This window comes from Nesoenas mayeri (genome assembly GCF_963082525.1).
Source record: "Nesoenas mayeri genome assembly, chromosome: 10".
Classification (NCBI taxonomy): Eukaryota; Metazoa; Chordata; class Aves; order Columbiformes; family Columbidae; genus Nesoenas; species Nesoenas mayeri.
Genome location: NC_137560.1, coordinates 3,353,526 through 3,414,497, shown reverse-complemented (window position 1 = coordinate 3,414,497; position 60,972 = coordinate 3,353,526). Strand labels below are relative to the sequence as shown.

General features: G+C 42.9%; 1 protein-coding gene across 1 annotated transcript; it reads left to right on the top strand.

The window, feature by feature from the left end:
• Window positions 1-593: 593 nt before the first annotated feature.
• On the top strand, window positions 594-49,126 carry EFCC1 (EF-hand and coiled-coil domain containing 1; the record flags this gene model as incomplete). Its single annotated transcript, XM_080350524.1, is given in 9 exon segments — window positions 594-1,277; window positions 2,586-2,991; window positions 2,994-3,046; window positions 34,716-34,809; window positions 37,362-37,494; window positions 38,281-38,446; window positions 44,742-44,900; window positions 47,494-47,563; window positions 48,993-49,126. Coding segments are annotated over 9 exon segments (1,899 nt in total).
• Window positions 49,127-60,972: the final 11,846 nt, after the last annotated feature.

Here is a 60,972-nt window from a genome sequence, read left to right as displayed (position 1 = left end):
GAAAGCTGTCGCTGGAGCCGGTTTAACATGTATGCATCTTTGTCACAGACAACAGCTTAAAAAATACATTACAATACCTTAAAGACACAGCTGCAGAGCTGAAAAAGCCTGAGCAAACACAAGCGTGATCAACTCTTTTAAGCACATTAGTTTCATTAATTTAGTGGAACCACTCATTCACAAGTGTTACTCATCAAACCGGATTCTGCAATGCTATCGTTTTGCTTGCGCTACAAAGGAACCAGAAAGAAATTAGTTAAGAAGAGAGAAACAAACTTCGAGGTCGGGCTTGGCTGACACCCTTTTCGTGACGGACAAACGGAGCGGGGTGGCACCTGCACAGTGAACTCCGCAGAGCCGGGGACCCCAGGCAGCGGACGACGCTTGGCCACGGCCAAAGCAGCCCCCGTTGAGAGCGGGGCGGCCGGTGGGAGGAGAGACCCCACCACCGCGGACACCGGAGCCCGGGCGCGGCGGGAGCCCCAGTCCCCGGGCCACCGCCCCGCGGAGAGCGGGCGGGACGGGCGGCGGGGCGGGGCGGCCGCCGCGGGGCAGGAGGATGCTCGGGGAGCGCGGCGGGACAGGCGGGCGCGATGGAGCCGCCTGAGGGCTGGGACCCGTACGGGCGGCCGGCCCGAAGGACGCAGTGGCTGGTGAGCGCCCTGGCCTACCACTACGGGCTGGACCGCGGCGTGGAGAACGAGATCGTGGTCCTGGCCACCGGGCTGGACCAGTACCTACAGGAGATCTTCCACCACCTGGACTGCGCCGGGGCGGGCAGGATCCCCGGCGAGGACTTCCGGACCCTGTGCCAGGTGCTGGGGCTGGAGGAGGCGGCGGAGGCGGCGGCGGACCCCGAGGAGTGCGCGGGGCTGTGGGACGGGCTGTCGGCCGAGCTCACCTTCCGGCAGTTCCACGCCCGGCTCTGCGGGTACTTCAGCACCAAGGCGGGCAGCGCCCCGCGCCGCGCCGTGCCGCGCCTGCCGCTGGGCCGGGAGAGCGAGCACATCGAGACCCAGATCCGCCTGCGCAGCCCCCGCCGCCGCCGCCGCCGCCACCCGGCCGGGCCCAGCGCGGCGGGGCGGCCCGGAGAGGAGGCGGCGGAGCGGCGGGCGCCGGGGCCCTGCTCGCCGGAGTGCTACGAGGAGATCGTGGCGCTGGAGCGGGCCGAGGACCGCATCGCCAAGCTGGAGGAGGAGAACGGCAGCCTGCGGGAGCTGGTGGAGGACATGCGGGCCGCCCTGCAGAGCAGCGACGCCCGCTGCCTGGCCCTGCAGGTGGGTGCGCGCCGGGCCCGGGGCCCGCAGGCAGCCCTGGCTAAAGCGTGGCTTAGCAAAGATGCTGCTCTCGGAAAACCAGTTCAATAAGCTCGCCCCCCACACCGATTCACACAAGGAGCATGGCAGACACCTAGAGTGCTCCTTCATCCTTGGCAGTAACTTTTTAACAAAGTTTTCCTACATAGGAGGAAAGGTGTAACATTATATATAACGGTTGTAACTTTATATATAAGGGTTGCCCCGAAAACTACTCTGCTGAAATTGTAAAAGACATCAATTTAACAAACTTAAGTGTATGAAACGCTGCTTTTTCTGCAGTCAGTTATATACCAGCTATGCACGGCTGTGGTTTTTTCCAAAGTAAGAAAGAACTTTTGGATTCTTAGCTGCACAAGCACACACCACGATTCAGTCATAAACACCTGAGAGCTTTGCCTTGAACGGTGGAACTGTGTGTGACTCAGAGCTGCTGCCAGCTCTGCAGCCGGGCTGGTGAACCGCTCTGGCTCCCATGCAGAGCCCTGTTAACTCAGGCTGGGTTCTGTTCTGCACTGGCTCAAGTGAAACGCATTCCTAACAGCAGTTAAATGACTCTGGCATGAAATAGCACAGAGCAGGCAAAGCGCTGCAGGGCCGGGTTCACCAGTTGTTCTGGCAGGTCTGACGGGGCTGGATTTGACACTAACACAGCGCTCACACAGCTCTGCCCCACGCCCGACACTTCCGTGGGGCGTTTGCTGGCTGTGCATCTCCGCAATGTCCAGCGTGGCAGGTGAAAGCCACTTTGGACACTTTCATTTGAAAAGTGAAAGGCAGTCAGAAGCAAATGTGAAGTTCCAGTCAAAGGTCCCAGGAAGAATCAGAAGGACAAAGACCAGAGGTCCAGAACACCACCAGCTGCTCTCTATTTACTTCTGCTGAACACAAAAAACAGAACTGGAAGTATTTTTTTCAGAATACTTGCTTTTTGAGGACAGACTAAAATAATGAATTAAAGCTGTACAGAAACTTGTGCAATAACCTAATTTTCCACTTTAATGAGCAGTTTTAAAATTGGATTTATAGACACATATTAAATGTGTTTATAAAAAAAAAAACCCAACACTTTCCAGAGACTCTTTCCTTGTCTGTGTTTCACAAATTTAAGTAGCTTATTCATTGCTGATCAGCCATGTATCATAAAAAACAAAACAAAACTGCCACACACAAAAACCAAACCAAACAACAATCCAAACATGTTCAAGCCTTGATTAAAATGTCAGTTTAAAATGCATCAATTTCACCCTGCTTTCTGCTCCGTTACAGGTAGGACTGCGGAAAAGCCACGCTAACCATAAGGAAGAGGGGACCTGTTTTATAGGGAGTAAGAGACAATTAGTGCAGAACAGCTCCCAGAGCAGGTGCCTTCAAAGCGTGCTGGAGGAAGTGGAACTCATCCGGAGCTCCAGGGATGGGCAAATTGAAGAAGCGATGAGGTTCAACCAGGAGCTGGAGAGGGAGCTGAAGAGCTCGCAGGAAGCCCTGGTCAGCCTGGAAGATTGTAACCGGAACCTGAAGAGGGAACAGGCAGAAATGAGGAGGAAGGTTGAAGAGGCGAGACACGCCGTCCTCAACAGCCTGGGCAAGGTGAAGGAGCTGGAAGTGAAAGCTAACAAAGTGCCACATCTGCAAATATACATTCAGCAGCTGGAATCGGAACTACGGCACTACAGGTAAGTTTGAGTCTGTTAAAACATGCCTACGAAATCACGGTAATGGAGCACAAGGTAGCTTGAAAATCACTGGTTGTAGGTATTAAATGTCTCCAAATACATCTCCTAAAGTACAGCCTGAGGGAAATTAGGAGCTGCTTATTGATTTTCTTAGCAGGGATCCATAACAGAACCGGGCCTGGTCAGTGGAAGGTTGGCCAAAATCAGGATGCTGAGGTCTGGGGAGCTTGAGTTGCTCCTCGAACACACAGCAATAGGACTCAACATAGTAATACTTCAGGAAAGCCTCAAAAGAAATTGCCGACAGTCCTTCAGAATCCATTTCTAAACCACTTATTTTTTCACCTTAACTAACTAATATCAGTTCAGACATTTCCTGCTAATCAAGTCAGCCTTGCAAAGCCAGCAGCGATGGATGGATGGCTGACACTCCATGTCCTATGGGAGCTGTTCAACTGGTCGTATCAATTGGAGAAAAACACACCAGGCAGCTTCTGGGTAGCGGTTTTAAACTCTGCTGGGACTTGATCACTTCCTCACTGGCAGAAGATGTAATACTCCAGAAAAGTTAAAACGCTTCCCTAAACCCACACACTAATATAGGGGGGTCAAGCAGAAAATACATGATCCATCCAAACCCCACTTCTATAATAGCATAAAGAAATGTTTGCAAAACTCAGAAAGTTGGTCACAAATTTAGTATCTCGCTGCTTTGGTGCTTTTTATCTCAGACAAAACTTGGACTCGTTGATGGTTGCTAAGTGCCAGGTAATTCTACCCAAGTTTCAAACTGACCGAGCAAACGAGTTGCTGCTTGTATTTTTACTGATCCAAAGTAAAACTAATATTTAATATTTTTTCCTAACTGTACTACAGCTAGTATTTTAATATATTGTCTATTCTGAACTCCTTGTCTCTTCCTAAACTTATACTTCCTCTGTTTGCTTGTAAGAAGAATCATAGGGAGCTATTTGTAGCATCATAGTCATTGTACTCTTTTATGAAGTGAGGAAATTCTAAAAATAATCATTTTATCCGGTGTCTTTCTGTACACATTGTGTATGTTAATACCTGCATGGTGGCAGAAGATAAAAGCATTTATTTAAACATCTATAGGATTTTTAAAATAGCGTGAGGGCATGTAAAGTCCAAGATGACTTTCATTTACGGAGATATCGGGATGAAGGATCCAGCTCTCAGTGGTGAGACATCCCACTGCTCATCCAGTCTATCAAGTTCTCCCTGGCATGAGGACTTAAGAGGAGTTCTTGTCCTGCTGAATTGCTTTTCCAAAGTATGATGAAGCATAAAAAATTGCCTTTAAGCAGGTAGAGATGAACTAGTTAAAGAAAATAAGCCATGTCAACTGGGTCTTGCAGAGCAGGAACTTTTATGGGTTGCATTAAAACGTGCGAGTTTAAAAAGACGTAAATTATGTTTTCTTTGTAAAGAAATCTTAATCTGTAATATTTATTTTAAAATTGCATGCTAGTTTAAAGCGAGTGTGAAGCTCAGGAATGGTGCTAGACTGACCATTTGGAAAGTACACCCCATTTTTAGCCACATGGCACATTGAGCACAGGACCAGGGCAAGAGCCTGTAATGGCGCATGGTGCTGTATGAGACACAAAGCACTGTCCACGTAACACGGCTCTGGGCTTGAACAGCTTAACAACAGAGCTGCTTAATGATCTATGGTCACATTCCATGGCAGATGAAATGCCATAATTCCGCGTATGCCACGGTGTAGCACAGAGATACCCAAACTGGCAGAAAATGATTTAGTTAAGCAGGACAGAGCTCTGTGATGAGAGTTTAACACTAGCACATTTCTCAGCATGTATTTAATACTCCAGTGAATAGTTTTCTCCATTTCCACGTGCCACAAAGAGCTGGTGAGCAGGTAAGCAGGATCTCGGTTCAGCAAGAGCTAATGCTGCCAGGCAGCAGTGGGGAGAAACGGGTGGGGGTTTGAGTATTCTGCAGAAAGCATTAGCCATTGCGGGCGTGTCTGCTGAGAATTCACCCTCCCTGGTATGGCAGGCCACTCTTTCACTCCAGCCAAAGCCCGAGTTCTTCCAGAGAAGATCATATTCAAGATTTAGACCAGTCTATGAGCATTACATGCTGTTCCTGTTTATACTTTCATATTTATAAAGTATTTATTCTTTTAGGTTCAGATTTTCAAAGCTCTTTAAGCATCTAACTCCCACTTCTAGACCTTTGTCTATACCAACTTGCTATTGTTTAGACTTGGAATCACAAAAATGACTTTAAATTATAACCTCTCACTCATGAAACAACATCGTTTCCATCTATTCAGGAAATTGTTTAAGTACCTACAAGTGATTACACATTTTCCTAAATTACGGTACCCAATTACAATTGCCTTTTCTGCCCACAGATTCTTATTCCCGCAAATTTAATGCGAAATGTCGCTATCAACATCCCTGGTAGATGTTTGCTGACTGAAGTTTGTATGACTTGAACTTTTTCTGAGGACAGGTTCCTGTATCAAGGTTTGAAAAGTCCCTATCATGTTATGAGGCTCCTAAGCCAACCTAGCTGACCAAATAGTTTATCAATGCTTCTTGTGTTGAGGTGCGCATCCCATTCTTCCTACCCTGGATGCACGTGTCGGGTTTTGGTCCCTTTCTCCACCATTAGGTATTTGTATTGTATTTTATGTTTTAATCCCTCTCAATTTAATGAGTTAGCTCAGATACTTTTTTAAAGGTAGATGTCAAGAAATTCCTTACTGAAAAGTAGGAGTTAAATTCATTTCAGAGAAAACGGATGTCAGAAGAAATTGTATGTTTATCATTGGCATCTTATAAAAAACAGATAATTCACAATATCCAGCAGAGTTTAGGAAGACCCGCAAGTCTCATTTGTTCTGCAGCGCTGCCCAGACAGTTATTCTCAGTTTGTACCGGTGCACTTGATTTCGTTTTCCCAGGTACAGGACTTTTCATTTGCCCTGAAGCTCAACTTGTTGATTTTTGGACAACTGTTCTGGCTTCTTAAGATGACATTGGAACTAACGTCCATGTCACTGTCATTCCCTCCCAGCTTGGGCTCAATTGCACATTTGTATGTAGGCTGGAAGCCTAAATGAGCATCCTGGCTGTGTCACAGGACAGATTCTGGTGACCCCACTTGCTGTTCTCTCTTTATTTGAGAGCAAACCATTAACAGCTATTCCCTAAGCGCTCATTTTTTTCAGTAAGTTTTGCTTCAGCTCAAGCTGACACCATCCGTGTATTCTAATATAGTCCTATGATTTATGAGTATTATTTATAAGACTGCCACATATAAAAATGTTACTGCAGTAAAAATGTCACATCTACTGCTTCTCTTTATCCATTCAGCCATTTTCCCTGTCAGAAAAGGAAATTTGATTCATTTGACATGAATTGTTCTTGCCAAATATAAGTTGGCTCTATTTTCTATACTACATTGTAGGTAGCTTCAAAATTGATTACTTAATAAAGTTTACAGAGTTTAAAGTTTCCTCCTTAATAGCATTGGAGGGAATAACAGAATTTAACAACCTTTTTTTTTGATCCCAGTGTAACAAATAAAAAGAAAGGTCATTTAGAATCGAAATAGACTTCACAATGGAGATGTTCACAGAGGGTTTATGTTGCTGTGTTAGCCACTAGCACAGTAATTACATAGGTCAGTGGAAGGGGTCATAAAATACCAAAAATGCTTCCCATATGCATGGTCTGTCTCCCAAATTACTTAATTATCCATCAGCATTTATACGTGTTAATGCATAGGAATCCTTTTTGCATGGAATGCAGAAAGGCTTGTTTCATCCCCTCATATTCTCTTATAAATATGAAGATGGAGGCATAATTTCCTCCATTTATTTCTTTCATGAAGTCACCAGTCTGAATTTTTCTAGAAAGCTATGCTCTAGCTTATCCTGCACCCAAAGTAGTTCTTTTCTCTTAGGAGGCGGGGCCCTGATCTTTTCAATAATTTCTCAGGTTATTGTTTATTCTATAGAATATAACATGACAGGCCAAACAGATCCAAATCAATAACGCAGAAACAGGAGAGGAATATGGAAATATTCCCAACTGATACAGTCAGCTCCATTAGGTGAGGAAACAAAAGCCGTAGTAAAGAATCACTAATCCACCAAAGGAAGTCTATAAAGTAGGTTATTTCCAAACTGCATCACAGAACAACAGAATGACTGGGCTTGGAAGGGACCTCTGGGGATCTAGTCCAACCCACCTGCTAAAGCACATTTTATATTTAGGCATTCTAGAACGATTCTTCTATTCAAAGAAATAGACATTAAATAAAGAAAATCTGGACCACTTTCTGTTTGATGAGTGTCATCAGTATCTGGATGAACTGATGTCATCTCATCGTATTTTGTTATTCTGCTTGTGCCTGATATTTTCTTCTATGTAAGACTGTAAGATGGTGTGTAGAAACCTGTGCAAAACCCCAGACCTTTTAGGTTTTTTGGGAAGTTAACAGTAACAGGTGGATATGCTCCCATCATATGAAGCTTAGTCTACTTGCATGTCTCTAGTCACAGAAGAATCATGAGCTAAGCAAGCAAATTAGATTACTACTCATTTGAAACACTTTACAGGAACATTTTGATTTCACACAAAGGTATAATGGAAGGTATTGTTATATACGGTAGAGAGAATTGCACAGAGCAATTGAAATACACTGGCTTGGCATTGAAGAAAATGTGTATCATCTCTTTCTATGGAAGGGCTGGTTTTATTTCAAATGCAGGAAGAGTCTTTCAGTCCTTTCTAATATTAATAATACTTGCTTCCCATAATAATGGCAAAATGTTTACTTCAAATCCACTCAAATTAATGCAAGTTTATCCCCAAGGAAGCTTGTACTTGTGTGCTAATTCTGACTCTGGAAATGTAGCCAGTTCTCTGGCCGGTCTCAGTCTGGGCTCTCAGTTACACAGCCTTTATCCTTGGGAGACTTTCCCTGGTTCTCACTAAATCCTCCTTTTCATCCGGCTTGCCTGCTTCGCTGTGTGGGGAGTAAATCACCGCGAGCACAATGGCGATGCCACACACGGGGCTGCTGCCTGGTGACCGGGGCGGACGCGCCATCACCGTGTCCCGGGCTCCCTCCCCAGCTCCGGAACCCGCCATAACCGCCCCTCGGCAGCCCCCTCGCACGTACCTTCCTGGGGACGAGGAGACTACTTTGAATCATGCTAATGCCTCCTACGCCAGAGAGGTTCTTTTTCCCCAGAAGGTGTGCAGTCAGTGTTTCTGCAGCTCCTCTCCCTTCAGTTCGTGCCTGGAAATCCCTTCTAGCTGCCCGGACAAGCTGCATCACACCTCTCTGGTTTTACAGTCTTTCCCCAAGAAATTAGACACCTTTTACTAGCCATACTTTCTAGGTGATGCAACATATTATGCATCTTATGCCAGCAAAAATTTCATACACAAAGATAACTTTAAATTAAAGAAAAAGCCTAGACCCACACCCCCTTTCAAGTGGTTTGATAAGAATGGACTCCCTGTCAGCTATACCACTTGAAAACAAAATCTCCCAGAACAAAGTCACTGTCTCGCTGTCATTGCAGAGCCAAAATCAAGCAGAAATGTCCTGGCTCACAAGCGGGACTCAGCTGCAATGCTCTGGAGCACTGGGGCAAGTTCCCACACAGACCTCTCTGTACCACGGGCCAGCAGTCAGTGACTTTCTGCCACAAAGGTTCCCTCGGTACCTCCTGCCTGCTGGGCCCAGCTCGCCGCAGACAGGACATCGCTGCCGTGTGCTGCTGTTCTGCCCAACTTATGGGCCTTAGAATTGCATTAACCTCAATACCACCCATCCAGCAGAAACGGACACTTCAGATCCCGCTGCATGCAGATACAAGCACATCAAACTGGATGTGCTGGGGCTGTTCTGGGATGAAGTCATCAGCTTGACAAGGCTGGGATCTGTGCATCTCTCTTCACCTAAAAGCCGACTAACAGCACTGTAGGAGAGCTGCATAAAGAGAACCGTTGTTTATTACCAAGAAAAATGCATCTGTAAGCCGAGCGCTTGTAGCCTCCCGTCACAAAACATTACAGCTCATTACCAACCTGGGGACCAAGAGGACCCTTATGTGTTGCCTACACAGTCACACATTTGGCCTTGCTGTGCTTCCTAAGCAAACCTGACCCGCTTGTAGCTGCTTCTACGCAAAGGAGCGCTTGTAGAAAAGGACGCTGGCCGGGGTGCTCAGGCTTTTCCCCAGCTTGCTGCCAGGTCCCTCTGTTCTGCCCTCAGCTCGTACACCCCCGAGATCTGACCCGCTGAATACTTCACCAGCATCCCTTTGCTTATAGGAGAAATGAGAGCGTAACTGGGCAAGAAATCTTTTACCGAATGGGAGTCTGCCAGACCTCCCAAGAGATGCTTCAAAGAACCAGGAGTACTTTAAAAATATACTTTTCCTTCAGGTCAGTTTTGTAAGACAAAGTACTGACACATAACCTCAACGTGTAACCTGGGGCTTAAACCTGGGGCTTCTACATTGATCTCTATGGATGTCAAAGGTATTGACCAAAAAATGAAGTAAAAACACCAGGGCCGAGACCCCGAGGGGACCAGAGCATGGACAAGGGCTCCAGTCAGGCACTTCAACACATATATAGTATAAAGTACTCGACAACTCCACTGAGTCACTCCAGAGAGAAAATCAAACCAAATCTCCCAACCCCATCTCAAGTGGGTTCAGGGTGAGTCATTTTTGCTATCAATTCCCACAACTTACATTGAAAATCAAGCACTGCTTATCATCTACGCTCAGGCACAAGCAGAGAATTCTGTGTTCTTTTAAGCTTTTTAATCTGCTGGGTGAATAAAAAGGGAAGACATTTTATTTTTTCTCCATAAAACTTGAAAGTTACTTCATGAAAATGAGGAGAGGAGTTCTACTATAGCACAAGAAGCAATTATTTACTCTTTGCTCCTCATTTTGCTTTTCTCCAGGATATAAAATAGATGAGGTAGCTTGTAAGACAGATGCTGACAACTCAAGTTTTCAAATGTTAAACTAATTTGTTATGCTAAACTAGTCTGCTCTTGGAATATAGAGGGATTAATGACCTGCAGGGAAGGACACCTCACCTCTTGAATACAACCCCAAACCGACAATATGACAAGTGAAGTCACCCTAGACTAGTTCAAGGGAAACTTGTGTATATTATGCTTAAAAAACAAAACTCAACACAAAGCCTTTTTAATTTGTGCACCAGAAAAAAGTACGGAATGCTGCAATGGGAAGATGCCCGCAGGACCAACCCACACAAAGCCACGTCCTTTCATTTGCCAGACATATGTTCTGTTTCAGCAGCTTTCTTCAACCAGTTGCCTATTAGAGTTGGCCGTCCCAAGAAAGAAATCAGTCTGGCCTTTCGATAGATGTACAGAAACTATTCTATTTTGTTATTTACTTAAATTCTCAAAAAAAAAAAAGATACTAAATTACCTGCAGACCTGGGGAATATCTAGCAAGGCAAATTAGTTGACTCCATGACTTCACTGGGAACTCGCTATAACGCAAACCCGCAGCCAAATGAAGTTCTCAAGCCCAATTCTTGGGGTAACACAGGCGGGAGCCCAAGATTTTCAATCCTCTGATGTACCTGGGGACATTGCCGGGGATACTCATGTAGAGGCGGATAGTCAATCTGTATTTAAATCTGTTTAGATGGGGGATGAGCTTGTGTATCTCACTGATATTAGGAAATATAATATAGGCAATTTCTGCATCTAATCTTAAAGCTTCACATGCTGAAATAATCCCAAATGGGCAACTCAAATACAGACTGAGATTTTATGGGGCAAAAGGGGGAGAAGAAGAGCAGAAGAATCAGCTGGTCATAGTATTTGCTTCAGTACATTACCAAGAAAAGATATTTCTATGGTTTCTAATGTGGAACCTGTGCGCTCAAGTCAAGCAACCTGGAAGCTGTAAGATACAGCAAAGGCTGGCTTTAGTTATTATTTACAGAGATAATTCTTATCTATAAAAATAAAGTGTACATTTTTATAAATTTTCATAATGATCATCTGAAAATTTGATAAATTCTGATAAAAATTAATAGATACACATGTCCTTAAAGAATCACAAAGTGGCAGCTCAACTGCAAAGACTGAAAATGTAAATCATGGGTTGAAGCTTGGTGATTATTGCAGATATCTGTATCACAGAGTGCTGCTTGCAGTTATTCACCAATGCCATTTCACATAGAAATGTACTTTATGAACAAAACGGTTGGAAAATAAATGCCAAGTGTAAGCTTTGAGCATGACGCATTTTTAGGAATTTGCTTCTGTACAAGTAAGTTCAGCCTTCACAGCATCGGCCTTCAAACCACTTGAAAAACAAGGTGTGGAGGCTGTGATTGACGGTGCTGCAGTCCCTCCTTGTTTGTGCCTGAGCTCCAAGTGCTAATGGCCATCACATCACACAGCTGCCCCTTCCAGAAAAGAGGTGCCAAGTGTTAGGAATCAAATTACACTGGAAAGACCTCAAACCTTTCAATAAACCTACAGAATAAACCCGGGCCCTGTGCTTTGTTTTGTGAAGAGTCTCTTTTCACAGCACAACATTTCAGGGAAGGTTCATGATGTCACATTAATCATAACACTGAAAACTGTGGCATTCACAGCACATCTGCTCTGCCTTTATTCTCTGTACTTGACCCCATCACATGTCCTTGGCATTAGTTCACATCACATCAAAGTTGCTGGAACTGCGTATGGTGAGGCCAGCCAAGTTTAAAGCAGAACATTGTCAGGTTTAAGCTGAGCTCTGACTATAGTTTTTTCTCCCTCCTGCAGCCGATAGGTCTCAGCAGCGCTCTGCTTAGCAGGAAATTACACAAGACAGAAATACGAGCAAAGCAAAGCCAATCCTCATGAAAACTGTCCAAAAGTAGGTTACGCTACCCATTTCTGTCTCAGCATCTACCCAAAGGTGGGATTTCCAACAGCATATATCAAACTGGGGATACACCTGTATTTTGTTATGCATTGATGTGCTGAGAGGGCAGCGTCGCTGCAGCAGCATCACATCCGAGCAGCAAGCACCAGCTCTGGGGATCCGTTCAGCTGGGTTTAAACTGCACAGCACCAGCGCTGCGTTTAATTCAACTGGTTTTACACTGCACAGCACCAGCTCTGCATTTAATTCAACCAGTGTTACACTGCACAACACAGGCCTGCCCTTAAAATCACAGGTCTCCAATACTCGGCACTGCAGAACAGGGGCATCAATGAGGCTGCTTACAGGGGTTTAATTGGGTGGCCTGACACAACTGGCATGAATGAGGTGAATAGATGGACCCTCTCACCTACACCGACTGCTCCGAGTTCATTTAGACCCAGGCAAAATACTGGGGGTCAATAGGTCATCCTCCAAAAATATAGCTTGGAAACAGTTTAAACCAGTTGTATGTTTAGGTTGCCTCAGGGAAGATTTCACATAGACAAAATTAAAAAGCAGAAAAATTGTGGGCTTTTATTTGGATGTTTTCTTGCTGGAGTGTTTAGATTTTTTGTATTGGAATGACATTAAATCAGTGCCACTAAATTGAATTTCAGAATACCATTTTAAGGCATTAAAAAGAACAAATTAAACCAAAATGAAATAAATTTCATTTCATATTGAAGAGGCGGTTTCCTTAGATACAACTTTATTTTTTTTAAACTCAGCTTTCTAGTTCAATCAACTAAAAAAAATAAAGAAAATATCAGAACAGCATAAGCAAAAGTTACATGACGAGCTGGTCTCTGGTCTGAAACATCCGCGTTCCCATTAATGAATGTGTATAGCTCTGCTTAATTTGCAATACTAACCACAGTCCCCAGGGACAATTCCTTCAGCAGAGGGGAAAGAACAGGAGAAGCAAAGCCAGGACGGCGCTGGCTGCTGCTGTCAGGCCGCACGGCCCTGCCTGGGGGGGCTGGTTCGCAGAAGGAGTTTTCTGGCTGTGAAATATGAACAGCACAGGCAGAATATTCCTGGGTGAATGCGCCGACTTTGAATGAAGGACCTTTCAGTGGAGCCGGGGGTTGGTATCTTTCAGAAAAGTTATGATTAATCTCTATACAGAATGATATAGTAGGTCTATTCTTGGGCTGTCAATCTGACACTTGCTGCTTTTGTCCCTTGTTAAATCAAACATTCTTTGTGGCACAACGTCCTTCCTACTGGTTGTTGTGTGGTGGCTCCCTCTGTTCGCTCTCTCCTGTTGTTACCCACCTGCTTTGCTCTCTATACTTTGGGGCTTTTTTGTTCGTGATGATTTACAGTTTACGAATGATGCTCCAAATGCATTTTAAAATAGGAAATTTTACAAAGTAAAGAAACTGAAAGCTTTTTAGGTGAATACTATGCAGTACGTCAATGATCTAAGCTCTGAATTCACAGCAAACATGATTAAGGATGTAAAGATCTTGAGAGTTTTGAAGTGTTTAAATCTGTACTTTATATAATCGGAGAAACTGTGAATCCCTAAGGTTTGGCACTGGTTGTGAACTATTCAAAGTTATTTATACTTAAATTGCAGCTCCTGAACCTTATCAGCCAAGGCTCTGCTCCTGTGAACAGCACTGTCTTGCATCAGAGAAGTCAGGTTACTAGAATCTAGATTGCCTCTTTACCAAATGATGTTGTTCTAAGAACAGAAGATTATTAGTGCTGGAAAGGTAGCAATTATTTCCTCCTCTTCCAAGCAAAGGGAACGTTTCTATGGCAGACTCCCGTGGACTGGCTACATTAACGGAGCTCCGTTTGGTGAACGAGCATGACACACAGCACAGAAATCACCAGCAAGTAATTGATGCTTTGCTGCCTCACATACTCAAGCCAAAACGTTAATTCTATTAATCTGCATTTACCTGTCATTATACACAGGAAATAAACAGAAAATAACCCCTAAAGAAAGTGATGAGGGCAGAGCCTACAAAGGACACCCAGAGCTCTCCAGTTTATCTGGTCAGCCCCCGGCAGGCAGAGCTGAACCTGCAATTCCTTCCCTTCATGAGCTCTATAAGGAAAGAAAAGGCCACAGTGAACAGGAGCGGGGGGAGAAAGAGCAGTTCTGCTCATTACTGTGAAAAAGGAGCTGTCAAAGTGTCACCTTCTTTCATCCTCCCTCCCTCCCCAGCCTTTTTCTGACCCAGGGAATGGAAGCTGAAATCAAACAGTCAGAATGAATGATGGGACCGCGCAGTCGGTACAAAATAAAACCAGGGGCTGTGGCGAGCAGGACAAAGGGGCCCAGGAGCCACCAGCTGGCTCTGGGGTTCCCTTGTTTCGGTAGCAGAGGCTGGTGCTGGAGCAGCCACGGGGGACACTGCCACCCCCTCGGGCACCCCAACCAGAGAACGAACCCGGAACACAACCAGGGGAGCGCAGATTGAAACTGCAGCAAGGGCCAGGGGCTGGTTCAAAATGCAGTTTGAACACCAGCAACACCAGCGGCTCGTTTTAATGAGGGTCTGTGTTGGAGGAGGGCGGTGTGACGGCTCACCACACGTGACATGAGTGTGAACTGGGACCTTGGGAACATGTGCTTCTTTGCCGTGCTTATGAAAATGATAGAGTTTTTCCATCGCTTTACAAATGGAACTGTAAAACCATGATCTGGCACAGAATACAATATAAAAAGTGCCAGGTCAGAGATGAGTGCTATAAAACAGGTGTAAAAAAAGTTTATGTGGTTTAGCTTGTATAAGTTTAAAGGGTTTTTTTTTTTGGCCTCAATTAAACAAATATACATTGCATATATAATTAATGAACTTAGTGGATTATATGCATTATAGCTTCACATTTTTAAAAGGTTAATTTGTGTTAAAAGAAAGGGTACCCTGTCATAATTAAAACCCATGATATATCAAGATGGTGTTCTCTCATTAAAAACACTGCAGAAGATACCATAGTTCAGGCTGAGTCTGAATTCATCTCTGGAATTAAAAGCAGTAAAGTTGCACCTCAATAATTTGAGTAATCTCTCAACTAAAAATGCACTTTGAAAAAGACACTTTGTGTGTCACATGGTGAGGAAAGCAACTATAATCTCATTATCGTTTGATTTTTAGAAAAAATAATACTGAAAATAAAAAATAACTCAATTATTCAAAATGTTAAAAACAAGGACCAACTATGGAGAAGTGCAGAATGAATTTAGGATACTGAGTGACTGGATGATGAGAGGTGATACCACCTGAATGAAAACTGATGGACTTCCAGGGTAAAAACAAACCAACTAACCAGCCAATCTCAAACAGCAGTTCCAGCTTCAGTGGAACAGATACAGGGATGGACTCTGAGCTTATTATAACTGCCTAGGAATTATATCTTTGAGCTTTATAACTCTAGGAATGTATCTATTCAGTTGCTGAGCTGCAGTGAAGAAAGCAAATTTAACATTAAAATTTATTAGGAGGGGAATAGAGAACAATACAAAAAAAAAAATTATGCACATTCAGTGAGCCTTCCACCTGCAACAGAGTAAAACTGGAAAAGGCAAAAAGCATGGAAAAAAACCCATGGAATGTATCTCAGCCACTTGCAGATGGAGAAAAGAGCTGAGGAAAGAAGCAAAACGGGTCTGTAAACTTTTGATGGAGGTGGCAGGTTTGAAGCAGAGCCATAGAAGCAGTTCTTACCCAGCAGGTAAAGCCGGCTGTGCAGTGTCCTCCTGCAAGGGGCTGAGCTTGATGACATGTTACATGGGTTAAGAAAGCAACTAAAATACCCAGTTAAAACAAAACAAAACAAAACCCCTAAGCAAGCATTAAATAGAAAAAGGACAGGTCACCAAGGAACTCTGCACACATGCTGCAGCAAAAGGCCAGCGAGGGGCCGAGTGACCATCAGGGAAAGGTGTGTGTCAGTATTCAGTTAGAACTTGGGATGTACGTAAGATGGCAAACTACAGTTTGATATTCAGAATGTCTGTAACACTGCCTCATCTCCATCTGCAAGAGTCCCAGGTCATTGCTCTGAGAATCAAGCTTCCCTCACACAGCTGCAGTTTAAGAGGCCATGCTCTAAGCTGAGCCCAGACTTGGACTTAAGACCACAGCTTTGGAAGAATCATTGACATATTTCCTTCACACCAGTTTCCCCATCTAAAAAGTCAAGATTATAATGACCACAGAAGTAGGGCAGCTATTACCCACATTACTTAATGGTTCTTTAAGATAGGAAAGGTCCCTTAAGATAGGAAAGTATGAACTACAAGCTTACAAATGCTGTTTAATTCTTTGTACATCTACATGAGAGGTGGTGAAGTGCTGTTGCTATGAGATATCATTGATATCTAGATATTACCAGGATTTAAAATGGATGAACTTCTGGGTTAGAGTGATAAATACTAGCTAGAATTCCGTGTGGCTTAACTCGAGCCACTGATAATCATTTTCATGTATCAAATTGGAGTTCTACATGAGGAAGCTCCAACTTGTGGGCTTATCTCTGTTTAAGAAGGTATGGAAATGTGAACACCATTTTTATTATAGGAGCAATGGAAAATCCTCCTTCAGCTTTCTAAACAACCTCTGCTTCAAGTAACTCCTAAAATTCAAATCAATACTTTAGAAAACTGTCTTTGTTGTCTTAGAATGCAATTAAAAAATAAAAAAACCGACCAAGGAATGTCGCATCGTTCTGGGCTTCTCTGTAAACATTTCATCACTCAGTTGAATGTTCACACGAGCCTGTATGTGCCTAATGCACAGGACAGCGGGCAGACAGGCAAGGACACATTTGCTACAGATGTCTTCACAAATACTCTAAATGCACAAGTTTAGGGAGTGGTTACAACCCGTTACAGTCATGTCTCTGGGCTTAGAATTGTAAAGGCAAATCCTCAGTTCTTCTGCAACTTAGGCAACTTTACTCTTTTGTTAATACAGGAAAAAAATACATTTCTTTAAAGTAGTAGCACTAGCAGAATGGCGATAAAACGCCGTTTGATCTGCCAGCTTTTGAGCCAAAAGACTCTGACAGCAGTAGAATCCAATGACCATTTCCTGAGCACAGAGCCATCAGTTCCCCCGTGGGTTACCGAGGCAGTCACGCTGACGTTAGCACGAGGCAGGCACAGAAATCCCATCCACACCAGTAGCACATATCTCTCAGACTGGGATGTGCTGGAAAAAACTCATCATTTCATGAGCAACCGTGTCACTGTGGACTCTCGTCCCTGCTTTTGAAAGCTACTACAGTTAGTTGCAGAAACAACAGAGCCCAGAGTTTCCAATGGGATGGGTACGGCTCCGCGGAGCTCCCAGGTGCGTTCTGGGTACCGAGGGTAAGATACAGGGTAAGATACATCCATAAACACGGTCAGTCCCAATGGACAGCATGGTGTGCACACAGCAGACACACTAAACAAGCAGCTCTGGTTTTGACAGCCCAGCTATCGGAATCCTACCTCTACTTATCATTTGCAACAGGAAAGTTGCTTTATATGCTCAACCAAATAAAAGCAGACTGCCAATATCACATTGCACAGGGCCAGAAGAAATACTTCCTAGAATCCCAATCAATGTTACTCTAAATTATTCTACCAAAGGCCTCCCCTCCAGCCTCGCTGGACAGTCTTACAGGTATTTAGAAACGGATCCTTCCTCTTGTTTTCATAGGGTCTAGGTTAGAAAATGCAGCAATTGAAACATTTCCACAGAATCAAAATGCCTGGAACTGATTAAAAGGTTGCAAATAAAGGAAGGCACTGAAGTGCTGCCGTAGGCCAAGACTTTGCTAAGCCCTTTCCTAAACAGTAATGATACACTCAGAAGGAACCATTGATCTAGCACAGAGAACTGAACTAAACAGTGGTTTTAAGGGTCACTGGGAGCTTGTACACGTGCCAGCATCTCTCCCCTACACTGCCATGGACCCAAGAGCTGACGTCCCCCTTATTCTGAGAAGTGTGTTTAAATAATTCTTAAAGCTGCTGCCAGAAATGTCACCACAAGATATTGTCTGTCATCACCAGCACAGACACCTGGGGGCTGCTCGAGGCAGTTGTGCATGACCTGGGTTTAAAGGCAGATGAAATAGAACTGCATGGGATATATCCTTTCTTTCTGTTACTAATGATGTGTTCGGGTTTTAACTAAAGATCTGGAAGTGATCTGGCATTTTAAACAAATGCTTCTGCTAGAAAGTGAAATTTATGCACCAGAATTTGGGGTTTTTTTAGCAGCTTAGACCCTTCATCAAACCTGGAGCCTTTCATTCTCAAACAAGCATTAATAGCAGCCTCTGCATCTGAAACTAAGGTCATTTCTATTCCTAGTCAGATGGGGACCTGAAAAATAAGCAGTATTTATCCTAAATATCCCCGTTCTGGCCAGGATTAATGCAATTCAATGGGCCTTTGCTAATGCGAACCAGACTTCTGCACACTCATGGGATTCTGTATGACCATGAGCCAGCACTGGGCCCTTGTGGCCAGGAAGCCAATGGTACCTGGGGTGGGTTAGAAGGGGGTGGTCAGTAGGTCAGAGAGGTTCTCCTGCCCCTCTGCTCTGCCCTGGGGAGACCACACCTGGAATCTTGTGTCCAGTTGTGGCCCCTCAGTTCCAGCAGGACAGGGAACTGCTGCAGAGAGTCCAGCGCAGCCACCAAGATGCTGCAGGGAGTGGAGAATCTCCCGTGTGAGGAAAGGCTGAGGGAGCTGGGGCTCTGGAGCTGGACAAGAGGACACTGAGGGGCGACTCATTCCTGGGGATCAATATGGAAAGGGGGAGTGTCAGGAGGATGGAGCCAGGCTCTTCTGGTGACAACTAGGGACAGGACAAGGGGCAATGGGTGCAAACTGGAACACAGGAGGTTCCACTTAAATTTGAGAAGAAACTTGTTCCCGGTGAGGGTGGCAGAGCCTGGCCCAGGCTGCCCAGGGGGGTTGTGGAGTCTCCTTCTCTGCAGACATTCCAACCCGCCTGGACACCTTCCTGTGTAACCTCATCTGGGTGTTCCTGCTCCATGGGGGGATTGCACTGGATGAGCTTTCCAGGGCCCTCCCCATCCCTGACATTCTGGGATTCTGTGATTCTGTCATTAATCCTTCAAGGACGTAAATGTACAGCTGGCTTAGTTTACTGCCAGCATTTTTTTTTTTAAATGATGCACCCAATATATGACACTTAATGTACTCATGCCCCGTTTGAAGGAATTTACAATCAAAAATGCAGGCACAGTGTGTTAAATCCTGCCTGTTGCTGCCAGGCTAATCATTATAGGGTGTAAAAACCCACTCCCGAAGGATGATTAGAGTCTCAGTTACTGAGCAATATGGCGCGTTACAGAGCGCAAATGATCACGGAAAAAAAGGTTGTGGTGAGGCCCTTCAATAACAACAACCAAGATCATTTAAGAACTGTAACTTCTGGTTTGGAGGGGGAACGGGTCTCTACTGACAGATTTCAGGCTTAACGACACAGTGTTGCACTTTGCAAAAACTATATTGATTTCCGCGCCCCCCCCCCCCCCCCCCCCGCCATGTAGTTGTTTAAAGTATCTATAGAAAACAAAACCAAGAAAAAACTACATTCGCTACAAAGACCTGGTGCTTTTTTTAAGTCTATCACCTCAGATGAAATGGTCTCTTTAGATTCTGTGTGAAATTTATAGACAAACTCCAGCCTGCTCAATAGTTTTGACTCAAGCAACAAAACCAAACCATTGGGCTTTGCTGTGGGTCTAAGCTGAAAGAAACACTGCAGCAAATCAGTCCTGTTTCTGCTCTGATTTCAGTGAGACTATTTCAGACCTACAAAGCCTTTTTCACTCACTCTAATGGAAACTTTAACTAGTATAATATGCCATGCCTGAAATGTTTCCATGAAATTCTGCTCTGTGGCTACTAGAGCTTTAACAACAGCAGCATTGCCAGGAAAGTAGTACAGATACGGGGGGGGTTGGTTTAGATGCTTTTGGATTGTGAGGATTTTGAATCTGTATTGCATATCTCTCTTGAAACATCAGGTTGCTAATTACTAAAAACCTGGCAGTAAAACTCAGGAACATATTCTGCTTTCATTTTTTACCTATTTCTGTATTAGAAATGAACACAGATTACATTATCCCTAATGTTCTCAAATACAAACAACATACTGCGAAGGCCCAATCTATCTTCTTCCTGAAGTCTGGCTTTATTAAATGTAGAAAGTAAAATTGGGCTCAAATTTCTTCGTAAGGATTTAGAAATGTAGGTGTTTCTTCCTCGAGAATTGCCATCGCACGTGCTATATCCCCATTTTCTAGGGGGCTGTCTCCACTGCCCGACGCCTACGGAGGCTCATAAGCCTCCTAACAGAACCAGCGCTCGTCTGGAACCTTCTCCTGCTCTGACTGTACTTGCTGTTCAGGTGGAGAGTCACCAACCTCCCCACCCCTTCTCAGTGCTCGCACTAAAAGTTACAACCATTTCTCCATGACATGTGGAATTTTATAGGAGTTTGAAGATGGATGAGAATGGAACTTCAATGTGACGTTTCTAGAATGTTTTCATTAACGAGTATTTCTGTGTGTCAAATTTTATCCTAAGCTGTCTTCTTCTAACACGTAAATCTCAGGATTTGGAACTATTGTAGAATGTCAAAAAGTCAAGGGAAAAGATTAAGTCTCATATTGGATGCAAGAGGAACGGATCGGCGTTAGAAAATATGGGATCTAGTCCAAGGCTGAGGCAATGAGAAGTTTTCAAAAGTAATTGCCCAGGGCGATAAAGTTGAAATAGAAAATATGGTATAAAAACCTGGGTGCAGAAGTTTTGTCACGTACTGTGAACTAAAATGAAAAGCTAAATACTTTTCATAAATAAACACTTGAGGCTTTTAATTCTACTATGGCCTTATGATGTTAAATTTCATCATTGTTTTTACAGTCAGATAACACAACTAGCATCACCTACCGTTTCAAACAACTGTGTTTATTTTAAGTCTTCCTCCTAGTGCTTCATTGCAGAGAACCTCTGAGAACTGCTTCCTGTTTTCCATACAGATTTCCCTCTTTTCCTGTGGAAATCTATTGAGGAAACCCTATGAAAACAAGAGGAAGGATCTGTTTCTAAATACCTGTAAGACTGTCCAGCAGGGCTGGAGGGGAGGCCTTTGGTCGAATAATTGAGAGTAACATTAATTGGGGAAAACATGAAGCCCCCCTTACCCAACCTTCCTATGCAGAATTTTCCTACTAAAAACTTCCAGCTGCCCCCGGTCTTTCAACTCAGTTATTAGCTCTCCTATTGGGAGGATCTATTGGGCTGCACCAGTCTGTGGTGTCCACATGTTGTTCAGGGAACAAGACACAGTGGCACAGAGCCATCTGCAATTAAAGATCTTACCTATGTAATATTCCTTTTTAAATAATCTAACCTCAGTGAGTTCTGTGATACCTTGAACATACAGCAGCTCAAACAGAAGCACCCTTGGAACTGTGTTTCACATCACTTTGATGACCTTTACGGCAGCTCCGATTGGCTTTAGCCACCCGAGTTTCTACACTGCGGAGCTAAAAATCCAAAACAAAAGGAGAAAATGTACTTAATGTATTTCAACGTAACTTAGTGTCTGTTTCTGGTTTCTGACAGCCTGGATGGAATGTACTCCCAAAGCCCTGCGGTTCTGCTGCACGGCTGAGTGTTTCCAAGGGAAACCGAGCCGCAGGTGCTGCTGAAGGGTGGAAGGCGGTTTTGTTTCAATTCTTCATACCCTTGTTAAATAATCTATATCCAATTTCCAGGGCAGTAACTAGCCGCTCAATCAAGTTTTCTGCTTGTTCAGTTCAAATGTAGTTGAAAAAAAACATGGTGGGGTGGGGTGGGAGGAGGAATGAGAGTTATTTTTAGTTACAAATAAAATCTACCCGTCTCTTTGTCCTGAAAAAATAAGTTCTACTATCAATCACATTACAGATCTTTCCAAGGGCTCCTGTCAGGCTTCCATTGTACCGTTGTCCTAATTAATAGCGAACACACCTCACCCGGGGGCTCTGAGCGTCTATGCACGTGCAATTTTAGAACATTATCCTAGATGTACAATATCAGTGCTGGATAAATTACAACACCACTCAGCTTTAGTTTTCCTACTAGGGACCATTATCGATCTTGGTTTTATCCCAGCAACACCCTTATGCTGACACAACAGGCACTTATGGAAAGTTACATCTTTTACATTCTTACACAGCCACATGTAAAAAAAAACCAGGCATATGAAGAGGGTTATGAGAAAACTGGCCTTAATAGTTCAATAACATCTCAAGATACGAAAAACCATCAAGGTCTGGCCAATAATCCATTAGTAACCAGCAGCACGGTCTGCTGCCGGGGACTCGGCTAATGCTGATGGGAATGGGACTACATTTTCAGTCTGTCTTTGCTGGGCTGCTGTGTGCCCAGGTTATACTTCTTAAATGTCGTTTAACATGTGCTTATTCCCTTAGTCTAGTGGATTAACTATTTTAGCTTACAGAACCTTGAAATTCCATATTTGGTCTACTGGAAGTCATCTGTAAAACCTGCAGTTTTTATATACATTCATACATTAACCTACATTTATGGCATCTAGTTTTTCAGAAGGAGACAGGAACAAGTTAGTCAGACCTTTTTTTCCTCCACTTAATATTTATATTCATTTATGTTGACTCTACAAGTGTTCGGTGGTGCTGCATATGGCCACTCTGCAAATTCCAGGTATTTTAACTGCGAGGAGAGGGGGGCAGCACTTCCCAGGAGGGCTGAAGGTCACCCACACCCCACGGGAATCACCATTTTATGCTACTGAGCATCATGGAAATAAACACAGCGTCATCATATTACAGGAACAGAAAAATGGCTTGTAAAGCAAAAGCTTGAGGAAAGCTGTTAAATGTGCTTATCTAAATCTTAACCTGAACTTGGATGAAGTCAGTTAGTCAAAAATGGTAACACTGATATCTTTACTTAGTAAAACACTGAAGGAGGTATGTAAATTTATTTATATAAAGATTGCAGCTGATATGATGAAACTACAATAAAATTAAACTGGTTTTATATCAATGAGACTACATATTTGGTTAAAATTATCCACCTGCTTAAGTGTCCTGCTGTAGTAGGAAAGGTATTACATGAAGTTTAAACTAAGATAAGGTCTAAGTAAATTTGGTGATAAATACAATGCAAACCTGCTTGGACTGAGGCTTGTCAGATCAAGAAACTGGAGAAACTGCTGAGACAAGCAGAGGTCCCTGCATGGAGAAATGACAGAGTGCAAACAGACCACGGCAGATACCAGCTCCCACGTCTCTGTCATCGGCTCTTCAATCTCCAAATAATTATTCTTATTCAACCATATAACCAATAAAAGACAAAAAAGCTGCTATATTTGTTGTCAAAATATACCTAAGAGCCTCATAAATGCAGGAATATTTGGCAATCTTTTCCGACCTCTATGAACTGCCAAATAACTTCTGAACATTTGGGAAGGAAAGTAATTAATTAGAGATGACTGGAAAGGCAGCGCTATTTTTTGCAAGTCACCTACCAGAACAATAAAGGCTGCAAGAAAGCAAAGGACAGGCTGCTTTCAGGAAATTTAAAACTACTGCAAAATGCATCAGAATAGCGGGCACAAGCTTGACTATAAAGGAGCTTGCAGAATTATACAGTGCCTAGCAGAGAAGCAGCACTCTCTGAAGATCTAAGGGTGTTTTTTACAAACACCAGTGAAACAGAAAACACAAGCGTATGAGGTCATTGTTATCCTTGTTTCCTGACACAGGATCTGGGGCGCACGGAGGCTGCGGTTTCCCCACGTTCGCAGCAGAGAGCTGCTGGCGCTGACTCCCGCGCGTCTGCACGGAGCTCCGGGCTCCGCAGTCACCGCGGGACAGCGCTTGTGCACCCAGCGCTCGGGGACCCGCGGGGACCAAACCACCAGACAGGCTTCTATGCAGCGGCATCACCGAAACATTAAGCAATACCTGACCTAGATGTGAAAAACAGTGCTTGCAGCCCCTTTTTGTCAACATACTTGAACGTCATTTTCCCAAACGCTTAGCAAGAGCCGGTCAGAAATAACCTGCAGGCAGCTTAAGGCACAATGTTGCTGTGAAGTGAGACTCTTCCAAATCCACCAGGCTCTAAATCCATGATGTTCTGAAATCAGCCCTGAAGGAATTTGCATGCCAGTAAGTAGGTACTTTTGGTGTTCATAGCACATCCAGTGATTGTCGTGGTTGAGACAGACAAACGACATGGACCAAATTCTTTCAAGATGAAAGTAATAGGTGCCATTTATTGCTACAAGTGCGTTTTTATACAATTCTACCAGATCATGTGTCTTTTCACTATTGGTTACAAGTTACAGCACTAACATCTCATTGGTTAATTTTTCTATCATCCATGTTATTCTTCTATCCCCTTCTCTCTCACGGGTACATCTCTCCTCTCTCCAGATACTCCTTTACTCCCATCCTTCTCAAGGGTAAATCTTAATAGCTCAAGGCTGATCTCTACTCTCATATTTTCTGTCAAGGATTCCACGGACCCGCTGCAGTTTCCCACAAGTGATATCTGCAGTTTTGCATACAAACAGAGAACTGACAATAGTTTGTGAGACATTTTAAGCTCTGAGAGTTGAATTCAGTAAGATCTCCACCCTGTTGCTAAACCCGGTCTGACTCTGTCTAGGAGAACACTTTATCCAGGAGACAGTAAAAGGATCGCTGCACATTTGATCTTTAGCGACACGCACTCCAGCACGCAGGAGCCAGCAGAAGCATTTCCGGGATTAAAGAGCACACATCTATGTGAAGGAATACGTGAGGGCTTTGTCTGTCACACGAGCAATGGCAGAAAGGAATTATCTCCAGGACCACAGCTCTGCTGCTCTTCATCTGGCATATATGCCCTTTATAAAGTATTTTGGTTATAGCTATCGGTGTTTTACAATGTCATGGTATTTAGTTTATTATTAGTTTTTGGTTGCATGCTTTGAAGCATCTTTCTATATAATACGAGTCACCATATCAGGAGAGAGAAAATTTCAAGAGTAAAAGTTTGGAGATCAGGACGGATAAATACACCCTCACAACTCGCACATAGGTAGTTATGTGGGATGTTTGTTCTTACCTGCGCCTGTTGCTGTTCCTTATGGGCTGGGCTAAAAGGAGATGTCAAAAAACGTCTAGAGAGGTTTTGCCTCTGTCTGCCTGACTAGAGCAGAGAGGTGGAAACAAACCCACAAACGCTCTGTGTTCAGTCTTGTGGGCTTTTGGAACAACCCTGACATTACCAGTTTAACACAAACTTCAGTTATACTAAATTAAAAGAGTTGTTCCAATACGGAAGGAAGGGAAAGTCAAGAGCAGAGCTGTGTAACAGACAAGAAGAGGTAATGAATCTCTGACTTCCATTTCCATGACTGGGAGGAAAGTTGAATCCAGGTTCTTAACTCAAGAAAACCTTTGGGAGATAGGTTTTGTACCAAAAGGTCACTCAGGAACAAGGGATACTTGAACTTTTCTAGCTTCATTTAGGTCTGCATCGTGTGCACCCAAACTCCAGGCTTCCAGTGCAATATCTGAATTTTAGCTAGCAGGGTGTGGCAATGGAGTTCTTCATTGCAGGGGAACAACATCTGGAAATCATTTCCTTTACTTTGTCACAAAAGAAGTCATTAAGGGGCAGGAATATCTGAATGACATAATTCCAAAGTGATGTATGTTTCTCCTGGATAGTGCAGTGACTATTAACCATAAAATACTCCATACAAAGCAAAAAGCAGCCCAGTTCATCAGGGACATGCTCAAGAATACTGCCATGCACTATAATAATTTGGTAGGTACAGGATTTTTAAAAGCGTGATAATTACCTCATCTGTTTAGCCTGATCATCAAATGTTATCTTCTGTGGAGCAGCCCAAGTGACTGATAGTTCTTTAATAACGGTAAACTAAAGTTTCAAGGCCAAAAGAGGTGAAGGAAAGCAGCAAACAGATCTTGAGCTGCATTTCAGAGCAAAAGGAGTACATTCCATAGGTCACAGAATTAAACCTGCCCATGCAGGTAATTCCACTCCTCCGTCATTTATTTGTAGTAGATCTATGTATGTACGAGTGTGCGTATTCATGCATAAGAGCACCTTTTATGAACTTAGGTGGGCCTTGCTCAATGCACTGATATTTATTTTAACTGTAAGTGTGACCCTAACAATTACATTGAAAATAAATTACTAGGTTTTTAGTACGCTCTTCACCACAGTATAATACGCCAGACTAGAAGGATTACTATTAAATTTTCTGCTAACTTCCGATGCCCACTGACTTATCTGTGTGTTCATGGTATCAAGTGTTTCAGAGCAAACCACACAAATGGCACCTTCATGATCCCGTGCTTCAATGTTACTTCTCATACCCCACAGTTTCAAATTCCATGGCAAAGAAAAATCAGGACTCGATCATTGTCTGTACATATTATGTGTGCATATAATACGTGGTAATTTTGTGTACGCTACCTCATTTTCTTACCACTTCACACAGCAGCTTCTCTTGGATTTTATGTTCTAGAACCTGCTGCTGTAACCGTGAGTCTTATACTGGAGGCTGTGTTTTTATACTGTATTTTTGTACCTCTTTTTGAGAAGTATTGGTAAAAAGTTTGCTTTATAAATATATATACAAATGGGAATTACGTGTAGAAAGCCTAACTAAAGTAATCTGCTTCAGATTATGCAGGGGGGGTCTGGCAGAGAGGAGTAGAATCTACCTCCTCAAAGGAGCATTTAGTTGCTTTAACAAGGACACTATCTGTTCCATTCCTGGGTCTCGTCTGCATTGCTACTTACAACTGGCAGCAGTTTCTTTCTCTCTTGAGTTGTTGTTCATCCACAGAAATCATTCACCCCCACCTCAAATGAGGCAAAGGTCACACAGGAAAAACAGACTGTGATTTTACAAATAATAACTACATGGTAATGCATGTGCTCTGGGAGTTAAGACAACCTCCTGATACCTTGTCAGTTGAGAACCTTAAAAGCAAATACGCTTAACACACAAGAATTTGTATCAGGTAGCATCATCGTGACATCTGTGTTTCCCACCACCAGGGGTAGATTCTCTACATTCCCTGCATAGGTTTGTGCTCCGAGTTCATGGAGCTGCTGACAGCGCAGTCAGTTATCATCCTCCACGTAACCCGCCGTGCGGGAGGGAGGAGAAATTCATTTGTGGATGGTCTTCCCAAATTTTATCAGGAAGAGTGTTTGGCCCTTATGCACATTTCTCTGCATATTTCATCATCTGGCACTTTACCCCGAGCATAGAATATTGCGAGTTGGAAAGGGCCCACGAGGATCAGCGAGTCCAGCTCTTGTCATTTGCGGACTGACAGGCTCTATTGCCCAAACTAGGGATCACCATTCTCTTCAGCATGACCTGTAAGACTGTACTCAGCAACACTGACATCAAGCCTACAGGTTCTAGCTTGGCTGAACCATAACAGCATTAACTGGAGCAAAACAAATGATAACACTTTAAAAACACATCCTCTGCCCTTATGTTTGTGTCTGCTTTTGCACTCTCACCTCTTCTTTCACTTTAACCTTCAGCCAAAAATAAGCTTTGAGCAGTTGGAGCTCCCAAACCTCTGCACTAGCAGGCACAATGTACAAAGCTTTAATTATTTCTGCTGCTTCTTCTCTAAAGTCTCTTGAATGTACAGACCTGAGAAGTGTCTTTCTGAAGGTGCAGGGTCTACATTCTTGTTCAACCCTATGCACTACCATTATAACAAGGTAGAAAACACACCAAATATGAGAAAAGAGATGCAAAGTAAGCTGAGCTAACAAAGAGGGTACATTGCATCCTGTCTCCTTTCCCCATGTTCAAGTCTGCTGTTGCAGTAATTCTCATTCTCACTTTAACCGCTGTACCTGTCCAGGGTGTAATTCAATCATTTCCATCAGCAGTAAAGCCCAGCTGAAAGATCTCTCCACCTGCTCCCTCCTCTTGCATCCCCCATAAGATGCAACTCTTAGGGCTATGCACCGATCCAAATTTTAAACTTCTGTCCAAAAATAAGAGAGGGATGAGATATTTTGACGACATCTAATTTCATAAATCCAGCTCATAGCAGCACAAACACTTGCACAACTTGAAGCATGTGAGATCAGTTATAAGAAGATAGAAGACAGGAGCAAGGTGTTTGAGGAGAGAGATGATCAGAAAGAGGGAGTTTTTCTTCCAGATTTATTTGGCACCACTCCTTCAGGCCTAAAAAGCTCCTCTGGTCTTTCCTATATGGACCAGAGCATGTTTAGTGCTTCAGAGCCCTACAGTCAGTGCTCCAGACAAAGGACATCCAAGGCCTTTTAGAAATGCATTTACTTCTGTTCTTGCTTACATGCAACCTAAAAGATCAGCCTAGGAAACATATGGATTGCAACAAATTTGACCCAAATGGCGTGGGAAAGCAATCTGCAATGAAAGATCTTTGCATCTAATTCTTTGAGCATCAGGAGTGTCAGGAACACCAGTGTACCACCCAGGAAATACGCTTTTCTAACCTGATCTCAGATTCTAAGTGTAGTGACAAGAAGGCTGTTCAGAGATGAACAACGAAGACCTGTCCTAGGAGGAGCTAATTACTGAGAAGCAACTTCCCTCCAATAGTCTGAGCTTGCAGGAGTTGCTCATTGGAATGGCACATACGGGCAATAAGGGGCACGTTTCTATTCTGTAATTTCACTGCGGGCGCAAAGGCTCGTGTCGTCTTAAAAACACTTGAAATCATCATAGGCCTAGTGCCGTGTGACAGCGACAGTGCAAGATCTGACTGGTTGCCTACAATGTGCAGAAAGATGGAGAGATTCTGCAAAAAACCCACACTGTCACAGTAGGGTTTTCTAGAGGATGGTGATTTTGGCAAGACAAAAATAGTCAGCCAATAACAGAAAAACTCCCAGAACCATAACCGGAATTATAGAGGCTCTTTAGCTACAAGCTTCACCTTCTTTCAGTATAAATCCAGGATATTTAGTCATCTTTATTATAGCCACTAAAATTCATAATTGAAAAAAATTCTATATAATACTTTACATATCGAGCAATTTAAAACCTGAGATTAAGCAATTTAAAATCTGAACTGATCACAGAAAGCTCATTAATAGGATTTCTGTTTGAGATGGGTTCACATCTCAGAGCACCAAGCGCAGACAGGTATTTCCAGAAAACCTACACAGACATTCAGCTCCAATGTGAAAACATGTTTGAGCTGAATGTTAAATGAAAAGTCATAAATAAATCAAAACCGTGCACACCTTCTGTACTCTGTAGCTCCCCACAGGGGACAAGCCAAAACTGAAACCATTCTGAGCTCCCTGAATTCTGACACTCCGGCCAAAATAGTACAAAAATTAAAATCACATCTCAGTTAAAAAACACAAGTCACACACTTTTAAAATAAAGGATAGCTTAGTTTGTATAGCTGTACTTAGAGCAATGTACACACTCATGCGGCTGCTCGATCTGCTCCAAATACGTCTCTGAAAGAGACAAGTTAAAGGTCTATGAATGTGAAGCTAAATTATTCCTCAGAGTTATTTCATGATTAATCAGGAATTATTTAAGTTAAAGATTTGTTTAGTGCCAGAAGCAGGTTGTTGTTGCTGCAGTTAGAAGTCTCCATAACAATCCCAGGAAAGCCAAATAAAAGCCAATTAGTCATGGACATTACTTTAAGGTCCAGTACTCTGCAAACTCTCCCCTCTGCGGTTCTCCTGCTCCGGCGCTGCCCATTCTGCTCAGGACAAAGGCTGGGGGATGCCGCGGCCCCTCTGCCCGTCTCCATGGAAAACCGGCCACAAACGCTTCCCAGGCACCTTCTGCACCACTTTCCCCTCTGATCCCGCCCTAAACAAACGTGCTGTTTATTCACTCCTCATTTATGAAGGCGCATTATATGCTGTGTGAATACTAATGAGAAAAGAATTAAACCGGTGTTTAAGAATGAGTGAAGATTCCTCCTTTCACCATTTACCGTGACAGCAAAAGCTGGTTGGCCTCTTTCGTTAGGCTCTTCTTTAAATCCTGAAACCTCTGCCAAATTAAAATTAGAGACCAGATTTGGCAATAAAGAAAATAAAAAGCTCGCAGATGACAAAAAAAATGACCTAGTGGTTAAATCCCATGAGAAGAAATCAGGAGATCATGAAGCTCCCTTGTTGTCCTACCAAGAAGTGCCACCATGACTGCATTCGTGCCCCTGTCACCACGCTTGAGAATGATGACGAAACACCACGTACTTCAACAACTAATTGAGGAGCATGAAGCAACCCTAAGAAATTAAATCTTCTGGTTGTATCTACTTTAAAGGCCAAATAACAGAAAATCCAGTCAGAAATTTGAAACACCCTCCAAAGTGAGTGTGGGATCCTTTATCGATAGCAAAATGAACAGAAGGAAACGGCCCCTTTCTTCCAGTAGGCAGCAAAGCTCCCTTGGTACCCATAATGCTGTCCTTCCGTGCAACATTTCTGATTAGAACCTCTTTCAATCCATCTCAAGTTTGGTTTCTGGTCAGAGTTTAAGAGAATGGGACGTTTGGAACGGTACATGAACAATCTTAGCAGCCCCCAACGCCCCTCCCCAGTCTGCCTCCTGATCTTTGGCACCAATTCAGCAAATTATTGCCTTAAATCGTTTATGGATGATATGAATTAAACCCAACTGTGTGTGTACATTTCTCCTCTGGAACCGTATTGCACAGGCCGTTCCCCTCCCTGTACCTGTGTCACCAGCCTGCTGATCCTGTCCTTGCCTGTCGCCTTCCCTGCTCACTGCTGTGGACATCCCAGTGCACTGCTCTCCTGGCAAGATGTACTAAAACAACTCATTTCCAGTTCTGTTATTGCCAATGGATCCTTGACTTTATATATTAGCTAATCAAGTACATTTTTTTTTGACTTGTGTATCTACTCATGCTGCTGCTTGGGTTTTTTCATCACCTTTATCTGGTATAGATGAGCTCTGAAATCCCAGCTTGTCTGGCCACGTGTTCCTTCACAAACATTTTAAATCTGCTCCATTCCTAAACACCTTGAAATTATTTCCATGCATGGTTCTAGAAAACAAAGTTGTATCTCGTATCTGTGCTGCCTTTCTATTTAGGTGCACTAACTGTGCTATATTTCTTCTGTTGGAGAAACAAAGGCACAATGGGATTTGATGCAACTGGTAGAGCCTGCGCCGCAACCAAAACTGAAATTCTGGAGCACCTGGGCCTGCAAACCCTTGCTCAAAACTTACGTTGCTTTCTAGTTTCCCAGATGAAAATGTCCAGAGGAAACAGACATGGCTGTCTTTAATTGATATATTGGGCAGAAAGACCTAATAAAACATACCGTCTGTATGGCTTCTCCACATTAAGAGAGAGCTGATGAAGTCCTCTCAAGAAAATTGCTGCAGAATAATCAATTTATGCTTTGTATTTCATCAACTAATTATAAGTTTCTTTACTAGAGAGAAGTGAAAGCTATTATAAAGGGAGTCTGCTATTCTAAATCCTGAATTTTATGGGAAGGCTTGTTTCTTTTTCTGCACTAAACTTCTTAATGTTCCTTGGACTGCAAGTTAAATTGAAAATAGGCTGCCAGATGTATTATAAGAAGTTCATGCCACTAGCAGATCTCCCATTAAACATCACAGCATTTACCCACTTCTGCCAGAAAATATTTTCGGATACTTGAATATTCTCAATATTTGATGGGTTCAGATCTTAACCAACTTTGAGACAATGAGTATTCACTGAAATGTCAACATCTCTGTATTATGTCTCTGGAATCCAAACAGATCTAAATTATATTGCAACAGTCTCCACAACACCAGCTACAGCCCTCAAGAGACTGTTAAGTATTCTTTTATGAGGACCAGATCCCAAATATATTTGCCTTCAAATGAAGGAAATTAGCACATTTCAGAAAAAAAAGGCAACAACCTTGTGAAAGGAAATACAACTGTATTCCACAACAAATGTCCAGAACCCTGAAGCTCCGCGATGCTCCCAGGAGCCCCCATTTTAAATGCCCAGGTTCAATAGTACTTGCTATTTGTGCACTACCACACCGTTATTTTGTCCAGAATTAATGAAGCTAAATGACTGGCCAGGCTCCATTCTGGAGACTGCTATTTCCCTCGGCCTTACAGGAAATCCAATTGTTGCTAAGCAAAATAATACCAGAAACTGTAAACAAAATCCGTCATTAGTTTTTATGCACTCAAGGGGGTAAAAAGAATTGCTGGTTCCTCAGCATGGTTTACCTCAGCTTCCGTCCCTACAGATAATTTGAAATATTGACTGTTGTTGTTGTTAGATTCAGAACCTTATTCACAGAACTACCATTGGTGTGGTTCTTCAGGAACCCACACAGCTGTGTTAGATTAAACAAAAGCTCTCTGCAATACTTATCTTTAACTTGGCATCAGCATCTCTAGTACTACATCTAAATTCCGCTTTCTAGCAGTAGTTGAATTTACGGGCAGGAATATTTAGGAGATTGATACAAAAAGACTGAGTTATACAACTGGTTTCAGTAGGACCAAGTGTTCCAGCTCTCACTTTTCTTGATGGATGTTTAATGTTTTAATTGCAAGGAATATTCAAAACTCACCAGACCAAAACTCATCTTAGGAAGAATTTGGAGGGAACTTAATTTACTACAGAACTCCTGAATTTGGTTTGCTTTCTTTGGCATGTAGATTCTTTGTGAACTACGTGACAGCTCATACTGGGAAAACTATAACCACATTATTATATGGCCTAAACAGGAAAATATCCTGATGTAACTATTAAAAGCAAACTGTTTTCTAAATAGTAAAAAAAAAGGAAGCAATGTAAATTTATAATATTATATGACATACCATACACAAGCTTATAATGGACTGCACTTGGTGTTGTTTTAGCTCCATACCTGAGAGGCACCTTGTTCCTACATTGGAGAACATCTATGTAAACCTTACCTGTGTGGACTGATATGCCAAATCTCTATTTATCCAATATAACTATGAGTTTCTTACTACATTATAAGACTTGTTTCTTAAATTCTTCATAGCTCTGATTTCAGCAACATTTTGTGGAATTAAGTTACATATTATGTACATTGTGTGAAAAAAAACAAGACTTCTAAAATAAATTCGGTATTATGTGTTGCCTTTCAATTTCATGGACACTGTTTAACAATTTGCATGTAAATAGGAGTGTCTGAACTGATTTTCTTTGTCAACTGTATTGCACACTTCCAGTGTATCTCCTCTAACACAGCAATGCCATCTTTCAGTACATCCCTCCGAAACCACAGGAGGCCAAAGCAAACAAACCCAAATGCATTACAACAAAAAAAAAGTAGTAGCTCCAATGGACTCATCATGACTGTCATTCCCCATTCTTCCCAAAATGCAATATTAGATTACTAGAAAATAAATATGTTATTAGATTCGTTAGATTTTGGGTTATATACAGGAAGTTTTCATTTTGCTATAAAGAATGACATCTATTGTCTTATGTGCCTGTGCCTTTTCCTGTTGGGGTTAGAATGTTTTCAACTCAAAGACATGTAAATATATTCCAGATTTTTCCTTATACAGGTGGTACCTTGAGTCTCCTTGAAGGTACTGCCTCAAAGCTGTTCATTTAACCAACTATAAGCTCCTCAATCTGCACAATCATCCTTCACTGAATTACTTTTTTCAAAACATATTCACTTTGGCAAGTGTAAGGACACTGAGTTACAGTATTTGGTCTGTGTACCATCCCTTGGAAGCTTCACCTGTTAAAACACATGGATGTAGTATCCTCTACATTCCACTCAGAAAAATACATAATTTCAAATGAGATTGTCAGCAATTTGGAAGCCCACTGCTGAGACACCTCTGACCCACAACTTGCTGCTGTTCAGATGCGTCATTCTGACTTTTCAGCCTGACGCTGCCTCATCTCCAGTACTCCGCAGACTTCGATCAAACTGCCTGACATTTCTAAGTCCGAGCACCAGATGCTCGACTTTGCACCCAGCGATGGTGACAGGGTGCCCATGGTAAAAACAACGCATGTGCTGCCCTGTCACTGGAGAACAGGGAGTTTATGGTCAGAACAGACTGGTTCCATATGCAGTTTCTAGATGTCTTTGACCTGAACTAAAAGCTATAAGTAACGTTTAGTTCTTAATACCTAAAGAGCAGCTGACATCTACCTTCCTTTGATTCTTGGTGAAGGAACTGAATGCAGCCCTTGGGGGTTCAATTTTACAGGCGCTGAAGGTAGAAACAGAACCCCAGGCTGGCTGGGTTTCAGGAGCTCTGTAGATCCTCAGCCCAACTCCTGCTCACGGAGGGTCACCGAGCAGATCACACAGGTGGGTCCAGGTGGTTTGAATGTCTCAGAGCAGGAGACTCCACACCCGCTCTGGGCAGCCTGGGCCAGGCTCTGGCACCTCCCAGCAAACAAGTTTCTCCTCATGTTCACATGGACCATCCTGCGTTTCAGTCTGTGCCCGTTGCCCCTCACCCTATCATTTGGCACTTGTTCTTCTATAGCAAGTCTGAACAACTTCATTTGAAGTCGTCCATGTGCTATGCTGTGCATATTCATCTTGGCTTTCCAAATTTCCTACAAGTCCCCTTTCCTCTGCCCTTCTTTTCCAGGTCTGAACCGGCACAGGAGGGAGCAGCCTCGCCAGGCGCAGGACACGGCGCAGCCGCGGTGCAGCCGCATCGACGCTCTCCCACCGGCGGAGCTGGCATTGCCGAGAACGGTATCAAACCCTGTACCCAACTACTTTATTTCCTCACTGATTTGCAAGATCCTCAAGAGAAAAACTAATGTTGATATTAAACCACCAAAGCCACAAAGAAATCCTAATGAGTCTTGAAACCTTAGGTGTAAATGAGAGACAATGTCTCACCTTTCTGCTTCCCACTCCCCACAAATGTCACATAGAGTTATGATTTAAAATTGACTTTAAAAAGACAGCAATTGGGGGTGTCACTGAGCTGCTGCAGTGATGAAACATTTCTGATAGCTATCTTGGAAGCCAAACTCTTTTTTCTCCCTTCTCCATAGTGGTTTATATGCCAAATAATAGGAAATGCAAAGGTGAAAAACGTTTCCTTCAATAAAAAGGATTATTCAGGCAGAAAATAATAATAAGTCAGAAAGTCTAACAAATAAATTATGTGAACATGTGGGATAAACCTAGATATACTAGATAAGTATAGAAACAGATTTATGGATAATTTGTTTAGATATAACTTGATAAATATAATTTCTTAGATGAGAAGAGCACTCACATCAAAGGAATTAGGCAAGTTATTCTGCATTAGATAGGCTACAAATATCTAAATATCACAATAATAAAGTGCTCTATGATTCTACTGACAGATTTTCTTTTTAATATTAGCTTCGCAGAAGAATTTTAATATAATATTTGCTTTATGTTAAGAGAGATACATAAGAAGTTTTGCTTTTCCTCTCTGGTTTCCAGCACTACTAATCATAAGCTACAAGGGGGATGTAAAGATAATCTATTTGGCATACGCATTCAGTCAGAGGAGAGAACATTCCTGTGTGTGTAGGGGTTAAAAAAGCAGATTACAAGTGTCTTAGATATCTTAGCATGAATACAGCCTGAGGTTCAGATGCCTTCATTTGTAAAAACCTAAGCTAAGATGCCAGATGCAGCAACAATTTACTGCATTAAACATACCAGTTTGAAGCTCTTGCGGAATCCATGGTTTGGGTGATTTACTGCATTAAACATACCAGTTTGAAGCTCTTCGAGGAATCCATGGTTTGGGTGATTGCAGTTCTCACGGCTGCCGCAGCAGTTGTAAAGCCTGATGGTTACCCCTTTGAACTCCTGTGGCAAGGAAAGAAATGAAGACAGGAAAAGTTCACTCCTAATGTATCACAGATTGAAAACAGAAAGGCTCTTTTCTTTGTTTTGGCAGCCCACAGCCTCACAGAAAGCAAGCACTGCTAATAAATTAGTTTGTACAGCATAAGGATGGCCATAAAAATGCAGACGTTCACTGTAATTAAAGAGCAACACTGCGTGCAACTAAGCTTTGTTCCTGCTTAGGCAATTTATTATTGAACATGGTAACTATAAATTGGGCACATGGAACGCTACTGGAATAAAACTGCAGTAACAAACACGTGTTGAGCATCAACCGAAATAAAAAGACCAAGCAAACACACAAATCCTCCTCAGAGTGACAACCAAGGTGGCATTTTAGCTTGAACTGCCCTGGCCTTGAAATGAGAGAGAATGTCACTGAGCAGGCAATCAGTGACCAGTCCCCTTGAGCCCCCTTTCCTGTCCTGGACAAACTAAACACGCAAGCACTTGTAATGCGACCTGATAGCAAATGTGGTTCAGGATTTCAAGAAATAACAGTGTTTGACTCGATCACTCTGTTAGAATTCGTTAAACCTCTGTAGTTAACTGACAGCAATTAAGGTAAATAAACATAACATTCAAAATCTTGTTGATATTAGCTTAACCTGATGTCAACTCAAAATAAATAATCAAAATAAAGATAAAACCAGTGCTTTTCCTGTATTAACTGTTTCAAAAGCCTCTCTGTAAGTTATTACACAGGCATGACAATCCTTTAAGTACCAATAAATATTTTCTTGTGATAAAAGGCAGTTAAATGTAATAGTTTTTACAAGACACAGCTTAAAAAGTATTGAAGTATTACTGTAATAGTACATGAATATGTACATATATTTTAAATAGTACATTTATGATTTATTTGGCAGATGAGGAGATATTAGGTTTAGGTACAAAAGGCATAATTAAACATTAGACAGCCACAGGTCCAGTAGCACATTTGTATATTAAAATCACTGTCCCTACAAAACACAGTAAGGGAATGAATTAGAGAACATTCACATCCAATCCTGGACTCTGAATGTATTCAACTGGTGCAACAACTATGAAAAAAAATCTTATGCAGTACAATGATTTCTCATTTCTCTTGAAAAGTGTATATTCACTTGTGTACCTGAACAGCATTGCCCCCCACCAAGAACACACTGATCCTCCAGACTTATCCTTACATTATAGTTCCTTAGAGGAAAGAAAACAAAGTGAAATAGCTACAAGTTACCTGCTGAAGTATTTAAGCCTCTTAAAATAAGGTTCTTTGCAGAAGCTCCCCTTCCCATGGCCACTGAAGGAGCCTGTGGTGTGCTTCCCTGGGGCTTTTCAAACCTCCCGTCTCCCTGTCCCAGCCTGGGGAGCTCCAGGGGCTGCAGCTGCAGCCCATCAGGGTGCTGATTGTGCTGGTTTCTCAGCAGAGGATCAGCTGTTCTGCTCCGTGGAGGGCCAGGCAGCCTCTGATGAGGAGGAGGAGAAGTGGGCAGGAGACCAGCCAGCCCAGGTGGACCCAATGAAGAAGACAGCAGCCAAGCTCCCTTGCTGTGGCAGCGGGTAGGTTTCTGAGATTAATGCGGTTTGAGGCCTTTGCAAAGATTGTTTCATGGTGTGATGGCACCACGGGTTCCATAAGAAACCATAACACTTTACAGCAAGATTAGCAGGTCCCTTTGTCCATCCTTTACAGCTCTTGCAGAACAACATGTTGGATATTCCCACCTAATTCGTGCTCTGTGGTCCTTGGCACAGGACACACATGGACCTGCTGGAGAGGGGCCAGAGGAGCCCCAGGAGTGACCTGAGGCTGGAACAGCTCTGCTGGGGGACAGACTGAGAGCTGGCGGGTTCAGCTGGAGAAGAGAAGCTCCAGGGAGACCTTAGAGCGGCCTTTCCAGAATTAAAAGGAGCTGATAAGAAAGATGGGGACAGACTATTGAGCAGGGCCTGTTGTGACAGGACAAGGGGTGATGGTTTTAAACTAAAGGAGGGAGATTCAGGCTGGATATGAAGAGGAAATTCTTGTCCCTGAGGGTGGTGAGAGCCTGGCCCAGGTTGGCCAGAGAGGTGGTGGCTGAACCATCCCTGGAGACATCCCAGGCCAGGCTGGACGGGGCTCTGAGCAACCTGAGCTGGTGCAGATGTCCCTGCTCATGGCAGGGGGGGCACTGGGGGGCTGAGAAGGTCCCTTCAACCCAAACTATTCCACAATTCTGTTCTATGATTCTATGACACTCATTTGTGATCTGTGCTGCCAAGAGTTTTTCAGGAAAAATGGCTTTTAGAAACATGGACCTTCATTGCGAGGTTTCACTAATTATCTTTTTTTTAATGTGTATATAGATATGATGAAAAAATGTGGAGAAAGCTAATGTCTTACTTGGAGCCCACCAACCCCAATGGCCACACCACAGCCCCTGCGGAGCTCGCAGAGCAGGTCACACAGCTCACCGAACAGCTGGAGCTTAAAGGGCATGAATGGAAGAAACTGGAAACAAATATGGAAGAGGTAACAGGTGCCAAGCACAGCATGAAAGAGTTAGTTGTATGTCCTGAAGCAGCTGCATTTATATGCATATGCATTTATATGGTCTGGGCATTCCGCTCTCTGCTGCTGATGTTTGTCACTGTGCTGTCAGTTTGTCAGCTCAGACATCTCATGCTTTCTTGCGACACCTGCACTTCACGTCTGGTTCCTACCTGAACCTCTGTTTATTTGGAGGATGAGATGTACATGAGCTCTTCAAGCCCTCTCCTTTACTCAAACAGTTTGAAATGTTCTCTGATGGGACTGATACCACTGCACACCAAAGAGCCGCACATTAACCACAGGGTTCCTGTTGGCAGCTTTCGGTGGTTCCGCCGGTGTGGATGAAACACTCCACATCTCCTGGGACATCCAGCTCCTCTGGGAGTGCAAGAAATCCCTCCAGCTGACCGAGATGCAGGGGCTCACCGGTCCGGAATCCTTCCGAGAAAATACTCCAGTTTACTTTGGCTGTTTCTGGGGCTTAGACAAATATATTTCTAAAAAAAAAAACCCAAAACTCTCATTTCTCAAGCTTAGCAGCATGTTCAGCTTCCCCTGAGCAGAGGTTAAAACCCAGCACTGAAAAGCCCTGGTGCAGTACCCTGGTAGAGCCTTGTGATCTTACTATTTAAATACTGCAAACTTCAGCCGCTGATGGGCACAAATTTAAACACCAGCAATCTTACCGTGAAACAACACTAGCGCATTGTACGCATGGCTTTGTTTTAAGTTTCAGTTAGTGCTTGTTCAGTATTTTATATCCCTTCTTTAAAAGGACAGTAAAGATTTCAGTAGTTCTGGAAGGATTGTTTTTATCAGTCATTAATTTAAAGTAAGAGCATCCAACTTCTTTACATGTTGCCATCCTTTGATTTTTATCAGTATTTCATATCATTTTCCCCCTTGACTGAATTAATTGAAAGAGTTTACTTGTGAGAAAAAGAATCTAAAACCAGAATAAAATCAAACTTGTGTCTTAAACAATTTGCAGTATTCAAGGACAATTTCTTCCTACAATACTCCTTAGAGCAACGCAAAGCTTCCCTCTATACTGCTTAACATCAGCCCACATTAAATGTAGATTTGTTCTTTTAACTGCAGGAAGGAAGCACCTTCCCACAGGTAGTGCCACTTGTCTTCTTTTTTCCCATTCAGATGTACTCATGTTCTTCTGCTCTATTAGATTGCCTTCTTTTTAATCTCTGCTGCTGGATATTAGCTCTGTGCATTTTGTTCAGAAAAGTACCACTATTGATAGATTAATACAAAATTCCAGGACAAAAAGGGAATCTGCTGCTCTCGATTTAAAAACAAGCAGGAAGGTGAATAAGACATAGCACCAATTCACTGCAAATTGAATTTAAAATCAGTAGGATTAATCATTTGGAGCCTGTTAGAAATTTACTTTTAAACCCTCTTACTTTTATTTAGCCAGTATTTGTATCTTGTGTGCAGTTATAGGATTGGTTTTTTTGATGCTACAATACAGACATGCAAGTAATAAGTAAGGTGACTGTTCCTGTACAACACAAACCAAATTGGAAGACTGTGAAATGCTCTGTATCAATGAACTTGTAAATGAATATATTGGCTTACTAAATAAACCACCAAGAACAATTTCTCTGATGACCTGGCAAAACTACCTTACACATTGCTCTATATACGTCTATTTGGACCTGCTCAATGCTGAAAATTAGACAAATAACAACAAAGCTAACAAGTAGCAAACTCAGCAGGCAAAGGAAGAGCAACACTCTAAACCAGCCATTAATAATCTACAGTCTAAGATTGTAAAGCCAGAGGATGAAACAGTTCTGAAATTTGTCATGTCTAGAAAGTTCTGCTTTCCAACAACCCAACATTTAAAAATAGTTTCTGCTGCAGACAGAGTGATGATGGTGTCGGGACCTGCAGAAAATAGGTGGAGAAAGCACGAGTGAATTCTAAAAATAAAGTGACACGCTGCCCAGCGTTGCAAAGAGATGCCAAGGATTTTCTATAAAAGCTCACATGAAATCTGTCAGCTTAATTAAAAAGACAATTAGTTGGTCACCTGCCACACAGGGTCACATAAATAGCTCATCCTGCCATCCCACACGTGCTGGGGAGCAGCATTTGCTCACGGATAAGCAAGGACACAGAGTGCAGGGGATTTTTCCCTTGGCAGGACTCAGCAGGGCCCAGCACACCGGGATGGACACACCTGGAACTGGACGTCGCAGAAAGTATCATGCTTAATAGCCACTATTGGAGCTATTTACCCCAAATTTACCTTTCTTTAAAGCTAGCGATGCTTTTGCTATCTCAGAACAAGGACTCCCACATGTTAGTTAGAAAGGAAGAAGGTTTGAGGGTTTGGTTTGGTTTGCTTTAAATCTACTGTGTGATCATCCACCGTCACCTCATTCTTGTGCTTGGGAAACAGCAAATGAACTTCCCCTCATAATTTTACAGACTTTTACCACCAGAAATACCATCTCAGTTATCACCATTCCTAGTGTGCCCAAGCCCTCTTGGTATAGAAACCATTACTTGTTATGCTATTTTATTCTTCCATGTACTTTTCAAGCTCTTTTTGAATGAGAAGAACTGAAAATGTGCTTAGTATTCAAATGCATGCCCTTCATGCCACAACCACGGCTTCTGGTTTGTTCCTGGTCCTTTCCGAACAGTCCCTGGCCTGTGTCCTTGGGGGTCTCTGCTCAGGACATCCCAGCTCCTCCAGATCTCCTCCTCAAGCGGCCGTCCTCTCCCTGCACACGTGTGACATTGTGTACCTGTCCCACACGCCTTAACGGGCAGTACTGACACTGAATTTCATCCGATCCTTCATTACCCAGTTCTTCAGCATCATAAAATCCTGCTGTAATTCTTCCCAGGCAGCTTTCGTCTTGATTTCCCGCAACAAGTTGTGCTGAGAGCAAACTTAAACACTTTGACATTCACCTGCTTTAAAAATCATTTATAAATATGCTGAACAGCTCAGGTCTTCATGCAGCTCCTTGTGAGACCCTCAGGATTCTCTCTGTTGTGAGACCTCCCGTCCTGGTCCGTCACTGTGCTCTACCCCATCTTTCAACCCATGGCAGGATCTGCCCTGCTCCCCTGCAGCAGTTACTTTGGTTTTGAGCCTTTGATGTTGAATCTTATCAAAAGCTTTTTGCAGATTGAAAATACACTCTATCAACTGCAATCTCTCAATCTATCAGCATTATTCATATATATTCATAGAACTTTCAAAGAAATCTAATAGATTCTTTGCTGTGTTCATCTGTGTATTCACCAAGCCCCTTCTTCATTACAGTTCCTATCAATGTGCCTGACAGAATTACCATATACTTGAGGTGATTTGCTGTTCCTCAGATCACCTCTGCAGCCTCTCCTAAAAACTGGTGCTACATTTGCCACCTTCCAGTCCTTTGAGGTTGAAACGATTTAGAAGATGAATTGCACAGCACTGTTCAGCACTTCATTCTGCTGTTCCGTTTTCTCCCTGTTTTGAAAATTGTTTCTCTGGTTCATTGCTTGTAAAAATGGCTCTGATATGAGAGCCTCCTTAACTTTTGTAGAAAATGCAATAGAATGATTTTCTCATACATTCTTTAAGAGATTTTTGCATATTAATTATTCATTGTCCTAGATGTATTTGTACACACTACACCAGAGCTCAGATATTCCCCTTGACACTCACCCCCTTTTATAAGAGGGTTGGATATCAGTGTCTCACTTCTCAAACCTGGTATTTGGCAAGGTAGTATTTCCATTTCTCAAACAAGGTACAGAGCCAAAATCAGGCTCTGCTGAGGGACTCTGGCAGAGCTAAAAACAAACCCCACTCCTCTGAGCCCTGTGACTTAAGTACTGACCATCCCTCTTCAGCATCTAAGTTTTAAAAATAGGTTATGATTAACAAGAGTCATTATCTTACTGCAAATGTTAAGGTAAGAACAGAAGCGAGATGTGCCCAAGCTCAAGAAAACAATCTGGGAGAATGTTTTAATGATACACAGAACCCCAGGCTGGTGGGGTTTCAGGAGCTCTGTAGATCCCCAGCCCAGCCCTGCTCACGCAGGGTCACCGAGCAGATCACACAGGTGGGTCCAGGGGGTTTGAATGTCTCAGAGCAGGAGACTCCACACCCGCTCTGGGCAGCCTGGGCCACGCTCTGGCACCTCCCAGCAAACAAGTTTCTCCTCGTGTTCACATGGAGCCTCCTGTGTTTCAGTCTGTGCCCGTTGCCCCTCACCCTGGCGTTGGGCACCACTGAACAGAGTCTGGTCCATCCTCTGACACCCACCCTGAGATACTGATCCATTGATCAGATCCCTCTCAGCTTCTCTCCTCGAGATGAACAGCCCCAGCTCTCTCAGTTTCTCCTCATAAGATGCTCCAGATCCCAAATCATCTTTGTGTCCCTCCACTGGACTCTCTCCAGTAATTCCTCGTCCTTCTCAAATTGGGGAGCCCAGAACTGGACACAACTCCAGATGAGGCCTCAGCAGGGCTGAGCCACTGTCTTCAAGTGCAGTTAAACAGAAAACCTGAGTACCCTTACGTGTAAGTGAAACAAAAGTATTGGGAAACTAGCATCCTGCTACATGGTCAAGTGACTGTTAAGGTTCCGCAGCCTCTCAAGTATTTGTTACGTCTTGGTTGGCAACGCAGTTGGCTCTTCATACAGGAAAATGCTGGTATCTTCATCCGAAAGGCTGTTCAGACAGGGGTGCTGAAACTGTTGTTTGGCAGGTGGAGCAGATGAATTGACCCTGATTGTGTAGCTGTTGAACAGCTCGGGGGAGCTGGAGCCCCTCGCGGGGCAGAGCTCACGGGGAGCGAGAGGCGCAGGCCCATTTCCAGCTCATGCACACTTGGACTGCAGCCTGTCAGAACCTAAGATGATGTTCTAGAAGGTTCAGTGTGAGTCAGGGATTGCTTTCTTTGTTCACTCTGACGACGCTTGTGTTTTGGGAACTTAAGTTCCTTCCCATCTATTGAACCTCATTAGGATACAAATCTCCACCAAAAAAAAATCTATTAAATAGTGTGCATATTAAGGCCTTCTGCTTCTCTAGTTCAACTCCTTAGTTATTTTTAAAACGGCAATAAAGGTAAAACATGACAACAAAAAGGGACTAACAGAGCCAGCAAACTTGTCATTTACCTCACATGATTTTGTTTCACAGTGTAACATTAATAAATGTATTTAGATGATGTTTGCTGTTGCAAATTCCTGTTAGAAATTGCAAATTTCAGAATGCTGGACACAGTAATCATTGAGAAATCAGTTTAGTTTTATTGATAAACCTGAAATCCATCAGTGCTCTCTGATGTTTAAGTGACGCATTTTGCAGGAGATGCTTTTCAGGCTCTTATTAGCAACTTGGCCATGTATGTGCAATGGGCCTGGGGCTGTGACCAGCAAAGATCTTTTCTTTTGCAAATGGTGCAGCAGCTTTGTACTTCAAAATACGTCACATGTTGCATCGAAACAAAAGCAACGTTTCAAATCCTAACCATTTTTTCACAGGAGGACCTGAGACAACTGACGGGTCAGCTCAGCGTTGGAAGGTCCAGCTCTGAGGGGACCTCTCCTGCCCAGCATTTCTCTAGTGTTCAAAAGTCCTGCTAAATCTGGATGTTTTTGTGCTTAGCTGCAAAGCAGCGCTTCACCAAGCAAACGTGACTGTGCTTTGCAGAACCAGAACCTGGATCTTTTTCCCTTGAGGCACTTAAAAAACAAAACAAACAACAAACCCAAACCAAAACCAACCAGATAAACAAACAAAATATATATAAACACCACACACACTCACACAAACAACAAATGAAAACCCAAACCACCACAACCTGTAAGAAATTAGCTCATTACCTTCTTGTTTCACGGAATGTACAGATTATTTCTCTGTAGGAGTGACAAGACAAAAATATGACCTCGTTCATGAGGGCACACGAATCGCTTGTGCTTTATGGAGGATGATGGGAATGCAAAAGATTAGAAAACTGAAATAGAAATGCTAGTACTTACAATTTCTGAGTGATCTGCTTGCATCTCGTGTTGAATGAACTGCCATTACACGCAAGAGCAGAGAATGCATTTCCTAGCAACTATTGATTCTTCACGTCATGTACTACGTTCAAGAAATGTACTTACTTTCAAAATAGTCTTGTGGAGTGAACTGACGTTTACCAGATAAGGGGGGGAAATTGGCTTTGCAATCATTCGGCAAGAGTGCGCAAAGCTCCAGTGCTTTTAATTCCCTGTGTCGTTGTCCAGATGCAAGGCCTGTTGCCGGGTGAGCTGCAGCAAAAGCTGGAGGAGACCGACCTGCTGAAGATGGAGCTGCAGATGCTGGAGACTGAGAGGGTCAGGCTGTCACTGGTGGAGGAAAAGCTCATGGATGTTTTGCAGCTTCTTCAACAACTCCGAGACTTGGTATGGCAAGAAAGCAGTCCAAAGACTTAAACCTGGTTTTTGTAGTGCCCCTTCCACACTAAAAAGTATGTTCATACCTTCTATTCAGTGCAAAGTCCTTTGAACCAGGAAAACTGCCTGATGATTGTAGAAAACTCTTAGACCTCTATGGCTGATTCCTTAAAAGGGGCCTAGAGATCTTCTTGGATCTAGATTATCTAGATCTGATTATCCTCTATACAAAATTTTAGAGGAAACAAGGAAACCAAAGCCATCAGAAAGATTCTAGATTGTTTCTCCTTTTAGAAAAGGACCTTTGTTTAACTGCATCCTACAGTGACACTGAGTCAGTAGTAAAGGGATAAAACTCCTTCCTATATACCAAGAGATGTTTTTGGTGATGATTTTCTTACCCAATTAAAAATCTAAACATAGACTTCTAAAAGCTAACATAATAACATCCTAGAAATATGTGGCCAGTACAGCAGCTCAGTCCTTTAGAAAACAGGTGTAAATCTCCTGCTTTGGAATGATAATAGTAAGGGCTGGACAAAAGATGGGTGAATTGGACAGTCTGCAGCACAGGGAGTGTGCTGGGAGCCGCAGGGGACTGTGAGGAGCTCATTTCTTTGGGAATGATTGAGGATTCTCCCCAGTTTTCAGCAAAGTTCTGCCTAATCTGTGTGAGACAAGAATGCTCCCTCAGATGACCACTTCATTTGAAGTACACTCATGTTCCACTGATGATCTGGGTAACAAGTGTAATATCTCATCCCTTGGTAACTTATTTTAGCACTTGACATGGAAGTTCTGCTTTCATATTGCAAGTCTGACACACACATCAATAACAATCTAGTGAAGGATTAAACTAGTAAAGACCATGACTGGCAACCAGCATAATAACCTTTTGTGTCAGGACTTCAACGTGTCAGTCACTTGGCAGTTGTATTAGAAGCACAGAAACATTTTCGTTGGAAAAGCCCCTCAAGATCATTGAGTCCAACTGTTACCCCACCCCCAGCACTGCCCCATGTCCCTGAGAACCTCATGTCCGTCTGTCCAACCCTCCAGGGCTGGTGACTCCAGCACTGCCCTGGGCAGCCTGTTCCAATGCCCCACAGCCCTTTGGGGAAGAAATTGTTTCCCAGATCCAACCTCAACCTCCCCTGGCACAACTTGAGGCCGTTTCCTCTGCTCCTGGCGCTTGTTCCTGGGGAGCAGAGCCCGACCCCCCTGGCTCCAAGCTCCTTTCAGGCAGTTCAGAGATCAGAAGGTCTCCCCTCAGCTCCTGTTCTCCAGCTGAACCCCCCAGGTCCCTCAGCCGCTCCATCACACTTGTGCTCCAGCCCCCCGCACCAGCATTTGTGCTTAGGAGACAATCCATCACACGTGCCATATCTCAGTGATAACAGCACTTAGTGCTCATTATTGTTGGAAACGTGTCACTGCATGCTGCCAGCTCCCGTAGCACCAACACAGGAACCATGTTGCCGACAAACAAGATAATTTACAGCATTCTCAGTAGAGTTTAACAAGAATCCCTTAAATCCCTGATGGGATATACTTCAGATAAAAGAAAGCTTATTCATCGGAAACTGTGGTTGCAGGTGTCGCTTCCCCAGCGTATTCACGTTGATGTTTTAAATAACCCAAGCATCTCATTTGCAGCAGAATCTACTACAAGGCAATGACCACCCAAGGGCAAATGCTGCTAGGACTATCTAAACCTCAGGCAGAGCTCAGGTGTAATCCCGGCCCACTGCAAACTGCTTTCCACTGCATCCCAGTCCCCACTGGGCAGGCGGTACCTGGGCAGCACCAGTAAGCAAAGCCAGTACTGCCGGGGCCACTGGCAGGTTCCTGGTCTCTGCCAGAACAGCTTCTGTTTGATTTCTCTTTTTGAAGTTTTAACAAGAACAACCTATCCCTGCAGATATAGGCACCCTAAGTGCTAATTAAACTGATTGCAAGACCACCTCTCAGAAACCACACATTAGTGTCTCGACAGCAAATTAAGAGTTTGGTTTTCCAGGCACGTTATGTAACATCCCTCCAGATTCCTAACAGAAAACTACCACTGAAAAAGACCCTCAAATCCTAAGTTTTTACAATTCTCTCTCACTTTGGCCAATGTTTATCACATCTCAGCGTCTATCTAGCAGTGGACCTGCCACATGACACGTCCGAGCTCTGCTCGGTTGTTCATACCTAAAATGGTTGCCGGTGATTCCCAGAGAAGCCCCTGAGGTCCCATGTCCCATCCCACACCAGCCTGGCCGAGCACTGAACTGTGCTTGCCATGCTCGCGTTCCTTGCCATCTACATCACTTTAGCCACACACTCCGGAAAATTCCTTTTTATTCTACTGAAAAACTGCTGTTTGTCTTTCTACAGCCATATTAAAGAAGTGGAGCCCTCCACAAACTGCGATTATTTGAGCAGTATCTGGGATAAAAAGCTTGAAAATATAGCAAATATCAGGTCTTGTGTTATCAGGATTCAATTTTGCTTTGTTTTCATTTTCAAATGCAAATGCACTTACGTAGATTTTGTAGGATGCATTTAAACTGGTGAAGAACACATTTGTGCCATAATATTATTGTGTTTTTTAAAGAACATCTCTAAGCGAGCCTTGGGGAAAATCCTGCTGAGCACTTTGGAATCCTGCCGTGACCCCCGGCCTGGTAAGAAAATCAATAACATATAAAGACCAAGAATCACAAAAAGTGACCTTTTGGGAAAAATGCTAGATAATGAAGAGATGAGTAAGAAAAAGATTTCAAATACTGGGAGACAGGCTGGGGAGAAAGCAGCACTATGCAAGAAGATTACCTATAGAAAGCAATCCTTTCTAGTCTGTGACACATCAGAAACAGGAGCATATCCAGGGGTTTTTTAGCAAAATTTTAATTAGAATTTTGCCTTAGGGGAACAATTCAGTATCGCCCTAATGTCTGTTGGGCTTCATTGATATGAGAAAGTGGAAAACATGACCAAGTATGCAAGGCACCTATTTATCAAGTTTGCTATCCTGCTGTGTGTTCTATTCTTCTGCTACAACACAAACAAATACACAAGCCAGAATATTTCTGGAAGGAAACTGGATCAAACCTGCACTCCTCTAATAATAGTCTTTTGTGTTCCTCATATGAAATCAAACTTGCAAACTCCTCTCCTTTGACAATGGTCTGGTGTCCCAGAGCTGCCTTTGTAGGGATCCCAGCCTGGAGGATTGGCTTTGATTACTCTGTTCCTATTAGCAGAGCATTTGTACTTACCTTCCAGAAATGAGCATTGTGTACCAAGCCTAAGAAAATGGCTTGGAGGTGCTTTTAATAGACAGACAGTAGTCAAAGTCAAGATTAGAGAATACTAGATGTGGCCTGAGGGTTTCATTTTGGAGAATATTATTAACAGTGCTTTAGGGAGAATAAGTTACAAACTACTCTGGGTTTTGCAGTTTCAAAACCTTGTTGCTACTTGCATCCAGAGTTAAGCTGGGCTGTTCCAGCACGGCTGCAGAGGAAAGAAGGCAGAGAATGGCCTTTGTTGGCTCCAGAACACCAACACAGAGGGAAAACCAACTCTGAGTGATGCTGCTGAAAGCATAATACCTGCCCCGCAACGGCAGCACCGCTCAGCTTCCAAAAATGATACCAAGAGTAACCTCGTGATGCTCTCTGTCCATTCTGCATAACCATCACAATAATCAGCTCATCTTCTCTGCTTTTGGTTTTCTGGCTGTTCACTTGAAATGGCTTAAGCCTCTTTCCTAAGTCTTTATAATCAAGCATCTTCTTCCTGTTTGACAAGACTAAGTGGATGGTGAACCTTTATCATGATATGACATAGTCTTTGTTCACACAAGTGTGCAAGAACATAGTGAACGGGCAGTGAATGAAGCAAGAGAACCAATAGAGAAAATAGTCCTTGAACCCAGTTCCACCCACATTTTTACAGGGACGGGAATTCATTGTTTGGTCTCAAAATTTAGACATTTTATGTTGATTACCTGAAATGGCACCTTTGAAGAAGAAATCCTGTGTTACGATTGTTAAGCTGCAACTTTCTTTGTTTATCAAAATCATAATGTTTGCAATTTTCTTTTTAAAGGAAAAGCCCACCTGTTTGAAGTCCTAGACGCTCTTTACCAGGAGCTGACAGCCTGTGAACTCTTACAAAGCCAGGCTCTGGAGAAGGCGCAGAGTCGCCAGTCCTTGTCTAACCCCCTGCTCATCTCCTGCTGAGCAGCCGTGCCACGTCCAGCCTGCAGGACCAGCCCAACAACAGCCTTCTGACCTTCAAACACATGAGGAATGAGGAAGATTTGTCCAGTTCAAGGCAGACGGGTGATGGAGGGGATGAGCAGAACAGCCATGAGCTCCAAGGAGTGCTGGGCAGAGCGGCCACTCCTCGGCAAATGTCAAACCCTCCGTAAGGGAATGAGCACCCACACGGTGTGAGGATTGTGTAGCAATGCCGGTCTCTGCTGGAAGCCTAAAGCCCATATATGATGGCCTTGTCATGTACGGGCTAACCAAATAAAAATTATTCCAAATTCCGACCTGACCTATCTAGGTTTACTGCTCTGGTTACACACTGGCTGGGCAGCGGTTTGGGTTTTCATGATGGCTCAATTCAAAAGCAAAAGGCAGGTGATGTTATCACTGGCAAGTAAACCACTTCCTTAACATACAAGTGACAAACTGTATTATAAACACTCACACCAGTAGTGCAGGTTTTAAGGGCTCGTATAAAATGTGCGTGTGTGTGGGAGGGGAATTCAATTATTCACCTTATTCAACTCTAAAGTTAGAATTGTTGGTGCTCTGCTGAATTTTCTATTTGCAATTATAGAAATGTCTTAGAAATCTGCACTAGTCTTTCCTGACGATCGTCTTAGATTTTACATTAAAAGTTCCATTTACCTGCTTGGAAAAGGCACAAAGCAATCCCAGGCTCTCGGGGAAAGGAAGGGCTGAAAAACTCACTTTGCAACAGCTGCTGTTGTCGCTTCAGCAAATAACACGTGCAGAACGCGACTTTGTCCTCCCATTCCATTCCCCTCATTGCAACCGTAGAGATACAAAACTAGACACCACTTGCAGACAAGTTAATCTAAAACATTGGGCCTAATCGGGGTGCCATGTAGCATTTTAATCAGCAGTAAAACACTTTCTAGGGGTAAAAGTGAAAACAAATAGGCTGCTTCTGCTGTTTCACTCAACTATCAAACACAGAAACTAAAGCAGCAGAGTTCTTAAATGATCCAAGTGAATTTATGTCATTGGAAAATGCACTGTAGATCTGTTCAGAATGTGAAATGATTTTCCTGAGATAATGCCAGCAATAAGACCATTCCGTTCTGAACTGTGCATATAGGATATTTTCCTAGGAAAATGGTTTCCATACAGGAATAAGGTCTGTATTGCAATGCAGTCTGGGGAATAAGATTTCTATTCCTTTCTATTCATAATACACTGTATAGCCGACGCACACCCCTATCCAAAGTTGTGATACGTTACATAGCATTTAGAGCCATGTTGGTAAAAAGGATTTGTCATAAATATTTTCATTTCATTTTAGAGGAGTAAAAATAATGTTGTGCAAACAATGGAACAAACTCTTCTGGTTTAACAGAGGAAGATTTTAAGAAAACATATATATATTTAATGTAGATTTTTCATAAAGATAAATGATGTGTGTATAGTTAGTAGAAGAGAAACTTCAGGAATAGGATTATAATGCAGGTACATATCTGATCATGGATACTCTTTGCACTGCAGGATTCTTTTATGGTTTGAATTAATATTACTTACCGCATCAACTCTATGTACACATATATATGTGTATTTGTATTATATATACTTATGTATAGCCTAAGATTGCTATGCTAATTGTAAACTTTAAGTATCTTTTCACCACTAAGTTTCTACTTCACTTTCTAACATATTTCTAGAAATCTAGACTATTAAGTAAACTGATGTCCTAATGCCAATATAGGAGCAATATAATCTGAGAGCTGCACACCTTACCCAAGTAGCAATTGAACTGTAATTGGAATTTAGAAAATGTCACTGGGAACCTAAACTGGTGTTAAGGAAGTTCAAACAGTTTAGAGAAAAGCAAGCTTTTGTGAATAAATAAACAGCATCTAACGGATATAAGAAGCAGCAGAATCCTATCTTGCTAAATTAGCTTCAAGTACTGTAACACTTCTATTTCTTTAAGAAATGCCTATATCAGAATTGAGTCTGATACCTCAGCACATACTGATTAATCTTTTAGTAATAAAATATGATTATTTTAACTCAAAAAAGCAATTAATGCAGATCAAGCCAGACTTGCAGTATTTCCATTAGAAGAATCTGTTGGTCAGGATGGATCAAAACCAGTTGTCAGTCAAGCTCCTCCTGGCAATCAGAGGCAAAGAAAAGCACCGTACTTTGAGTGGCCTTTTTTGGTGACCTTAACATTGAGGTTTTTTTCTTAAATATATTTACCTTGATGTTTTACATGGAGCCTGTCAGCAGAGTTGCTGAGACTTGATAAATATTTCCTATGAACCTGTATAAATCTGTGCTTTTTAATCACTGTGATTGAGAAATTTCTAGCTCTGCCTCAGAGCAAGGGCACTTCCACACTTTGATTTACTATGTGGAACATCTTCCAAAGAGTCTGCGCAGTAATCCTGAGGAGAAAGCCCAAAGCTCGAGGTTTCTCAAAGACCTAGCTCTGTAAGTCAAGGGATTACTGCAGAATTCAGCTGCCTTTTTTCTACAGGGACAATATACCAAGTTTAAACTGACTTTGTAAAAGCAGTTTCCCTTTGTGCCCAAACCTGAATCCCCGTGTGAAGGAGAACATGTGCTGCGTTACCAGGTGAGACCAGAGCTGTACAGTTTCCAACTGGTAAGGGTTACTTAGGTCTTGTCTGTAGAAGGGACCCATACTATTATACTGTGATTTTCTGTTAGAGAGCCAATGGGTACCTATAAAAGGGCTAAAGCAACCTAATAATGCTGGGCTTAAGGCACTCTGAACCTTGTACCTGAGGCCTTGTACCGTGCCTGAGGTTTTATCCCCTCCCCAGCATGCTCATTCTTCATTCCAGTAGATTATTGTTTTTTTTCTTGAGAATAATCCCATTCTTACAAAAAGCACAACTTGTTTCCTCCCCGTTGTATTTTCTGGGGTCTCCCTAATGTAATTCACCCCTGCAAAAAAGTTATTTTGCATCACCTCTTCTCTATGTCCTTTCCTCCTTCATCACTAATTGCAGAGCAACAAATCCCTCAGGCTCCCAGATGTCGTACTTTCCTCGGCTGAGTGTCCTCAGCACCCCCGGCCCTCACTCCTACAAGTCCCGAGGAACGTGCCCTTGCTCCTCCTCACGTCCCCTGAACCTGGCAGCTCAGCTCACAGGCTCTGCTCATGTGTGTTGGCATTTCCTCAGCCTTAGCGCTTCAACATCAGATCTCCACTGGTCTCCACAGAACTTCCTCCTCCAACTCCTTTCTCCTCACTCATCACTTGGCATATTTCTCGCCGAGATAATCGGAGGGTCTGCACACTTTAGCACAAGTTACATTTTTCAAAGGTTTCCTCCTCCCATTAGTTTTTACTTTATATGAGATATTAACTATTAGTAAATTAAAGTCTACCTGATACATTAAGTTATTCAATACTTGTCCAATTTCTTTCCATTGAAGCTCCTGGCAGTGACCACTTGTCACAGATGTTATACTGATTAACAAAACTTTTGCACCAAATCATTGTGGTCGTCTCCAGCCTGAGTTACTGACAGCATTTGTACACACTTTTGGAAGAAAAATGGCCTTGGCACCGGTACTTTTAAATTTGCTGAATCTGTTGGAATGAAATCTCATTCCTTTTCATGATACTGTCTGTTAATCTACTATGTGGTCCATTTCAATGATGAAAGGCTGTTCAGATTTCATTCTTTGTTTCCATCTTACTGTTAAGAAGAAGGGAAAACTTTCAAACTGTGCTGCATAAAATAGAATTTCTTGGTGTGAGAGAATGACAATAAACATTCTCAGCATGTGTGTGCCACATCACATTACTAGCCAAATAGTTTCTCTTAGATTTATAATTTCATGGAGTTTAAGAGATGGAATCCTATAATATTTACATTATCTTATTTGTTTAATAATTTTCCATATAACTCCACATAATACAAAAGCTATAGAATGTCTTTCTTAGTGTGAAAGTCAATTGAAAATTGAACCATCCTTCTTTCCAAATTACACTTCATTTTCCAGAGACCAGGGTTTTCTGAGTTCCCCTTGGTCTCTATTCTACTTTGCTGGCTTTTCTGCAATACACCAGCAGAAACCTCCTTACCCATTCCCCATGGTCCTCTCTGTTACACTAGTTTGGTGGCCCTGAAACGTGGCTTTTGCAGGCAAGTGGTCAGATGGAATATGCATTTCTGGGGGCTACCAGGGCTTCCTGAGCCCAGCTTCCTCCTGAAAAGAAGGCAGAATTCCCCATCTTTAGCTCAAGGCAGCAGATGCCACCACTTCCCGCTGCAGCTCCGCGTGGCTGTATCCCCAGCAGAGTGTCCAGAGGCAGCACTCCACTGCTCGACAGATCTGGACATCCTGGGCAGCCCGAGGCGCTTTGCCGGCATTGCCTCAGCGTTCCAAAACAGCTCAACTTCGGTCTGTCCCCTCCCCTTCTTCCAAATTATTATTTGTCCTTCAGGCTGAAAGTAATGGACAAAACACCCAGGTGATGCACTCAGGTCCTTAGAAGAGCCCCCCATAGCAAATATCTTTGTCTAATGCAGCTCACTCACTTTTTCACTTAGGAGAGGCATCTGCATTAGACCAAACCTGAACTAAGACTCACATCTTAAATGACAATATTTCCTAAAATGCTTATGTTTTTCTGAGCTGTAACCATTTCAGAGTCTCTGGCTGAAGAACTGTCTCCTCCTAGACTTAACCCCTTACCCATTCCCAGAGTGTATGAACAGCAGAACAAAAGAGAAGCATGAAAAGGCTCGGAGGAAATTCTGGAAAGCCCAGCTGGCATTTTAGATCAGTCGCCAGCTAGACATCAAATTCAATTCATGGCCAGTATTCTTCCTGCCAATACAACTGTATTTTTGTCTAATGAAACAAAAGGGTAGCAGTGTCAGAATCAGTAGACAAAGGTCTGCTTAAACTTCTACATATACCAAAACTTTGAGCACAGAATACAGATGGCTGTTCAAGTTAAATAATAGCCTAAGCAATAAAAAATAATTAACTCAGCATAATACCAACGCGTGCTTCAGAGGATGCAGACTGTACCTTTGTTGTTCAGATTTGTGAAGGAAATAGCCCTTCCTTAGTTTAGGCTTCACTAGGAAGTTTTGGCAATGAAGTTTAACTGCTTTCACACATCAGCTGTTTGGGAGCTGACAAGAGGCTGGTGCAGGAGCTGGGGACCACGTCTTCCCTAGACAAACCCAACCCTTGGTTTTCACAAGGCCACCAACATGAAGACAGCACAGATGAGCCCCGGCATCCATAGGGCCCCCAGCACCCTCAGGAGTAGCTATGCTTGTATTAGCTCTTCTGGAACTGACCGAGCACCGTGGATGCTGTGAAACGAAAATCCATGATCCTGCCAGTCCATTCTTTCCATCTGCTCCACTGGGGAAATGCAGCAGGATGACAAGATTTGTCCCAAAGCCGAGATCACGCCACAGCACCGTGTCTGCTGCAATAGGGAGCTGCCGATTCCTCTGTCTGTATTGAGGGATATACTCATACAAGTCTTGCTCTGTGGGGATTGCAGACCCAGAGACATTTCTGAGGCCACAGCAGAGCTGAAGCAGCCTGGTGTGTACTAATATAACCAGGCTGAGAGCAGGACAGGGCTGGTCCTGACACAAGACACTTGGTGCCAACTAACCTGCAGCTGGTGACCATCGTTTTCACACCTCACGCTGTGAGCTCAGCATGTCAGGCTTATAAATACCTAACTCATCATGTAGTAACACACCGTTACATACTGATGAGACGAGGCCCACGAGCATTGTTCCTGGCGAGGGTGTATCTTCACTGCAGACTGATTTCAGGTGATCAGCAGGAGGATCTCTACATGTCAGGCAGCTTTATTGAGATGAGATGGGGGCAGCTTCAAAACCTCTGTTCCCTGGGTGTTTTGTATGAATAGTACTTTTGCGAGCACAACACGAATTACATTATAAATGACTATTTTATGATCCTGCCTCAAAGAACTATGAGATAACTTATCTTTGTCAAGGAGTAAACAAGGAGTGTAGGATGACACTGAAAAATTATCAGTATTCCAGGGTTTCACCCACATCCTCACTGCAAAGCAAAAAGGTTGTAGGAGCCAAGTGTGCTATTATAGCTGGGGATAATTTCTGTACTTGAAGAAGGTTTTGTTGTCTGATAGTTCTGGGTTTGCTGATTATTTCTCATTGATTTCTTCCCAACTACAAGTGGGAAAAAAGTTCTCTAATAAAGGCAAGCTCCAGTATTTTAGAAGGGATTTTCTACCTCTGAAAGTTGCCAATAAAATAGAAAAAAGGAGAAAACACATGGAGGGTGAGGCAACTTTAGCTAAGCATGCCATTTAGATTAAAAAATGTTATTTAAGAATAAAGAATACGCGATACCCATGGGAGGGTGTTGTTTGCCTTTGAACGGATCTGGGCAGTACCGTCCTGCCCAGGCTCACTCCCTCACTCGCTGCAGAGCCGCTCGCTGTCCGGTCGAGCGCGGCAGCTCCCACCAGCTGCGCTCAGCTCTGGGGACGGCAGGAGAGGTTGGCACGGCTGCTAATTGCTTCTGAACAAACATCTGTCGTGCCCAGGGCTGAGACGCCGCTGACTCATCTACCAGAGGACTGATAGTCACCCCAAAATGTCACCAGGATTGGAGAGTCATTTGAAAGTCGCTCTGGAATGTGCTCCCGTTTTAAACCAAATGGGCTCCCCGGAGGCTGCTTCCAGGCCTGCCGGTGATGTCGCACATCCCACTGCCATGGAAACCATTTCTAGGTCACCTTTACAGAACAGTGCAGAGAAAACATCATCTCACCAGCTCCACCATTAGAGCACACTCCTTTTCAATGGAGATTGCAGTAACCAGCTTAACATTTATTGTAATTGCACATAATACGCCACAAATAAAATGATGTGCTCCCTCCAGCATAAAGAGGGGAAGGTATATACCCCGCAGGAGGGCTCGGCTCAGACTCTGCTGTTATATTTCTAGTCTTCTAGCGAGGGTAGCAAAGCAATCCTGTCCATCCATTTTGTAACCCACGCTGTGTAACAGCTTGGGTTAAACTAATTCTGGAAAGAACACCATTAATGCTGGAAAGACTCTACCAAGAGGGAAACCTGGAGCTGCTTTTATATATCTGACTGTAGTTACAGATAAATAAAACTGACAGAACCAATAATCCGAGGCACAAAATCAGATTTAAGGAGCCATTGAACTGAACAACAATATATTGAGCAGAGACGGAAAAGTGCCAGGAAGCATTTCAGATCCTGAAATACAGAAATATTTCAGGAGAAAAGAAGAAATAATTACATAGTAGATTCTTGACTATTCAGGAAACACCAACAACTTTCCCATGCAGGGGAAAAAACTGAATTTTTACAGCACCTAATTAACCTAATTATTTTAAGTATGGAATCAAGATGTTCAGATCTGTGAAGGAAGTGTCTTTAGCAAGATAAAATTTGGGAAGGGAACCTAAGAAGAAAGATAAACAAAGTTTTCATATTACATTGATAAATCTGTACAATTTTCTTCTGTGCAATTTTAACAACGAGTTGCTCTCAAGAATTAAAGTTTGAAGTGGTACTGCAGGATTTCTCTCTTAGGTGCAGGGCACAGCCCTCCAGCCCAACAGCCACCCATCCTCAAGAAATACATTGATATTTATAGCCGTCATTTCTTTCTTGGCACTGTTGGGTTTGTTGGTTGTTTTTTTTTCCCCTAATAGAGAGGCAGAATAGTACCTCTAGCACCCACTAGTTCATAAAGCAAAATGTTTCAAGTCATGATAGACTGATTACAAGTTATACTATTATTTAATTGATTTCACAAGTCGTTCCCAAACTCCTGTTATAGCATGATAGAGATCACAAGTAATTTAAAAGTACAGGAAGAGAGGAGAGAAAAATATGACTGAGACTCTGAAATAAAACATATTTGAAAATGCTGAGACTATGCTGACAAGAATTGTGCAAGAAAAAGCTCTCTTCAATATGTAGAAGGAGAGGGTGAAATTTCCTCAGTATTGTTTTATCTCTTGTAGGGACAACAATGTCAGCAAGTGTGGAACTGGGATCATGTCAACAAGGTGGAACTGAGAAAAGCTGAAGGACAGTTTTTCAAACAACTGCAAAGTCCAAGCAACTTAGGTACTGCATACAAATGCAACTTTATGTTATTTTTGCAATTATTTAAAAAACCTAGAATATAGAGGATTTGGTAATAGGTTAGGACAAAAAACTGCTTGTTCCCTTCCTCAGGAATGTTTCTGAAGGTACTTTACTAGAACTTGGATTAGTTTTGGAGAAAAGCCGCGAAAATACATTGAGGAGAATATACATCAGTATAATTAAATATAAATTATCAATGTGTAGAAATACCTGATGGGAGGAGTAATGAAGATGGAACCAGACTCTTCTCCAGTAGCTGTTGGCATGCGAGAGGCCACAGGCACAAACTGAAATACAAGAAATTCTGTTTAAACATAAGAAGATAAGAAGTGGTCAAACACTGCAACAGATTGCCCAGAGAGGTTGTGGAGTCAAAGAACCACAGAATCATAGAATAATTTTGGTTCTCCTGCCTTGGACATACTGAAAGCACAACTGGGCATGGAAGATGATCTCCAGAGGTCCCCTCCAGCCTCAGCTGCTCTGTGATTCTCAGAGTCTCTTACCTATAGAGACAAAGGTCCCTACAGTTTGTGGTTTTTGTTAGTAACATTCTGAACAAGGATAGTACTACAGAAAATATACAGCAAGAAAACAAAGGGACAACAGAATAGTCCTTGACTATCAAACATAAGAAATCTGTGTCTCTCACTTACTGGAAACTCCACCCTTGACAAAACACCTGCTCATGGTCACTTGAACTGTTCCATCTCAACTGAGTCTCATTTGGTGAGGAATCTCATGAGGAATCCTAACCTGTTTTAGAACTGAGAGACCTTTAAAACTAAAGGATTTCACAATACAAAAAACCTTGGTTTTCTTTATCTTTTGTTCATGAAAGAAAACAGCAGCTCCCTGCTTACTACTCTGTTGATTTTTTTTTTAAGGAAAAGGGAGCTTAGGACTAAAAAGTAGCAAGACTTTTAAAATCCATTTCAAATCTTACAAGACATTTGACACTGCCTTATAAACAGAAACATGCTTAATAACAAATATCAGCATAGAGGCCCATACACTACAGCTACTAAAAATGGAAAGAACTAACTGCAGCAATTTGTACGGAATCTTCAGAAATTCCATGTTATAGACTCCAGATTCACGTCATTCCTGCACAGGTGAATAAACTCTAACTGGTTTGAAAGCCTCATCTGCTGTTGAATGACAACATTCTGGAGACGTGGTCATAACTGCTGCTGAAAATAAACAGCTGGAGATCTTTGAAGGATGGTGGAGTTGTAGTGTAGCCTTTGACTGGCTCATAAATTGTCACACCAGCAAATAACAAATGTAAGTCCCATTTTCCTTTATTTCTTCCCTATCACTCCTTGTCCAGCCAATGCCACATAAAAATTTCCATACAAATTATAGCAGCTATGGACAGAGGAATGCTGACAAGTCACTTAATGGCCCTACCACAACTATATTACAGAAAAGAGTGCTAAATAGACGCCTGAAAAGGCCTTTGGAAGCATTTAACACAATTATGGGAAGAAAAATGAACCATCATAGATAAGTCGTGCAGATTCAAGTTTAATTTTTCATAGTTACCAATGGCCAAGAATGATTCTGAAAACACCCTTAGCAATTGGTGTTCTGTGTTTACACACACCCCCAGCATAATTAAACACGAGGTAATTTTGCTCTTCAAACAATTTGAGCACTGCATGTTCACATGTGCTCTGTTTAACCGTCAGTACCAACGTAATGATGAATTCCTATTCAGTTACCTCTAGAGCGCTTAGTCATTCACTTGTCTCTGCCCTGTCCCAGTTCCAGGTCCCCCAGTGTTCACGGTTCCCTTTGACCTCAGCTTTTGTGTTGGGAGAATGAAGGGTTCTCTGCCTGGCTGAAGGCAGATAAGGGATGTTTCCCAATAAGCAGTTTCTACATTGCCTGACCAAGGGCACCTGCCTGTGCCAGTGCTTTACATTCCCTGCTTGGTCCTAATAACTCCCATTTATCTTTGTGCTCCAAAGCACATACACTATTTATTATAAACCCACCCATAAAACTCCCACTATCTTCACAATAAGTTACATGGGATATTGGCTCCTCACAAGTGAAATCTCCCTGTCTAATTGTGTTTTACCAGTCCATATTCACTTATTTCTCTGACTGAAGCAAACACTGGATATGCAAGAACAAGTGAACATTTCTTTCCATACCATGTGCAGAAACAGTAAGTGATAAGCATAACAGCAAAGATACTTGCATTTGGAAAGTCAATGCAAGACAAAGACAGCAAGTACATGCTTGCTAAAGCATTACCATGCTTGGTAAACTGGTGCCACTGGCACACACATTCAAAATTAGGTCAGTCACATTATGCCAATTGTCTTGGAGTTCTAAGAATACTGGTGACAAGTATCAAGTGAACAGATGCCATGCACAGCCTGAAAAGCTTTGTTGAAATGAAGAACTATCCTTTACGCTACTCACTCAGACCATGTTTTTAGTATGCATTGATCCAAACTTCTGATTTGGCCTGCTCTGTGCACCGTTGGACGCCCTGAAACCTGAGGGTTATTAGGGGCAGTCAGCATGGCTTTACCAAGGGTAAGTCATGCTTGACCAACCTCATAGCCTTTTATGAGAATGTAACAAGGTGGATGGATGATGGCAGAGCGGTGGATGTGGTCACCTTGACTTCAGTAAAGCCTTTGACACAGTCTCCCACAGCATCCTCACAGCTAAACTGAGGAGGTGTGGTCTGGACAATAGAGTAGTGAGGTGGGTTTCAAACTGGCTTAAGGAGAGAAGCCAGAGAGTGGTAGTCAATGGTGCAGAGTCTAGTTGGAGGCCAGTATCTAGTGCAGTGCCTCAGGGAGCAGTACTGGGGCCAGTATTATTCAATATATTCATTAACGATTTAGACGAGGGAATAGAGTGACTATCTGCAAGTTTGCTGATGACACCAAGCTGGGAGGAGTGGCTGACACTGGAAGCTGTGCTGCCATCAGAGACCTGGACAGGCTGGAGAGTTGGGCGGGGAATAACCTAATGAAATTTAACAAGGACAAGTGTAGAGTCCTGCGTCTGGGCAGGAACAACCCCAGGTTCCAGTATAGGTTGGGAAATTACATATTAGAGAGCAGTGCAGGGGAAAGGGACCTGGAGGTCCTGGTGGACAACAGGATGATCATGAGCCAACACTGGGCCCTTGTGGCCAGGAAGGCCAATGGTACCTGGAGTGTATTACAAGGGGGGTGGTCAGTAGGTCAGAGAGGTTCTCCTTCCCCTCTACTCCACCCTGGTGAGACCACACTTGGAACATTGTGTCCAGTTCTGGGCCCCTCAGTTCCAGCAGAACAGGGAACTGCTGGAGAGAGTCCAGCGTAGGGCAAAGAAGATGATTAAGGGAGTGGAGCATCTCCCTTATGAGGAAAGGCTGAGGGAGCTGGGGCTCTTTAGTTTGGAGAAGAGGAGACTGAGGGGTGACCTTATTAATGTTTATAAATATATAAAGGGTGAGTGCCACGAGGATGGAGCCAGGCTCTTCTCGGTGGCAAACAATGATAGGACAAGGGGTAATGGGATCAAGCTGGAACAAAGGAGGTGCCACTTAAATTTGAGAAGAAACTTCTTCTCAGTGAGGGTGTTAGAGCCTGGCCCAGGCTGCCCAGGGGGGTTGTGGAGTCTCCTTCC